Source organism: Salmo salar, chromosome ssa03, assembly GCF_905237065.1.
Source record: "Salmo salar chromosome ssa03, Ssal_v3.1, whole genome shotgun sequence".
In the NCBI taxonomy this organism is placed as follows: domain Eukaryota; kingdom Metazoa; phylum Chordata; class Actinopteri; order Salmoniformes; family Salmonidae; genus Salmo; species Salmo salar.
The window spans coordinates 63,235,725-63,304,319 of record NC_059444.1 but is presented as its reverse complement, the minus strand read 5'-3'; the positions used below and the strand labels follow the sequence as shown (position 1 = coordinate 63,304,319).

The window sequence follows — 68,595 nt, the reverse complement described above, 5'->3', positions numbered from 1 at the left end:
AATTTTTTTGGTTCTAGTCAGGATTCTAGCAGCCGTATTTAGCACTAACTGAAGTTTATTTAGTGCTTTATCCGGGTAGACGGAAAGTAGAGCATTGCAGTAGTCCAGCCTAGAAGTAACAAAAGCATGGATTAATTTTTCTGCGTCATTTTTGGACAGAAAATCTCTGATTTTTGCAATGTTACGTAGATGGAAAAAAGCTGTCCTTGAAACAGTCTTGATATGTTCTTCAAAAGAGAGATCAGGGTCCAGAGTAACGCCGAGGTCCTTCACAGTTTTATTTGAGACGACTGTACAACCATCCAGATTAATTGTCAGATTCAACAGAAGATCTCTTTGTTTCTTGGGACCTAGAACAAGCATCTCTGTTTTGTCCGAGTTTAAAAGTAGAAAGTTTGCAGCCATCCACTTCTTTATGTCTGAAACACAGGCTTCTAGCGAGGGCAATTTTGGGGCTTCACCATGTTTCATTGAAATGTACAGCTGTGTGTCGTCCGCATAGCAGTGAAATTTAACATTATGTTTTCGAATGACATCCCCAAGAGGTAAAATATATAGTGAAAACAATAGTGGTCCTAAAACGGAACCTTGAGGAACACCAAAATTTACAATTGATTTGTCAGAGGACAAACCATTCACAGAGACAAACTGATATCTTTCCGACAGATAAGATCTAAACCAGGCCAGAACTTGTCCATGTAGACCAATTTGGGTTTCCAATCTCTCCAAAAGAATGTGGTGATCGATGGTATCAAAAGCGGCACTAAGATCTAGGAGCACGAGGACAGATGCAGAGCCTCGGTCTGACGTCATTAAAAGGTCATTTACCACCTTCACAAGTGCAGTCTCAGTGCTATGATGGGGTCTAAAACCAGACTGAAGCGTTTCGTATACATTGTTTGTCTTCAGGAAGGCAGTGAGTTGCTGTGCAACAGCTTTTTCTAAAATTTTTGAGAGGAATGGAAGATTCGATATAGGCCGATAGTTTTTTATAATTTCTGGATCAAGATTCGGCTTTTTCAAGAGAGGCTTTATTACTGCCACTTTTAGTGAGCTTGGTACACATCCGGTGGATAGAGAGCCGTTTATTATGTTCAACATAGGAGGGCCAAGCACAGGAAGCAGCTCTTTCAGTAGTTTAGTTGGAATAGGGTCCAGTATGCAGCTTGAGGGTTTGGAGGCCATGATTATTTTCATCATTGCGTCAAGAGATATAGGACTAAAACACTTTAGTATCTCCCTTGATCCTAGGTCCTGGCAGAGTTGTGTAGACTCAGGACAATGGAGCTTTGGAGGAATACCCAGATTTAAAGAGGAGTCTGTAATTTGCTTTCTAATGATCATGATCTTTTCCTCAAAGAAGTTCATAAATGTATTACTGCTGAAGTGAAAGCCATCCTCCATTTGCGAAGGCTGCTTTTTAGTTAGCTTTGCGACAGTATCAAAAAGAAATTTCGGATTGTTCTTATTTTCCTCAATTAAGTTGGAAAAATAGGATGATCGAGCAGCAGTAAGGGCTCTTCAATACTGCACGGTACAGTCTTTCCAAGCTAGTCGGAAGACTTCCAGTTTGGTGTGGCACCATTTCCGTTCCAATTTTCTGGAAGCTTGCTTCAGAGCTCGTGTATTTTCTGTATACCAGGGAGCTAGTTTCTTATGACAGATGTTTTTAGTTTTTAGGGGTGCAACTGCATCTAGGGTATTGCGCAAGGTTAAATTGAGTTCCTCGGTTAGGTGGTTAACTGATTTTTGTCCTCTGACGTCCTTGGGTAGGCAGAGGCAGTCTGGAAGGGCATCAAGGAATCTTTGGGTTGTCTGAGAATTTATAGCATGACTTTTAATGCTCCTTAGTTGGGGTCTGAGCAGATTATTTGTTGCAATTGCAAACGTAATAAAATGGTGGTCCGATAGTCCAGGATTATGAGGAAAAACATAATGACAGATCTATAACACACATTTTTATGTGAATTTGGTCAGGTCTCCCAAAAAGTTACATATTGCAGCTAGCGAATGCAGCTAGCTAGTTTAGCCTACTCAAACACCCAGCTCAAATAGAGAGGGATGCTATGTTAGCTAGCTGGCTATGGCTATCCAACACTGGAACTCTTCCAAGTCAAGCCATTTATTGCCACCAGGCATGCCGGTGTAACTCCTAAACTGCTTGCTCCACACTGTACTGCATGATTGTAGCGGGTTTACTAACGTGTTAGTTCTAGTAGCTATGTTGACTATCTAATATGGTGACAACGATCTAGGCCGTGTGTAGCGGTTAGCGGTTATGGTATGAAGATTTGGCTTGGAAAGTTTTTTTTCGCCTGGTCACAGAATAGCGCGTAGATGGGAGATATCATGCTGATGAGGCTGCTATGAAAGTGAACTGTGTTTGGGGGTGAACATGGGTGTATTCATTCTGCCGATTCTGTTAAAACATTTCTTAAACAGAATCCAACGGCACGAAACGGGAAGAAACATACCTGAATTTGTCCAACATAAACTTTCGTTTGCAACTTTTTGGACTAACGAATCCACCCTAGATCAGCTAGATGCAGGCAAGAGTGCGTAAGGCAGTATTGAATGTGTCACTGTCTGTCACCTTGATTACTCAATTTTTTTCTCTCGACCTGTAGACCGACATTGTAAACTCTCATTCATAGTCTAGGTTGTAGCAACATCATGAATGGTATAGGGAAGATTTGAGTGTCATGTAGTAACTAGCCTAAATCTATCGATGTTACACTGAGCTGGGTGAATGGAATATGAATGACAGTCATTCAATATGCTGTAATAGATATAAGGCCATGCTAATAAATAAATAAATTGTCCTCCAAAATCTTAAATGCACCGACCGCCACTGATGTACCTTGGGGCACCCCCTGGGCAACCAACCTGGTGACACACTCCATTTAGTATGATATGTTACAGTACATTTCGTATGGTATGTATTAATTTGTGGATGTCCATCACCCATTTTGTATGATATGTTACGAATGACAATTGGTATTGTATGTTACGGATTTGCTAAACGTACAATATGTTACGAATTTGTTCAATGAACTATATGTCTCAAATTTGGAAAACGTATGATATGTTACGAATTTTGGCTAGGTGGCTAGGTGCTAACGTTAGCTAGACTAGGGGTTAGGGTTAAGGTTAGGTTTAAGTTTAGGAGTTAGGTTAGAGGGGTTAAGGTTAGGGGAAGGGTTAAGGCTAGGGTTAGCTAACATGCTAAGTAGTTGCAAAATAGCTAAAAAGTAGTAAGCAGTTGAAAAGTTGCTAATCATCTAAAATTGTCTGTGATGAGATTCGAACTCACAACCTTTGGGTTGCTCGTTGTTCACGTTATAGCCTAAACCAATTGATGTTACATTGAGCTGGGTGAATGGGTTATGAATGACTGTCATCCAATAAGCTGTAATAGAAATAAGGCCATGCTAATAAATAAATAAATAGTTCTCCCTAATCTTAAATGGCATTGACCACCACTGATGTACCTTGAGGCACACCCTGGGCAACCAACCTGGTCTCAGAGTATTGCATTATATTCTGTACACTTCATTTATACTGAACAAAAATATAAACGCAACATGCAAAAATGTCAATGATTTTCCTGCGTTACAGTTCATATAAGGAAAGCCGTCAATTGAAATGAATTCATTAGGCCCTAACCTATGGATTCCACACTCAATATAGGGACTTGGCAGGGGCACCACCATAGGTGGGTCTGGGAGGGCATAGGTCTACCCACTTGGGAGCCAGGCCCAGTCAATCAGAATGAGTTTTTCCCCACAAAAGGGCTTTATTACAGACAGAAATACTCCTCAGTTTCATCAGTTGTCCGGGTGGCTGATCTCAGACAATCCCACAGGTGAAGAAGCTGCATGTGGAGGTCCTGGGCTGGTGTAGTTACATGTGGTCTGCGGTTGTGAGGCTGGTTGAACGTACTGCCAAATTCTCTAAAACAACATTGGAGTCGGCTTGTGTTGTGTGACAAAACTTCACATTTTAGAGTGCCTTTTATTGTCCCCAGCACAAGGTGCATCTGTGTAATGATCATGCTGTTTAATCAGCTTCTTGATATGCCACACCTGTCAGGTGGATGGATTATCTTGGCAAAGGAGAAATGCTCACTAACAGGGATGTAAACAAATTTGTGCATTTTTAAGAAATAAGCTTTTTGTGCATATGGAAAACTTTTATTTCAGCTCATGGACCATGGGACCAACACTTTACATTTTGCATTTATATTTTTGTTCAATATAGTAGATATGTTACGTTTCGTATGGTATGTATTAATTTGTGGGTGTCCATCACCCATTTCGTAGGGATATGTTATGAAATACAATCGGTTAAAGGGTTAAGCTTAGGGGAAAGGTTAGCTAAAAGGGTTAGGGTTAGAGGAAGGGTTAGCTAACATGCTAAGTAAACTCAGCAAAAAAAGAAACGTCCTCTCACTGTCAACTGCGTTTATTTTCAGCAAACTTAACATGTGTAAATATTTGTATGAACATGAGATTCAACAACTGAGACATGAACTGAACAAGTTCTACAGACATGTGACTAACAGAAATGGAATAATGTGTCCCTAAACAAAGGGGGGGGGGTCAAAATCAAAAGTAACAGTCAGTATCTGGTGTGGCCACCAGCAGCATTAAGTACTGCAGTACATCTCCTCCTCATGGACTACACCAGATTTGCCAGTTCTTGGTGTGAGATGTTACCCCACTCTTCCAACAAGGCACCTGCAAGTTCCGGATATTTCTTGGGGGAATGGCCCTAGCCCTCACCCTCCGATCCAACAGGTCCCAGACGTGCTCAATGGGATTGAGATTGGGGCTTTTCGCTGGCCATGGCAGAACACTGACATTCCTGTCTTGCAGGAAATCACGCACAGAACGAGCAGTATGGCTGGTGGCATTGTCATGCTGGAGGGTCATGTCAGGATGAGCCTGCCGGAAGGGTACCACATGACGGAGGAGGATGTTTTCCCTGTAACGCACAGCGTTGAGATTGCCTGCAATGACAACAAACTCAGTCCGATGATGCTGTGACACACCGCCCCAGACCATGACGGACCCTCCACCTCGATCCCGCTCCAGAGTACAGGCCTCGATGTAACGCTCATTCCTTTGACCATAAACGCGAATCCGACCATCACCCCTGGTGAGACAAAACCGCGACTTGTCAGTGAAGAGCACTTTTTGCCAGTCCTGTCTGGTCCAGCGACATTGGGTTTGTGCCCATAGATGATTTTCTTGCCGGTGATGTCTGGTGAGGACCTGCCTTACAACAGGCCTACAAGCCCTCAGTCCAGCCTCTCTCAGCCTATTTCGGACAGTCTGAGCACTGATGGAGGGATTGTGCGTTCCTGGTGTAACTCGGGCAGTTGTTGTTGACATCCTGTACCTGTCCCGCAGGTGTGATGTTTGGATGTACTGATCCTGTGCAGGTGTTGTTACACATGGTCTGCCACTGTGAGGATGATCAGCTGTCCATCCTGTCTCCCTGTAGCGCTGTCTTAGGCTTCTCACAGTACGGACATTGCCATTTATTGCCCTGGCCACATCTGCAGTCCTCATGCCTCCTTGCAGCATGCCTAAGGCACGTTCACGCAGATGAGCAGGGACCCTGGGCATCTTTCTTTTGGTGTTTTTCAGAGTCAGTAGAAAGGCCTCTTTAGTGTCCTAAGTTTTCATAACTGTGACCTTAATTGCCTAAGCTGTTAGTGTCTTAACGTCCGTTCCACAGGTGCATGCTCATTAATTGTTTATGGTTCATAGAACAACCATGGGAAACAGTGTTTAAACCTTTTACAATGAAGATCTGTGAAGTTATTTGGATTTTTACAAATTATCTTTGAAAGACAGGGTCCTGAAAAAGGGACTTTTCTTTTTTTGCTGAGTTTAGTTGAATAGTAGGTAAAAAGAAGTAAGTATTTGAAAAGTTGGCAATTAGCTAAAATGCTAAAGTTGTCCGTGATGACATTCGAAGTTGCGTTACATGCCCATGTAACTGATGTGAAATGGCTAGTTAGTTAGCGGTGGTGCGCGCTAATAGCGTTTCAATCAGTGACGTCACTCGCTCTGAGACCTGAAGTGGTTGTTCCCCTTGTGTTGCAAGAGCTGCGGCTTTTGTGGCGCGATGGGTAACGATGCTTCGTGGGGTGTCAGTTGTTGATGTTTGCAAGGGTCCCTGGTTCGAGCCCGGGTTGGGGCGAAGAGAGGGATGGAACCTACACTGTTACACCCATCCATCCACCCCGACCAACCACCCTACTTTGATTTTTTTAATTAAGTAACCATATGTCTTATGTAACCATACCAAATGTAAAATATCATACTAATTTGGGAATTGCAGATTTACATTTACTATGTTACGTCTAGTTTATGAGACCAGGCTGGGGCAGATGCTCAGTAGAAGTTGAGACTATGTTGGGCTACTACATCAGAGCAGTTCTCCCCCCAATGGAAAATACCACAGGTTAACAGCTCAATTCAGATGTTTGCTAGGGTTATATTTAAATATTTTCCGTTTAGAGGAGTATTTTTGAACTATTCCAGAAAGTCAGACAGGTTTGGGTAACCACTTATCTTTTTAGATTTATGTATTATTTACAAAATTGAAATGTATTATGGGGTCATATCCACTATGCTTAGTGAATAGTAAAAACAGGTCATTTTTAACTGTAAAAATGTATTGCCTTTTAATGTGGCATGAACATAAACAGTCATGTTTTCATCTGATTGTCAAACAAATTACTTAAAAAAGTAGATTAGCTGCGCATGTTCATCCACTAAAATAATCCCAACATCCAAACAGTTCATTGTGCACCCGCCATTTGAAAAATGGAAAGAGACGTATGTTACAAACAGCAAAAAGTGTACGTCAATTCGGTGATTGTCATAAAAGGTCTACTTTTTTTTGTTCATATTGATTGATGCGTCTTGCTGCCCACGCGTGTCTACGCCAGTCATCTCTGCCTTGGCAAAATGTCAGTGTTAACTTCGAACCACACGTTTTTAAGACCATTCTCTCATTTCTATTGCGACTGATAGGCGGTAATGATACATTGTGGTGTAATAGCCTGCAGTTTATATGCCATCTAATTATTGTAATGCGCTCATGCTTTACCCGTATGGCGTACTGCCACTATTTATTTCGCTGGTACTCTGTACCAGGCAACATCCTAACTTCAACAAGCAGTGCTGAACATGAACAATTAACTGGTTAAAACATATTTTAATAGTTGAAAGCTAGAATAAACGTTAAAGCAGACTATCATGCAATCACATAATATTCACAGACCTTTCTCAATCAAACCGGTATTCATTTTCAATCTCATCAAACAAAATAATAAAATGACAGAACCTGCAGGGAAAAGGGGTGTACACTTCTCGAGCATCGGCTACTATTCTTGTACACTAGTAATGCGTGATTGACTCATAACCCGCAGGGCCGGCAGATGTAGGGTTATGAAATATTGTGTGGATGAAGGACATGTTGAAACAATACATAAAAAAACATCCATAAATGTATCATTCTTGTTCATCTTATATCTACAGGCCACATTGAGGTTTTTGTAATTGTTTGGCTCTCTGGCATTAGTGTGCTTTAGGGCAGGGGTGTCAAACTCATTCCTTGGAGGGCCTAGTCTCTGCAGGTTTTAGATTTTCCCTTTCAATGAAACCCTATAGACAACCAGGTGTGAGGAGTTCCTTACTAATTAGTGACCTTAATTAATCAATCAAGTAGTACAAGGGAGGAGCAAAAACCCGCAGACACTCGGCGCTCCATGGAATTAGTTTGATGGCTTTGCTTTAGGCCTACATGCACGAAATAGCCTACACTCCAATCGCGAAACGCTTTTGGGAGCGGGCATAAAAAAGTAAATGTTGATCCACTCAGTCAAAAAGGGCAATGCCTGAGTTTAATTCAATAAAACAAAAGCTTCAAAATGGAGAGTTTAAAATAAATAGAATAGAGGGACAGAAAATGTTTGGGAAAGATTTGGTGAAGTGGTAAAAGAGGATGATAGCGGTACAGCACCTAAATGGTGTGTGATTATTGTGAAGCGCTATACAAATTCCACAGTCACAAGACAGGGACTTCAAATAGGCCAATGGCACCTCAAGAGAATTGTAGCCTACTGTTCAGATGGGTTAATTAGGATCTGGACACAGACTAGGTCTGTAACCTCTCACATAGACTTATTAGTATTAACTCCCGCAGAAATAAGCATTTCCGCAGTAAAATTATACACCAAATGCACATTTTGACTTTGAAACAGGAGTGGAGAAATATTTTATTTCTTTAAGCATCTTTAGAGAAATTTGCACACAATGCATCCCTGACCACCTCCAGAAGTGGTCAGCCAGATCTGAACACAGACTACAAAGTGACTTTCGTGCGTCTAGACCCGTCTTTTCAATACGATCTTCGTACTCTGATAGAAGTCGCATGTAAGTGGCATGTGTGCACACGACCAAAAAAATCATTCCGCCGTCTGTGAGGGTGTTTTCACATATGGTCCGCTTTAAAATAACCTATCTCAGTCCTCTTTAAAGCAAGATAACTCTGTTCTCTTTGAATTCCCACTGCCCTTGCCTTTGAAAGAGGAATGAGTCCTCTTTGTATTCATTGCTATGTTTATAAAAGAACCAAGATCTTTTTCCAACATTCACACAATACACTCTGGGTTTTTACAAAGTGCAGGACCAGCCATTCCATCAGAACAAGTACGGGTATCTGCAGCTCGATATGATCCAATCAGTTAATTGGGCAGATTTGTTGCCACTCGACTGTTTTGCATGGCTGATTGGGCTGCACTAAAAATCGATAGAAAGCCGGCGACCAGCTACCGGTTATCATGGTCGTGTCGCCGGCGGGAGCAATATGGAATTTGTTTTCTCTCACATGATTTTATTTCAAGTAGGATAGCAGCCTACACAATAAATAACTAATATTAATAACCATCTAGATGTCACCTTGATACATGGGAAATATCTACCTAGTAGCCAATATCAGGGTGACAGTCCAGGTAAGCACACACATACAACGCATGAATCTACAGAACACCCATCATCAATACTGAGAATGTAGTTTAACAAATAATTCTATCAGTGAAATACAACTCAGACTCATCCTCAGGCTTGAAACAGAAGTCCAAACTCTCGCGGTACTGTATCTCAATGTATGGTAGTTGCGTGGTAAGAAACGATATTAAAAACCAAAAACGTCGCTCATTTAAAACCGTCTAACCACAGGGTTTTTCTGTCTTTATTCTAACATAAAAGTAGAGTGCTTTCCACACACACTCGCCTATACACCGAAGGCTATATTGAGATGCAGCTACCTCCTTCTGTCAGGTGTTATCGGACAGCTAGATATACCTACACACATTTTGGAAGCGAATAGATTACAATTAGTTAAAAGATGAGCCATAATAATTACGATCAGAAGATAATATTAACATGTACATTTATTGACAACAGAATAATTAGCATAACTGCAGATTATGCTGTAATTGAGAATTGCACACCCAATGTAGGCTACTGCCCCTTTAAGAGCTAGCGTTGATTTTGTACCCTATGTTGCGACCAAATGTTTTCTTTTCACACTATTCAAACCAACAATGGAATAAAATGTTTTTGAAGCTCCCTTAGCCTAAAGATCAAATATTGCAAACAATCTAAACATTGTGTCAGTACAAAACTCCACGTATATTTTGTAATGTCTGTGCATCCTTCACAATCGCTAATCAATATTCAAAAACAGCACATGTTTTGTCCGTACACCTGCACATAATCTTCTTTCTTTTGTGGCACCGATGTGAGGGGTTATGGCAGGGGAAACAGTGCTGCAGGGGTAACTCTTACCTTACGAGGTCCAGAGCCTGCTGGTTTTCTGTTCTACATGATAATTAATTGCACCCATCTGGTGTCCCGTGACTAAACCAGTCCCTGATTAGAGGGGAACAATAAAAAAAATGCAGTGGAACTGGCTTTGAGGTCCCGAGTTGAGTTTGAGGGGAGTGTGTGGTGCGGGAATAATGACAAGTGAACCTGGGAGCTTTGTGTTCACATTGCCCTTAAAAAGGGAACCAGACTGTGGAATTCAAGCGAACTGAACAGACCACCTCACGAGATGGTCTCAGTTCGGTTCACTTCTGGGGATCTTTTGAGGGTTCTGAGTTCCATTGGAGTGTTCACACTGCACAAGAAATTAAGAGAACTGCACTTAGTTCTCAAAAATTGTCTGAAAGGGACCAAATGTAGTCTACAGCGCATTTTCTATATTTGCAGGTTAGGGTCCGGTGCAGGCCTCAGAATTTCCCTTTATCACATATAGTCGGGCTGTTGGGGATGGGTTATTAACAATTGTGGGCGGGTAAACAAACAGCTGACCTGCACACCACTACCAGACAAGTCTGTGGGCATGCCTCATAGTGCAGATGTGCTTGAGCAGAGATTCAAGAAGCTACAACAGGAACAAGACTAGTCACTAAACGTGGAGACGCTTTCAATTGTGTAGGCAATGCCATGCACATTTACATAGATAAAACCCTAAACATCCCTTGTCTGTCACAAATGTTGGACTCATCAGACAGCATTCTGCAGTGATACGCCATACCATCTGGTTTGCGCTTAGTGAGAATATCATTTGTCTTTCCACAGGACAATGACACAACACACCTCCAGGCTGTGTAAGGGCTATTTGGCCAAGAAGGAGAGCATTTATAGACACACACTAACGTTCAAACATTTGGGGTCACTTAGAAATGTCCTTGTTTTTGAATGAAAAGCAATTTTTTTGTCCATTTAAAATAACATCACATTTATCAGAAATACAGTGTAGACATTGTTAATGTTGTAAATGACTATTGTAGCTGGAAACGGCTGATTTTGAATGGAATATCTACATAGGCGTACAGAGGCCCATTATCAGCAACCATCACTCCTGTGTTCCAATGGCATGTTGTGTTAGCTAATCCAAGTTGATCATTTTAAAAGGTTAATTGATCATTAGAAAACCCTTTTGTAATTTTGTTAGCACAGCTGAAAACTGTTGTTCTGATTAAAGAAGCAATAAAACTGGCCTTCTTTGACTAGTTGAGTATTTGGAGCATCAGTATTTGTGGGTTCAATTACAGGCTCAAAATGGCCAGAATCAAAGAACTTTAACCTGAAACTTGTCAGTCTATTCTTGTTCTGAGAAATTATGGCTATTATGGCGAGAAATTGCCAAGAAACTGAAGATGTCGTACAACGCTGTGTACTACTCCCTTCACAGAACAGCGCAACTGGCTCTAACCAGAATAGAAAGAGGAGTGGGAGGCCCCGGTGCACAACTGAGCAAGAGGACATGTACATTAGAGTTTCTAGTTTGAGAAGCAGACGCCTCACAAGTCCTCAAATGGTAGCTTCATTAAATAGTACCCACAAAACACCAGTCTCAACGTCAACAGTGAAGAGGCGACTCCGGGATGCTGGCCTTCTAGGCAGAGTTGCAAAGAAAAAACCATATCGCAGACTGGCTAATAAAAAGAAAAGATTAAGATGGGCAAGACAACACAGACACTGGACAGAGGAACTCAGCATCCCGGAGTGGCCTCTTCACTGTAGACGTTGAGACTGGCGTTTTGCGGGTACTGTTTGTTTTTAGTCCTGTCCTTCCTCTACCCTCAATCTATCAAACTATTTTGGATGTCCATCCAGTTTGAGTTTCTATTTGCCATATATATTTAACTGTGCTGTTTCACAAAAGTTCTGAACCTATATACATTTTACATACACAGTATATATATGTCACGTCCTGACCATGGTAAGCTGTTATTTTCTATGGTAGAGTAGGTCAGGGTGTGACGGGGGTTTATTCTATGTGTTCTATTTCTGTGTTGGTTTGTTTGGTATGATCTCCAATTAGAGGCAGCTGGTCCTCATCTCTAATTGGAGATCATACTTAAGTAGGGGTTTTTCTACCTGGGTTTTGTGGGTGATTATTTGGAGTAGTGTATGTTTCACCTCTGCATCACGGTTTGTTTTGTTTGTTCAGTTTATTTATGTATTGCATAGTTTCACAGATCCGCTCCTTCCTACGGAATGGCTGAAGAATTGCAACATTTACCCTGAGCTAACTCTGCAGATAGCACTACTGGGTAATTTGAAATATCATAGTCAATCAATAATATAATAATACTTTTAGCAAAAATGTTTCTTTAATTTACTATCTGTAGAAACTATGAGAATAGAAATGTTCAGAACTTTTGTGAAACATCACAGAACAGTTGAAAAACATATGGCAAATAGAAATCCAATATGGATGGTGTTAAGATATAGATGGGAGGGGTTGAACGGAGCTGAAGGGTGGGACTAATAACAAGATAACTAATATATTGTCATGGTTGTACCGGACCTGTGACAAAAAACAAGCTACAGTACCAAAATTAATGATCGAATGACTGTCTCTTCGCAGCAAAATCTGCAGAGCTGGGAAGGTTGTATCCCCCGTATATGTAACATTCTATTGGTTCCAAGAATGTTGTATAATTTCTTAATAGAAAATTCAAAGTTTTGAATCTGGCGTTATTTTGCGTATCAGTTTATTAACCACGTGCCATGGAATCGGTACATCCAAAATCTATTCCCAACTATTTTGCAATCTACACTACCGGTCAAAAGTTTTAGAACAATTCAAGGGTTTTTCTTTATTTTTACTAATGGAGCTCAAAATGTCCATATATTTTTGCAAGCTACATGTTTGACATACTGTAACTCCAACAGTCCTATTTATGATATAATTTACAAAGATTATACTTTTTTTTTTTTTTTTATCAATTAGTATATTTGAGTATTATTTGTTCTGTCTTTTCTGGTGGAGTAAACTGAAATTGCAACCAACTTTCTATGGCTTGTTATAAAAATAGCGATATTTTGGAGATTTCATTTTTTTTTTTTTTAAACGAAAGTGAGATCTGAATGAAGGGAAAGAGGCCATTCTTGAACATTCTTACTAATTTGCTAGAGAACCAGTTCGGATTTAAGTATAACTTTTGTATAACTGACGCCTTTAGTGAGACGTCTAATGCTTTAATATTTAATAACTTCTGCCCTCCGAATTCATATTCGTTATATAAATATGCCCTTTTAATTTTGTCTGGCTTGCCATTCCAAATAAAATGGAAATCAATCTTTCAAATCAAGATGTTTGCTCATGACCTAAGGCACTTGCATAACACAGCATGTGATGCATTCATACTGAAATTTTACATGGTTTTGCGCATGTGCCAGGTGATATAAATTTCAACTTCACTACTGGCGCTCTAAAAAGTTTGGTAAACAATACCCACTGGGCAAACACTGACTTAATGTTGTTTCCACATCATTTCAATGAAATACATGGAACCAACGTGGAATAGACTGAATTGCCTCCGTGCCCAGTGGATTATTTTCATGTGGATATTTTGTCTCACATTTTGAGCAGGTAAAGGACAACTGCACAGGCAACCGGTAGAGTAAGTTCAAATGTCATTGTATTCAACATTCTGGCTTGTAAGGAACATTTCCAAGATTTGGCAGTGCTTTGTTTGACTGTATACCAAGAAGTGTGATTTGGCAAGAACAAGACAAACACAAAGTAAGCACTTGAAATCACTGCACAAACTGAAGGATTTAATATATATATATATATATAGTGTGGGCCAACATGTTCAAAAAAAGATCTAGGCCTAAAAGTACGTTTATTGGCGCTAGGCATGTATTTTGCCATCACAAAATGATCAAATGAGTCAAACCATTCTATAAAACCACACTGTAGGTCATATTAGGCCTACGTGTGGATTTTAAATAATCATCTGTCTGTAGCTAAATTAGGGGTGCTAATTTCCAATAAATGTAGTCTACACTGCAGTGAAAATAATTATTTTCAAAATCATACTTGGTGACTGACTTCGTTTCTCCAAACAGCAGAGGGCAATAGTCACATGGCTGAATCTTATATAATTCTGTAGAAAATAGCATCTTATTTCTTGGCTTTAAATGTTGCATTAAATAGTTTGCTCTAACATGTACTGTATACTACAATACAGAGGCACTGAACACCAGGATAAGATAGAATGAAGGAAATGAATGTAATGGTATCATCATACAATGTTTCCCAGTAAAATGCATTGTCTACACACCCTCCTTTTATGTCAGGTCTATGGTTTGCACTCTAGTCTGAGCTATTTGGGAGAGATGTAATTGGATAGATATCATAATGATGAGAGGTGCTGCTGGGATGCACAGTATCTAGTCACTGTGTGTGCTGAGGTCAGCTTAAAATAACAGGAAATTAAGCATATACCCAAGTACCCAAGCATATGGGAACTAAATGAACTGGGCATGTGGAGGCAGCATATGGATTAATCTGTACCTCTACGATCTGTATCTAGGTTACCTACCTTTACCTTACTTCTAAGTTCCACCAACCCAATAGCTATAGCTACAGCAAAATAATAGCTAAAGGTCCAAGAAAGATATTGATGAGGCAAGTGACTCATGGGAATTAAATACACACATTTACTCATCACATCCTTGCATCTTTAGGTCGGCATCATTTGTAGGTGTCAAAACCGTACTACGTTCAGTGTAAAACAATAAGGGAAATGCATGAACCATTAGGCCTACATAATTGAATGTTTGACATTGTGTCTGATGTCTGAAAGTAGGCTATATATTACAAAGCTCACTGTGACTCTCCCTCCCATCTCAATTTTAGAGAATATAAAGGACAAATTGCATTAGGCTAATTTCGTTCTGCGCTATACGATAGAAGACATGCTGATTGGTGGGTAGAGGAGTAGGAGGCGGGCACAATGAAGACTCAAATTACAATTGGTTTTATGCTGGTGACCTTGACTGCTGATTCCTTCATCAGACTGATTCTCTTTCCTCTAACACCGATCTAAAATATATATTGTTTTACTATGTCTCTGTGTTTGCGTTTTACTAGATCATGGAGCTAAATGTTGTATTTTGATAGGCAAATATGTGTATGTGATAGGTTACATAAAATTCAATAAAGCTAAATCCATCACTGTATGATGTAGGCTATATGGTGAATCCATTCAGCCAAGACGTGGCAGTCACGGATTGATTCCACCATCCTACTTGTTGTACATTTTGTATGTTGTGGTGCATTAAAATACCAGTAGACCAACTTGATGTCAGTCTGGATCTCAGTGGGAACTGAAACATACCACCACTCAAATGTCATTAACCCCATTATCATAGGGCCCCACCCTGTACTATAGGAGACCCAACCTCCTCATACTTGCAACCCAAAACAAAAAAAGCAATTATTTATGTCAGTCTTACAATCAATATTTTTTGGACTGTCCTTAGATCAGGAAGTATTTCCTTAATTGTCAACTGCATGATTATGGCTAGGCCTACATTTGAAAAAAAACAAAAAACATTTACTTTATTATTCAATAGTGCACATGTTGATACTTTGATACAAAACGTTTGATTTATGGAAAAAAGGCACAGTGGAACCCCTCTCTCCCCCAGTTGTATTTTGGCGTTGACTCTGTTACGTCAGCTGTTTCTCTGCTGTCCTGCAGTGTCGGTGTTTCTGTAGCTGAAAGTGTGAACAACTGACTCCGTTGCAATGGATAGTCGGATTTAGGAGAATACTTCAGCTTGGAAAGCATAAGAAATTTTACAATCCCACTCAAGTTAACCAAGGACACGAAATTAAACGTCTCTGCTTGGTAACTGCATTTTTATTTTCGGATGGGATGGAAGGACACTTCTGCGCAAGGGACTCATTTATGCAGTGGCTAGATCTCTGGCTAGCAAAGCTAGCCAGCTAATGTGCAAATGTTAACTATAAAAACAATCAGCTAGCTACAAGAAACGATTTGCATGAACGTCAGCGGATAGGTTGACTTGTTTAGCATATACAAATGCATTCCGGCAGCTTATTGTAATTTGTGCATTTTACTAAATCGAATCACTTAAAATGGATTAATGGATAGTTTACAAGCTAGCTAGCCAATTTAGCTAGCTATGGATTGTTGTTGTTGTTGTGTTAGCTGACACGCTAAGGTTAGCTATCCAATTAGATCAACATAACACTTGTCTTTGAAAATGTGGTGACACGTATTTAGTAGTCAGTACTATACCCCTAGTATGGAAAATATATCCCAGCAAGCTATTGTTAGCTAACGTTAGCTAACTAGCTAGTTGATGGGTTGAGATGTAACTTGACTTCTCAATTAAGATGTAGCACGAGACAGCTGAAAGTTAATTCTAGTTTGCTAGCTAGCTCAGCTCATTCCTCACAGGAAAGATTGTATTTTGACATTTATTGCATGAGGGGGTGCCCAACAAGTCAGGCAATCATGTCTAGTAAAGCCACGACTAAAGAGAAGAAATCTGGTAGCTTCAGCAAGAAACTCTTCAGACGAGGCTCTGTGCGCTCCGTGGGTAGTTTTATGGGCAGAGTCCTCAGGACCCTGTCAACCTTGTCCCATTTTGGATCCGATGGGCATGCTATTGAAGGTGACAAAGACGATGGGGGTTTCACATTATTCAAAACTGGAGGCAAAGATTCACCATCTTTGGATGATAGTGACCGTTTCCTCGGAGAGAAGGTCCCTGGAGTGTCTGGTCTCAAAAACCATGGTAACACTTGTTTCATGAATGCCATCCTCCAGTGCCTGAGTAACACTGAACTCTTTGCTGAGTATTTGGCACTGGAACAATACCGGGGAGTCGAGGAAACGGATGAGGAGAAGGAGAAACCAAAGACAAACGGTGTGCATTTGGGGAGGAAGGGCCCTCATGACAGAGGCGAGGTGACAGAGCAGCTGTCTGGACTGGTCCGGGCCCTGTGGACATTTGAATACACCCCACAGCACAGCAGGGAGTTTAAAGTAAGTAAGTTGGTACAATGTATCATAAAGCAAGACTGCTTCTCTCATGGGACTGCATTTGGTCTGCAGAATCAGCCAATACTACACACCTTTGAAATGGTCAAATACATTTAGGCTACATCATATTTCTGAGACTAGGCTATCACCAGAATTTTCAAGCAGTGTTGCTTGTGCTGTTTGTTGCAGAATGCTGTCTCAAAGAGTGCTTTGCAGTATAAAGGCAATGCTCAGCATGACGCCCAGGAGTTTCTGCTCTGGCTTCTGGACAGGGTACATGAAGACCTCAACAACCATCCCAACAACAGGCCTTCCATTAAGGTAAACTTTTGTTTGCGCATCATAGAGTTAGGGCCTACTAATGCAACTTCAGGAACAGTGGTAGTGGCCAGGTTAGCACAACGAGACAGTTAGTGATGTGACCTCGAGCTAGCAGTAAATGGAGCTGTACCTGAGGTGAGTCAGCAGTCTGAGTGGAGGAGGTGGCTGGCTAATTGTGATGTCCTTTGAAGCCTCATTCAGACATTCCAAACGGAATAACATTTGAGCAGGGGTAAGGGCCTGGCATCCTGCAGGACAGATTTACCGACCTAACCCATTTCTGAACGCAGAGTCCCCTTATCAGGCATCAATCTTCCAGAGCACTGGAACAAACAAGTTAGGAGAGAGAGCTCACTTCCTTACTTTATGGAGTGCTGACTGATTCATCTCCTGTGGGAGAATGAACAGGAAGTGATGGTGTTCTGTGTCCCCTTCCTGGATTGCTTCCCATCCGGAACAGTTCGTGCATATATTATGGTGACATTTTGTTTGTTTTGGTCTTAGGCAAGGATTTTTCAGCTGTTCGTGCTGACGTTTTATCTCGAGGCGAGCCAAAATGTGTAGCCGACGTCTACGCCCCTTTGTCAGTGATTGGTCAACAGTAGGGATTCTTCAATGGAGAGTTTGTCATCACAAATCGTTTTCATTCAAATTTTGTTCACTTGAAAAGTAAAATTCTGCAACTTAGATCTACTCGGCAAAAACGTCAACATTTAATGACACATTTCTTGAGTTATCTTAGATGAATTCTGACGATGTTGAGGAAGTTTATACTGGCTACGGTGTCTTAAGATGGACAAACGGTACTATTGTCACTTTGTCATTTTTCAAGCAAAGGTCTTTTAAGGGAGTATGCGAGCGCATTCGTTTGGATCGCCTTAGGCGCTAGCCAAAACGAAGCATGAAGGAGACTTTAGACATGCAGAGTGAGAGACGTGACCTGGATAGACCCCACAGAGCTTTTGTTGATTAGTCTGCCTTGTCAAATGCTCATAGTTCCTTGAGGATAAGTCAGAGGAGCTGCACCGTTTGTTTGTATTTTGGTCTCTTATCCTTTTGATGTCTTTCAGACTGCTTTGGATGCTCATTGACCTAGTGAATAGAATACAGCCTCAATATCCCAAATCGTCTAATATGCAGTAAGAGCTCATCCACTCTGTTTTGTCCTATTAGCCACCAGTGGAAGAGGATGATGGGGGTCTAGAGGGGCCTTCTCTTCCACTCTCTACCGGTTCATTTGTGCAAGAGCTATTTCAGGCCCAGTACAGGTGGGTCTTATTTGATGCTTACCCCTGAGGAGTTTTATATTCTCCATTCTGTTTATTCTTCATGACTTCTTCTGAGACAAATTAGTTCCCTTTCTTACCAACAGGTCGTCTCTCACCTGCCCGCATTGCCAAAAACAGAGCAACACCTTTGATCCTTTCCTCTGCATCTCCCTGCCCATCCTCTTACCTCACACAAGGTGAGTACACACCTCTGCTGTGTTCCATCATTGGGTCTGGTGGGAGGAACAAGACTGTTGACAAGTGTTGAAATGTACATCTTGAGACTGCGGTTCATTTGAATTTCCCAGGGTTGCGGAAGCAAAGTAAATAAGAAGGAATGTCGTTTTAGTCTCAAATGGCATATTTGGCCCATCTGCAGACCAAACCAAGCCAGTAATTATGGGACTCTTCTATTTCTAAAGTCAATTTAAGGGCTACATGCCCAGACAAACGCTCAATGGCTAAAGCAAAAAGGGAAATAGACTTACTTTTAAATCTGAAATGAAAATGTAGGCCTATGACTTTTTAGAAATATGTTGTGTTCTTCTCTGTCATAGTTTTAGTATTTTGAGTTTCATTATTTGTGCCTAGCAGTCAAAACAACCTTTATGCTCACTCGGCTGGGGATTCATAATACTCCTAAACTGAGGTACCTGGGACATGCATGGCCTTTTTTGTCCTCATGATACAGTGACGTTTTTTTTCTTTACAATGGTGTTATACTGTCACATCAAGGAGAGAGAGCGCATGTTCGATGCAGAATCTTTTTTAAGCCACTAAATTCATTGCTGTCCATGCATTATTAAAGATGAGAAGAATGAGGTGAAATTAGGAGATATGCGGTGGCAAATGATGTCCAAATGGTCCTCCAGCTGTCATCTGATTGATGACAGAATAATGGTCCTCCAGACCAAGGCTCAGTGGCTCACCGCTCTGGCTTCACTACTACTTCTACTTTCTCCTCCCAGAAACACAATCCTGTTACTCAACTTTGGGTTATCAGTTATCACTAGTCTGAAGCATCTAGGTTATTTCTCTGAATAAAAATGTTCTGCTAAGCCTGTTATGCCACTGTTTCTGGCCATAGTTGAGCTGATGTGAAGACAGATCCCACATAACTGAAGTTCAAATGACAGAGAAACTCAGAAATGGCAACCATCTTAAAAATGAGGGTTCTCCAGAATGTGGAGTATCTCAAACTGAACTCCTGAAAAAGCTGCGTTGCTGTGCCTGCTGGCTGAGTTCTTAGTGTCAGCTTAGAGTAGCACTGATCCACACAGTCACCAGAGGAATCCTGCTCAGTGCTCTCAGAGTAATTACAAATTAGCAGTCTCCAGACAGTGTTGTAGCAGCATTATTAGAGGAGGTGGAAACGTGTCCTCTCCAAGGAGGTGGATTATTGGACATAATTGTGTTTAATTTGGCGAAAGTTGAGTTTGTCCATTCTGTTATTTCCTGGTCTTTGTCAGTGGTTTTTATCTGGTGTTTTGTAATTCCTTATATGGTGCCAATGTTTCCTGTCTCTTCCCAGGCCTCTGTATGTGACAGTGGTCTACCAGGGGAAGTACTCTCACTGTATGAGGATCGGAGTGGCCGTGCCCCTGAACAGCACCGTGTCCAGACTCCGAGATGCTGTGTCACGTGAGACCAAGATCCCCCTGGACCAGGTGCTGCTTCCTTCCTGCTCTCTTATCCCTAGCAGCCTCAGCTCTGTCTTACAAGGTTACATACACACAGAAGTTAACTTGAATGCTTTATGTTCTGGTGGTACCTAGCTACTAAGGATTTCAGAGGAATGTTATCTGAAAAGAACAATAAAGGAGTACACTACTTTTTCCTTTAATGATTCATCCCTGGGTACTCGACTGATTGTACCAGCAGGTGTTCCCATTTCAGTATTAATAGCTGCTTTACAGTGTTGTCGTAAGTAGTATTAGGCTAGTGCATCATTAGTCTCTTTAATCAGGATGAAGGGATCACTGGAACAGAGCCCATTGTATCCAAGATCAACAGAACTGACGCCTTGGGTTTGATGTGGCTGAAAGTTTCATACAGTGCGGTCATTGGATTACATTAAGCAGAACACTCGTGTGTGTGTGTGTGTGTGTGTGTGTGTGTGTGTGTGTGTGTGTGTGTGTGTGTGTGTGTGTGTGTGTGTGTGTGTGTGTGTGTGTGTGTGTGTGTGTGTGTGTGTGTGTGTGTGTGTGTGTGTGTGTGTGTGTGTGTGAAATCCCGGTCTGAATAAGAAAAGTTGACATGATTGAAGGATAGGGCAAGGACTCCAGAAGAAAGGGAGGGGGTTTTCAATCATAGTGTGTAGCCTTCCATATTTACCATTGTTCTGTATTTGCAGAAGAGGTAGGCCTATACACTGTAAAGAATATTGATGTCGTTTATTTATGTTCTGTAATTCATTCACTGAAATGGGCATGGTCTAACTCTAATCTGTTTCACCATCTTATCTGAATAAAAGGTTTCAGTGTTGACTAAATGGCAGCAGCGTATTGATTTGTTTTGGCCTTCTCTGCTTGCCTCTGATTCAGTTTGTTTTGACGGAGATGTACTATGACGGTTTCCACCGCTCCTTCTGTGATGACGACGACGATCTCGATATCATTCAGGAGAGCGATTCCATCTTTGCCTTTGAGACGCCTGAGACCTTCAGACTAGAGAACATTCGAACCAAGAGAGGTACCTCTTCACTATTCATCTACTGTTGATATCACATTATTCAATACGTTTTGGGCATTTCGCAATGGAAGTTTTTTTGGTAGTGTACTTGTCATGCATTCTGTGTAATGTATATTGAAGTATTGACTGAGTATCAATGACTGCTTGGGATTTGAAATCCAGGGAGTCTCCTTGCCAACCTGAACCAGAACAACTTGAAGTTTGGGAGTGAGATGAGCAGGACTCCATCTTTCATGCAAGGAGCTCTGAATCCTACCACTGCATCGGCCAGTAAGAACACAGGGGCCGACAAGATGGTCCTGCTGATCTGTAACCGAGCCTGCACCGGTCACCAAGGGAGGAGGTACTATAGAGATGTAATATTAATAATATTGACTGCAATGTTGGAATTGTATTTCTATGGGTAATACTGCCCAGTGTTTTCAACTGTCCTCTGAAACCGTTACACCATGCAGGTCATATGATATTTGTTATATTAAGGTGTACTTGGAGTCTGTTAACAGGAGAATATCATTCTTTCTGTTCCAGGTTTGGTCTTCCATTTGTACTGTACATGGATCGAACTGTGACCTGGGATATCCTGCAGAAGGAGATCCTGGAGAAGATGCATCACCTGCTCAGGCCAGGAGTTTACATTCAGGTGGGTGGAGGATAGTGAATGGAAACACAACCCCACAGAATGCAGGTCAACTAAAAAAAATCATGATATGGCAAAAGAGTCTGAATTACAACCTGTGTAGGCTTTCACTAGTAGGCACTGTGGTTTACTGCATTTAACCCCCTAGAGCTGAGAAATTACAAAACAAAAATATCCCTATCAAAATCCGTCCGTTTAAGCAAGAGATGTTTTTTTTTGCATTGGATGCCTCTCAATCCACTGCATCCACCAGTGTCGCACTTCCGCATCTGCGGTTAAAGGCGGCAGAGCTAGAGCGGTGTTTGTCAGACCATGAGACATCGCGAAAATCGTTCTTCTCACGAAAAGGTCTGTAATATCTGAACAGTTTGACCTAGAAACTATTATGACCACTCTATGCAAAGTAAGACTCCCACAAACTCTGTTTTGCTCTATGACCCCCACAAGTGTCTCAGGACTCGTCTGAAGATAACCAGGTACTGGTTAAAAAAACTAATGGAAGTATGAAGGTAGTTTTGTGCCTACCCAAAAAATGGGATAAATATGTGTAAAAAATATATACCGTAATTTCCGGACTATTGAGCGCACCTGAATATAAGCCGCACCCACTGAATTAAAAAAAATATATATTATTTTGAACATAAATAAGCCGCACATGTCTATAAGCCGCAGGTGCCTACCGGTACATTGAAACAAATGAACTTTACACAGGCTTTAGCGAAACACGGCTTGTAACAAAAATAAATAGGCTTTAATGAAACACCGCTTGTAACAAAAAATAAAAAATTAGCAGTAAACAGTAGCCTACCAAGAAAGTCATTGCTCCAGACCAAGCTCCCGTGCAGCAGCTGTATTTCCTTTTCCAACAGCCAGATCAGTCGCCTTCAACTTGAAAGCTGCATCATATGCATTTCTCCGTGTCTTTGCCATAATGAGGGTGACAAAATGACTACCGTAATCAGAATGATGGAAAGTTTGAGCATGCTCGATTTAATCTAAACAGTAAACAAAAAAGTCGTTTGACCTTAACCCGTTCGGTAATTCCATTGGTCTAATGAAAGCTTCATGCCGCCAAAAAACTGAGCACGTCACAGAATGTGTTTTTAAAAAAATTATTATTATTTGAAAGCGGGAAAAATCCATATATTAGCCGCGTCATTGTTTTAAGCCGCGAGGTTCAAAGCGTGGGAAAAAAGTAGCGGCTTATAGTCCGGAAATTACGGTATACACTACCGTTCAAAAGTTTGGCTCACTTAGGGTCACTTTTCCTTGTTTTCCATGAAAACATACATGAAATGAGTTGCAAAATGAATAGGAAATATAGTCAAGACGTTGACAAGGTTATAAAGATTTTTAATTGAAATAATAATTGTGTCCTTCAAACTTTGCTTTTGTCAAAGAATCTTCCATTTGCCGCAATCACAGCCTTGCAGACCTTTGGCATTCTAGTTAGCAATTTGTTGAGGTAATCTGAAGAGATTTCACCCCATGCTTCCTGAAGCACCTCCCACAAGTTGGATTGGCTTGATGGGCACTTCTTACGTACCATACGGTCAAGCTGCTCCCACAACAGCTCAATAGGGTTGCGATCCGGTGACTGTGCTGGCCGCTCCGTTATAGACAGAATACCAGCTGACTGCTTCTTCCCTAAATAGTTCTTGCATAGTTTGGAGCTGTGCTTAGGGTCATTGACCTGTTGTAGGAGGAATTTGGCTCCAGTTAACCACCGTCCACAGGGTATGCCATGGTGTTGCAAAATGGAGTGATAGCCTTCCTCCTTCAAGATTCCTTTTACCCTGTACAAATCTCCCACTTCACCACCACCAAATCACCTCCAGACCATCACATTGCCTCCACCATGCTTGACAGATGGCGTCAAGCACTCCTCCAGCATCTTAATTTTTTCTGTGTCAAACGAATGTTCTTCTTTGTGATCCGAACACCTCAAACTTAGATTCGTCTGTCCATAACACTTTTTTCCAATCTTCCTCTGTCCAGTGTCTGTTATTTTTCCCATCTTAATCTTTTCTTTTTATTGGCCAGTCTGAGATATGGCTTTTTCTTTGCAACACTGCCTAGAAGGCCAGCATCCCGGAGTCGCTTCATCACTCTTGACGTTGAGACTGGTGTTTTGCGGATACTTTTTAATGAAGCAGCCAGTTGAGGACTTGTGAGGCGTCTGTTTCTCAAACTAGGCACTTATGTACTTGTCCTCTTGTTCAGTTGTTCACCGGGGCCTCCCACTCCTCTTTCTATTCTGGTTAGAGCCAGTTTGCACTGTTTGTGACGGGAGTAGTACACAGCGTTGTACGAGATCTTCAGTTTCTTGGCAATTTCTCGCATGGAATAGCCTTAATTTCTCAGAACAAGAATAGACTGATGAGTTTCAGAAGAAAGTTCTTTGTTTCTGGCCATTTTGAGCCTGTAATTGAACCCACAAATGCTGATGCTCCAGATACTCAACTAGTCTAAAGAAGGACAGTTTTATTGCTTCTTTAATCAGAACAACAGTTTTCAGCTGTGCTAACATAATTGCAAAATGGTTTTCTAATGATCAATTAACCTTTTAAAATGATAAACTTGGATTAGCTAACACAACGTGCCATTGGAACACAGGAGTGATGGTTGCTCATAATGGGCCTCTGTACGCCTATGTAGATATTCCATTAAAAATCTGATGTTTCCAGCTACAATAGTCATTTACAACATTAACAATGTCTACACTGTATTTCTGATAAATTTGATGTTCTTGTAATGGACCAAAAATGTGCTTTTCTTTCAAAAACAAGGACATTTCTAAGTGACCCCAAACTTTTGAACGGTAGTGTATGTTTCCTGAGTTTTTTTTATATCCTAGATTTAGGACAGACACTTCAAAACCTTGTTTCTTCTGATTCATTTTTTGACTGTCCTTTTTGCCATTCTTGAATGTGGTATTCAATGCATTTCTATGGGCTTTAGTAGTAAAGGTCAAAATCATCATTTTATCAAATTTTTTTATACCTAAAAAGGGTCCTAAAATTCCAAATCAGCTAAATGATCCATAGTATGACCATCTTAAAACAATTTCATATGTCAGCTTAGCACCCCCTATCCTCCAATGTCTTAGACTCTAAAGAAATAAACAGTTGATTCCCATGTAATAGCATGTTAGACGTTTAAGTTGCCTCATTGGCTAGAATGCTGTTGGTCTGGTTTGAAAAGCATGGCCGTGGCAACATATCTATACGTAGCAGTCAGGTGGTGGGAATAGGGACAGTGAGTAACTAAAGTCCTGGTATTATCTGCAGGTGGGGCCCTTCAGCCTACGAGTGGTTGGTGTGGTTGGCATCACGTACCTCCTGCCCCAAGAGGAGCAGCCTCTCTGTCACCCAACAGTGGAAAGGTCAGTCTCCTTGTTATTCCTGGTCCTCTGTAGCTCAATTGGTAGAGCATGGTGCTTGCAACTCCAGGATAGTGTGTTTGATTCCTGAGACCACCAATACTGATGTGATATCTTAATTTGACCAGTTTCTATATTATGTGGATCTTAATGGACATTTTTGTAGGGGTTGATACATTTTTCATTATACCTTGAATGCAGTAAGTTTGCATTTTCTGTTGCACAGGAAATTTCTCCAACAGAGTGATCAAATTAAGAAATCACATCTGTACGTAAAACTATGCACTCATGACAGTAAGTCGCTTTGGATAAAAGTGTCTGCTAAATGGAATATTTTATATTATTATTCAACTGTAGTTCTCAACCAGGGTCATGTTCAGTAGGGCACATATCAAAATGTTTCTCACCAGAAAAAGGACATTTGTATATTTGGGTATTATCTCCCCTTTTCAAAATGCTATCTTCCTACTGAACACCACCTCCTCTCACCAATTCACAATGTTGTTTACTGCCTCCTTATAATCCTTTAACCACACTTGAATGCCAGATCAGATGCTCTTATGTCACCAGAACAGTTAAATGGCGTGCCTTTACATGTTTCAGTATCTGTTTCTTCACACACTGCTTGCTCAGCAGGTTTGGTTTATAGTTTGTCCCAGTTGCTGATTCAATTGAATAGAATGGGAGTTTGTCACACAGTACACACACTAAAAAGCTGGGTAGATATGTGTACAGCAGACAAAAAGACAGCCACACAGGTCATGTAAATCCAATTCACTTAGATTTGTAGTGTTTTGAAGATAAGAGGAATACAGCTTGTTGGTTGATATGTGTTTAAGTTGTGAAACTGTCTTGTTCTCGTTTTTTCCTCAACATAATCTTTCCTTGGCAGAGCGTACAAGTCCTGTGGCCAGGGGGGACCGCCGCACGTCAAGATAGTGGTGGAGTGGGACAAAGAGACCAAGGATTAGTGAGTGAACGCTGCACAACAATATTGCTGGTGCTCTGCATCTCTTTTGATAAACGCCATATTTCTGGGGGTTTGTAGTGAGATTTATCCTGCAGGGAAATACATGGCCATAAATTATCCCCATAAAGCCACTAGGGATGGGGACGGTTATTAGAATATCCAAACGGACATTAGTACTCGATTACTTGCGAGGGTATTAATAAAAAAAAAAAGTGTATATATAGGCTAGGCCTATTTTAATGAAAAGACTGTCTAAAATGTAATTATCTATGTGACATTGCTACATACAAGGATAGACCATGACATTTGAATAAAACAACAGTTTTTAATGAGTTTTTATGAGTGCGCTCCATTTAAAAAAATTAAAAAAAATCCGCACCGGTAGCCTACACACTTTTCACGAGTGTAGCTTGTTATTGTCGGTCAATCAAAGCAGCACTACCATCAGAGGCTCCATGTGTACCAAGTGAAGTTGGAGCGGTACATTTTGAACCTCATAACTTTTGGAAAAAATCTATACTGAACAAAAATATAAACACAACATGTAAATTGTTGGTCGCATGTTTAACTTCTTATGGGCAGCGTCCCACCTGGCCAACATCCGGTGAAATTGCAGAGCGCGAAATTCACAAAATACCAAATTCAAATATTTAACATTCTTGAAAATATATGTGTTATACATCAAAATAAAGGTTAACTTTTTGTTAATCCAGCCACTGTGTCAGATTTCAAAAAGGCTTTACGGCGAAAGCAAACCATGCGATTATCTGAGGACAGCGCCCCGCATACAAACACATGAAAATCATATTTCAACCAGGCAGGTGCGCCACAAAAGTCAGAAATGGCGATATAATTAATGCCTTACCTTTGAAGATTTTCTTCTGTTGGCACGCCAAACTGTCCCAGAAACATCACAAATTGTCCTTTTGTTCGATAATGTCCTTCTTTATGTCCCAAAAATGGCCATTTTATTTGGCGCATTTCATTCAGAAATACACCGGTTTCAACTCGCCCAACATGCCTACAAAGTATCTAATAAGTTACCTGTAAACTTGGTCCAAACATTTCAAACAACGTTCCTAATCCAACCTCAGGTACCCTAAAACGTAAATAATCAATAAAATTTAAGACGGAATAAACTGTTTCTAATACCGGATAAAAACAACATGAAGCGAGCTCCAGTTCACGCGCACCAAAACAGTAGAGTCCACCTGGAGTGACACTTACAATGAATAGGACTACTTCTTCATTTCTCAAAAGAAAAACATTGAACAATTTCTAAAGACTGACATCTAGTGGAAGCCATAGGAACTGCAACCAGGTTCCTAATAAGGTTATCCCATAGAAAACAATTGGAAAATCCTACGACCTCAATTCTTTTTCTCCCCAGGATAGTTTGTCCTCGGGTTTTCGCCTACCATATCAGTTCTGTTATACTCACAGACATTATTTTTTAACAGTTTTAGAAACTTTAGAGTGTTTTCTATCCAAATCTACCATTTATATGCATATCCTAGCTTCTGGGCCTGAGTAACAGGCAGTTTACTTTTGGCACGCTTTTCATCCCCTACCCAAGAGAGGAAATGAAACATCCCAGAAATGTTATTTATGCACAAAAAGCTTATTTCTCTCAAATTTTGTGCCCAGAGTGATCATTACACAGGTGCACCTTGTACTGGGGAAAATAAAAGACCACTCTAAGACAACGCCACAAATGTCTCAAGTATTAAGGGAGCGTGCAATTGGCATACTGACTGCAGGAATGTCCCCAAGAGCTGTTGCCAGAGAGTTTAATGTTAATTTCTCCGCTATGAGCCGCATCCATCGTCGTTTTAGAGAATTTGTCAGTACGTCCAACCGGCCTCACAACCACAGACCACGTGTAACCATGCCAACCCGGGACCTCCACATCCTTCTTTTTCTCCTGCTGGATCGTCTGAGACCAGCCACCTGGACAGCTGATGAAACTGAGGAGTATTTTTCTCTAATAAAGCCCTTTTGTTGGGGACAAACTCTTTCTGATTGGCTGGGCCTGGCTCCCAAGTGGGTGGGTCTATGCCCTCCCAGGTCCACCCATGGCTGTGCCCCTGCCCAGCCATGTGAAATCATAGATTACGGCCTACTGAATTTATTTCAATTTACAGATTTCCTTATATGAACTATAATGTTGTAAAATTGTTGAAATTGTTGCATGTTGCGTTTTTTTTCTTTAAAACGTATGTATTTTGATTATCCGTATATTCGAATAGTGAAAAAGGTTCAAATGCCCATCCCTTAAAGCCAACAAATATTAATTTAAACAAAATATATTGTTTGTCTAAAAACAGGGGTGAGAGAGTATAGCAGACGATGCACTTTGATGTTTGTTTTTGCTTTTTTAAGGCAAAAGTCTGCATGCTTCAGTTCCGCAGGCGCCTTGCCGACCTCGGCTTGGCAAACCGAACGAGTGTGCTTGCATACTCTCTTAAAATACCTTCGCTTGATAAATAAGAAAAAAAACAGCAATAGTACTGTTTGTCCATTTTGAGATGCCGTAGCTAGTATACACTTCCACAAAATAGTCAGAATGAATCGAAGATAATTCATTTTTACGTTTTTGCCGAGGAGTTCATAGTCAAGCAATTTTACATTTAACTGGTCTGGTGCAGTATTTATTTCTGATTAAAAAAATGTGCATGAAAACAAGCCGTCTCTCGTTGAATGACAAAAGCTTTATTGAAGAATCTCTACTGTTGACCAATCACCGATGAAGGGGTGTAGACTTCGCCTACCGACTTCGGCTCAGTTCGGCTACTGTGCCCGAACAGCCGAAAAAACCCTTACCGATCTCCAAAACTAACAGAAACGTCACATAATGCCGTCATAATATATGCACAAACTCTTAGGAACTGTTTTGGCTGGGAAGCATGCGGGTTCCTTTAGACATTTGGAGACAGGATAACATAAAGGAATGAAATCCTTAAGTATTAGACTACCTAAGCAATACCCACGTATTGGGAAGTGTCAGATTTAGTATTGTGTGTTAGGATAGGAGGCCGTGTGTTGAGTGATTGATTGGCTGACTGTGATTCTCCTTCCATGCAGTCTGTTTGGGCTCACTGAGGAAGAGTACATCCCTGATGCTGAGAGTGTGTATCTGCACAGAGAGCAACATCATCAGCCCCAGGCCTGCACCCTCGCTCAGTGCCTCCAGCTCTACACCAAAGAGGAGCAGGTAACACTGGAGTACACACATTGTGTTGGTATCACAAGGCCACACACACACACACACACACACACACACTGTGTTGGTATCACAAGGCTACACACAATGGCTGTCGATGCATTTATATGCTGTTGTATGCATTTAAACAAGAAAAGAGACTTGGAAAAAGGAACATTCTCTTCTTACCAGAGGGTTTGTTTATTATTCCACAGCTGAATATCCAATAGCCTTTCATTTTGTTGAAATGCTGAGGGTGCTGGATATTTTGCACCTAATTCTAGGTTTGAAATACAGCATTTTTATAATGGCTTCTCTCTGTCTGGAAGGACACCAGATAGACTCTGAATATACACTGTGGTTAGCAGAGGCTGGAGGTGGTCAGTTTAAGAACTGGCACTGGTCACAGAAATGAGGGTGCTGTGAAAACATGGAGTAGATCAGTCAGGAACTCCCTCTGTGAGTGAGACTGATTTAAAAGCACTGCGGTGGGGAGCTTTTCCTTGATGGCTGCGTGTGTGTGCGCGTGGGTGGGCTGTCTCTGTTCCAGCTGGCCCCGGATGATGCCTGGCGCTGCCCCCACTGCAAGCAGCTGCAGCAAGGCCGCATCAAGCTCAGCCTGTGGACCCTGCCTGATGTGCTCATACTGCACCTCAAGAGGTTTAGACAGGTACTGCAGCAACAACACAGCATTCAGCACCCCTTCCAATTCCCACACTGAGAATTGTGTCCAATCATTCCTGTTTTGTTTTTGTAATGGTAGTTTCTCATTGGCCCGACTGTTTCCTATATTTGGTTTGCCTTCAGTCAGTGTTCCTTGTTTTGTCTTGTCCATGTTCAGTCACTGCCACTCAGTCTTACCCGGTGACCAATCTCCTGCCCGTCTAAGAGGCAGGTGTAGCGACAGTTCAGCTGACTGGGTACTGTGTTTACTGCTGTGTCCTGTAGGAGGCTGACAGGAGGGTGAAGATGCAGAACATGGTACGGTTCCCTCTGCTTGGCATGGACATGGCTCCTCACATGGTGAAGAGGTCCCAGAGCAGCTGGAGCCTGCCCTCTCACTGGTCACCATGGAGACGACCCTACGGCCTGGGGCGTAACCCTGACGACTACCTGTATGACCTGTACGCCGTCTGCAATCACCACGGAAACATGCATGGAGGCCACTACACAGGTAAGACCGGTGGTTTAGCAGTAAGGTGGTAGTAGTCACTGACTGGAGGTAGATGGATAGGAAAATAACACTACAGTCTGACAGTTTCTTCACCATCACCCTAAATCTCTTGTTCTTCGAACCCCCAGCTTACTGTAAGAACTCTGTTGACGGCCAGTGGTACTGCTTTGACGACAGTGAGGTCCAGCCCGTCGCTGATGATGATGTGTGCCAGCAGACGGCCTACATCTTGTTCTACCAGAGGAGGAACACCATCCCCTCCTGGTCTGCCAACAGCTCCGTAGCAGGTCAGTGGTGACTTCTTGGAGTGTGGGATTTTCCTGACACTAATGTTTCATTAAGATGGTGTATTACGTGGTTCTACAGGAGAACTGCCATTAAGTGACATTATACCTGTTTGTCCACTCTTAGTTGGACAGTAGCATCAATATCTTGGTTATCTTTGAGAGACCTGAGGGGTTGATTGTCATGTCTATCTGTGCCAGGCTCCACCAGCTCATCTCTGTGTGACCACTGGGTGAACCGTCTCCAAGGCAGCAGGCCGGCCAGCCTGGCTTCTGGGGCCTCCTCCAGACGTGCCTCTCTGGCCTCCCTGGGCGAGTCGGTGGAGTTCACCACAGGGGACCGCAGCGAAGATGACGGTGAGATACACTGGGTTTCTCTGTCTTCTTTCTCAATCTTCAGCTCTTTTGCCCTCCTCTCTCCCTCCTTTAGCTAGTTATTTCTAACCTTACAGGATCTGTTACTATGCCCAGTTGAGAAAAAGGGGTATTAAATGATCCTTTCATTGATTCTAGTGCATTAGTGTAAAGTCATTTATTTGTATCTATTTAGGTGGATTTTCGACCCGTCCCTTTGTTCGGAGCATCCAGCGTCAGAGCTTGTCTTCCAGGTCATCCATTGCCAGTCCTCTGGCCTTCAGTGAGAACAGCATGAAGCCCTCCTGGTCCCTCTCTGCCAAGCTCCATATGAGGTCCAACTCCCCCTCACGCTTCTCCCTGGACTCACGCTCCTCTCCCCCCTTGGAGAGGATAGGAGAAAGGGGAGAGGCCTGTGATGACAAGGTATCCACGTCTTGCTTCGGTAGCTACAGCCGGCACGAGCGCTACCCTGGTGGCAGGGCCCCCTTGGCCATGATGGAGGGGAACAGCACCAACCAGGACCATGGCAGGAAGATCCTAGACGAAGTCTACTGCAGGGCCCCCACGCCGGCCGATAAGAAGATCTCCAAGAGTGACCCGACGGACAACAACAACCAGATAACAGCCCTGGACCAAAACGCACAAGCCCCCCTGTCGAAAGAGCAGAAACGCAAGAGCAGCACCGCCGGATCTGCCCCGAAGTTAGAGAGCGCCGGGTCCAAAAAGAGTTCCATCAAGTCTGAGCCAGAAAAAAATTCCAAGAAGCGCCAGTGTTCGTCCTCCACCCCCAAATCCTCTACATCCCAAATGTCTTCCAGCCCTGTGGTGAAGGGCCCCAAGGTGACCAACTCTAAAGATAAGACCACCAGCAGCGCTACGCCCGCCAGGACCCCGTCCAAAAAGAAAGAGTCTTTGTCTTCCAAGGGTCCTGACTCGGCAGATGGAACCCCCCAGCGCAAGCAACGCATCTCCACGCCGCTGTCCTCCGCTTCCCCCTCCCCCACCGTAAAGAAGAGTGCCTCTGGCCTTGAGAAGACCACCTCTGGTCGGAAGAAGCTGCTGGAGAGGAGCTGCAGTCGGGACTCAGGGTTGGTAAGCCCTCTGGTTGATAGACCACGCTGGGGCAGCAACGCTGCAGCCAGGACCCCCACCAAGACCGCTGCGGAGGGGATCCGTCCAGAGAGGAGGTTTTTGCGGAGTTCCATCAGCAGCTCCTCTGTCACCAGCCTGCGCTCCCCCAGCGTCTCCTGCAGGGACCCTAGGCACAGCAGCAAGTCAGAGGACAAGGGCCTGTCGTTCTTCAAGAACGCCCTGCGCCAGAGAGAGTCCCGCCGGTCGGCCGATCTGGGTAAGACCAGCATCCTGGCCAAGAAGGCCTCTGAGAGGACAGCCAGGCTGAGCGTTCAGGAGGGGGATGGGTCGGCCAGTGCCTCAGAGCATCATGTGAACAAGGTTGTCACTGAGGTAAAGGAGTCCTCCAAGCCCTCCACCCCAGTCAGACGCTCTCTGTTGCCTGTTATAGGCAAATCCAAGTCTTCCACTTCTGAATCCAGTCTTAATTCTCCCCCCAATGGGAAAAAGCCTCTTGAGAAGCAGGCGTCCTCCAGAAATCTTTCTGCCAGCATGCAATCTTCTGCACGCCCAACACAGAAGCCTCAATGACATCATATATCGATAGCAGTCTCATTGTTTTATGTATGCAGCAATTTTTTTTCCATGTGCCTAAGATATAAATATATATAGATTGAGAGAGATATGTATGTGTGTGTGTGTGTGTATCTATATATGTACTTGTATTTTTCTTTTCATGAGCAAGATGTAAATGATCAAAAGCGCCTTTCTATCCTGTCATGGAACCAAATCATTACCTTCGGCAAAGTATGCTATTAGTCTACTACTGTACACACAACTGAATAGGAATGTTTTAAGCTAGCACTTTGTAAATACAGTATGGAATATTTTTCCCCAGAATAACGCTATACAGTAACTTAGTTAACAGAAAATATATTACTGTCAATTTCTTTATTACTTTTACTTGGTTTAAAAACGTCACGTGAAACTAGAGTAACGGGTCTAGGACTTGACATTTATTAAGGCTGTAAGGGTACACTAGTCTTAAGATATTTTGTGGAGTAGTCTAAAATGTTACTCCTTTTCTACACCTGGTGCTGTTCAAAGGGCAATACTGGCACTGTTTGAAATATTTAAAATGCTGAGGTTCTGAAATATAAAAAAAAAACAATCTATGTCGGGTCAGCAACTGGCGTCCTGTGGCACGAAACCGGCCAGGAAGTGATTTTTTTTGGGGGGGGGGGTTGGGGGACTACCCAAAGTTTTTAGTATAAACAAATATATGTATATATTTTGGGAATTAAGTTTTTGGTCAAAAAAATAGTTTAGTTTATGAACTCTGTTTCCAAGTATTCTCTTGACTAAAAAAAGGAAAAAAAGAGACGATTACATTGAGACACGATCACAAGGTATGAAATGATTGTTCTCAAATACAATCTGTTTTTGGGCTTAGTTGTGGTCAGTTTGCATTGTAAAATTATTCTAATTATGTTCCGGCCCCCGACCATCCGCGGCTGAATCTAGTTGCCTACCCCTGATCTATGTATTCAGTTACCAGTCCTGGTAGCACCTCTCAACCTGTGGTACCTCATGAGAGATTAACATTTCTGCCATGTATGGAATAGCAGCCAGAGGCTGCTGTATAGTACTGATAAAATCCATAACATCTCATTTAAGTTGAACATTTATGCTTATTTGCCTTTTGAATTGACTTAATCTGAAGACAGGACAATCTAAATAACGCACACTGCACTGAACGTTTTGCTATTCTTTGCTGTTACTTGAAGCATATCTACATAACTGTACAACTGTCAGGCCATGCATGGGATGTTCTCCTTAGTTGAATGATAGTTTGACGAGTCATTTAAGTCAGATCTGGTGCCACCCCCATATCTGCAAAGCTTTTCTAGCTGTAGCTTTGACGTGTTACTGAACTCTCCCCGTGTCTTGCTGTAACCCATTTGGTAATCTACCATGCCCAAGCCTTTAAGTGCAATAGTTCTCAAGACTGTTCATCAGTCTTACCTTCTATGTTTAAATATGATTTAATTATGAACTTTGATTATGATTTAAGATACCAGGGTAAACATTTTTGGTGGTCTGCTTGTAACATATTGAAATCTTCAGATATCCTTCTACTGAAATGGCATTTAACACATTTAGTAATATTTATATTTCGCTTGCTGACAATGTAAGAGACCCAGGGTCTTGAGATTTGATATCTCTAACCTACTGCACCAAGTTTAATATTAAACCCCACTACAGACCTTTTGCTGCCTATAGCTACAGTCTGTCTGAAAGTGAAACCCCCACTGTTACATATTAACTATTAACATATTAATGATTCTGTAAGGGTTCAGCAACAGTCTGACAACCTGTCACTTGTTATTGTTGCCCATGGCTACACTGTCATTAAGTGAGCTGCTGCTGCAAACTCTGTTGAAATGGTGGGCTTTTGATCCAATAGCAGCGCTAGTTCACTGAATTACTTTTCCTTGACCTGAGGGGTATACTACAAAGCAGAATCAATGAGTTAGCCAGCTAACTTTGATAAGCAACCAGAAATAACTGTTGATTTTTATGGTTAATTAAATCAATTAGAGCATACCCATTTCAAACGTAACTTTTTATTTTGTAGAAAGATATCAGAATATTTATGCAAGTTAGCTGGCTAACTCCATGATCCTGCTTTGTATTTTACCCTTCTGAAGGCTTGTGTTGACTTCCAGATGTAATGTCTTGGCCTAAGCTCCGGTTTATCATGATCTTGAGTCTCACTGATGACCCGGTTTCCAATCCTGTTCGGTTACATTCCCCTGTTGCCATGTTACGAATACATTTAACCACATCGCTCACATCTTTCACAAAATGGCCATTCAAAATATTCTCAAAGTTTAGGTGATGAAAAGCTTTATTTTATGGCCCATCCTCATTTTTGAATATATATTTTATTTGTGAAATCAGCTTTCACAGAGAAATCAGCTGCCTGCAACAATATTATCCTTTTTGGCTTTTAAGTAGATGGTTCTGCCACTGTGTTGTCAATCGATGGAAACAACCATTTCAACACTGTGGAAAGCAGTATTGCATGATAACTCTAACGCATGCATGTCCTTAACTATGCAATAGATTGTTGCTATGTGAACCAGAGAGTAAATGTACAATATATCCTACCTTCCAAATGCCAGCAATGGAGAGCATGGTTAGTGACTTTCATTGCTTTAATTGCACACGTATGTTTTAGGGTTTTCATTACACTTTTTTTATTTTTTTACATGCGAGAATGTTACCACATTGCGAAACGGATGTAACCAAAAATCTTTAAGATGCTGAACATTTTTGTATTTGTCTTGTTGTTTTCTAACTTACGTTTACACTAAGTTGATTTAGTCTTATGATTGTTTTAAGGGATTGTCTCTACCTTTTTTTTACATTCATGTTCATTGTGTCAATATATGTTAATTGTTTTTCACTATGCTGGAGTACGTGTTCAAAGGGTGCTCTCTTTTTAAAGAGCAGGTTATGTCTTCCTCTTGCCCTCTTGTTCACCAGCAAGGACTTCATTATTAACACTACAGAAACTACAGACTGACTCCATCTTTAGCTCAGTCATCTCATGTGTTGCCTGTGCACTCTGCTCTCATTTCACTTTTCAATGAACTGGTTGACTGTTAGATTTAGGTATGAAAGGCATGTCAGTTAATGGATGAATGTCATTAAGCAATGGGAGTGTTTTCCATTTTTTTTTAAAGAACACTTTTGGTCTTGTTCTAGTTGCCATAAAGACACCTGTTGTGGCATAGACTACTAGAGTATATATGTGTCTAGGGCAGGGCTCTCAAACCCTGTTCCTGGAGAGCTAACTTCCATGTAGGTTTCTGCTTCAACCTCAGTTGTAACCTGATTCAGCTTATCAACCAGCTAATTATTAGAATCAGGTGTGCTAGATGAGGGTTGGCGGGAAAACCTACAGGATGGTAAGCTCTCCAGGAACAGGGTTGGAGAGCCCTGGTCTAGGACATCTGACATAGTTAGTGGTAGCTAATTAGATCGTATAAAGACCATGTCATTAATCAGTCATATGGAATTTGATTCATTCTTCTCTCCTTGATTGACACACTGGACTGTAGATACTGACTACCTAATAGTACCAGGCAGCAGCCCACGTTTCTACAATACTACAACAACACTATCTTAGTGGTTATCTGTACAGTAGTAGTCTTCTGGAAGTAGTTAAAAACGAGACCAGGAAAATATTTGACGATGAAATACGTTTGGGAAAGTGCATGAGACTGCGTCAAACCATTTTATGTTAATTTATTTGTATGTTTTGTTTATGACGTATATGCACTTTTAATATGCATTTTTTTTAAAGAATGCGTTTCTTTGAAAGAGATGTTATGCTGGTTTACCAATGCAAGAACAACATGTAAAATGTAATAATAAAAAAAATATGTAAAGCAGTGTTATATTGTACATGGTCCCTTTTTAATACACATCTTTTACATATCTCCAGTATTATGAAATAATGTTGTCCACTGTGACCCACTAGAGGGAGCTTGTCTCCTGTGAATGTTTTTGCTTTGCACTGTAAAGCCAGTTCATTTGACATCAGTTGTCCAACTGAATATCCTAAAATGGGTAAGATGTATTTGGTATAATTCTACTGACTGTCATGTAATTAGCCTACTACTTAATTGCGGGATAATTTATATAATTGTTTTTTTCTCTCATTGTGAGGGTATAACTGGTTAATTCCTCCACCCCTGACCCCGCCTTACATTGCATTAGGACAAATCAAATGCATGTACTGCAGTTCATTTGAAAGTGCTGATTCCATTAAATCAGAAAACCCTGAGCCTTTAGCAGGGTGCTGACTGCTAAATATTTACAGTACTGCTTGATGTTGGCACTGAGTTAAATTTCCAACCAGATCGGCAGGATTGTCCACACTCCTCCTGCAGCAATCCAGAGCCTATGCAGAGCCTTTTGTTACTCAGAACCCAACAGTCAACATTGCCAGCATGAACAGCATTTGATGGTGTTTTTTGAGTGATATTTTTTTTGTTTATACATATCTCCCATCCTCCCCCCTTCCATTATAGGTTATGTTGGTGGTGGTGTATGGAGGTGGTGAGTGTGAGCGATCACAAGTCAATGCCTCATGCTCTTACAGATAGATACAAGATGGTGCTATGTACCAAGTCTGGAGCAGCTATTTCTGAAGCTTATTATCGCAAGCAGCGAACAGGGAAGTGTCAGGGCTTGAGGGGCTTGTAAATGTGTTTTTATCAGTGTTTTGCATGTCTTATTGATTTGCACATTGCAGAAAATGGTACCGCTTTCATCTCATCACACATTAACACGTGTGTTTTAACAGAACGATAACATGTTTTATTGAGTCTTGGGGGGGGATGTTTTCTCACAGATATTCTCTGCTCAGAGAATGTTTGGCATCTTAGTTAAACAGTTTTTTACTGAATAGATTTCAGAAGTTCATAATTTGATGACTTCATCTCTTCTGTTCATTGTTTTTCAATAGGTCCTCCACTCCAAACTGGACTGACATTTCAAGTCTTACAGTGTGTGTGTTAATCTCCAGTCGGGTCCTAAATTATTGGCACCCTTGATAAAGATGAGCAAAAAATACTATAAAATAAATAATACATACTGAGCTATATTGTATGCTCAAAAACATTTTGAAAATGAGACTTCTAAACTAATACAATTGCTCAGAGAAAGATTATGATTAATATATTTAACAAGTAATATATTTTTTTTCTCAAGATGTTTGTCAAAACTATTGGCACCCCTATTTTCCATAACTTTCAATACCTCACCTTCCAATGATAATGGCACTGAGCCTTTTTGAATAATGTTTTGACATTAGAAACACATTGGGAGGGATCGTAGACTGTTCCTCCATGCATAATCTTTCCATATCCTTCGTCCGCGCTCTTCAATTCAAACCACAGGTTTTCAATTTGTTTCAGGTCCAGAGACTGAGATGGCCATTGCAAAATTTAGATTTTGTGGTTAATAATTAACCATTCATTTGTGGATTTTGATGTGTGTTCTGAATTTCGGATGACTGACGTGCCCAAAGTAAACTGCCTGTTACTCAGGCCCAGAAGCTAGGATATGCATATAATTGGTAGCATTGGATAGAAAACAAACACTCGGAAGTTTCTAAAACTGTTAAAATAATGTTTTGTTAGTATAACAGAACTGATATGGCAGGTGAAAATCCGAGGAAAATCCATCCAGAATTTTCTTTTTTGGAGGTCACAGACCATTTCAATGCTAGCCTATGGGACAAACAGATAGATAGGACCCAGAATGCAGTTCCTATGGCTTCCACTAGATGTCAACAGTCTAGACAGGGTTTCAGGTTTGTTTCTTGAAAAACGAGTTTTTCCAAGGTGTCTGTCATTAGAAAAGTAGTCTTGTTGACGCGTGAATGAGGTGCGCGCTCTTAGTTATTTATTTTCCCTATTGAACATACTATTCTCCGTCTTAAATATTATCATTTATTTAGATATTAGAGTACCTGAGGATTAATTACAAACATAGTTTGACTTGTTTGGACAAACTTTACCGGTAACTTCTTGGATTCGTTTGTATGCATGTTGAACGAGTGGATTACTGAGATCATTGGCGCCAACTAAACAGACTTTTTTGGATATGAAGGACTTTATCGAACAAAACAACCATTCATTGTGTAGCTGGACCGTTGGGATTGCAAACAGAGGAAGATCTTCAAAGGTAAGTGATTTATTTAATCGCTATTTGTGATTTTGTGACGCCTGTGCTGGTTGAAAAAGTATTTTCATGTGGGGCGCTGTCCTCAGATAATCGCATGGTATGCTTTCGCCGTAAAGCCTTTTTGAAATCTGACACCGTGGTTGGATTAACAAGAAGTTAAGCTTTTAAATGATGTAAGACACTTGTATTTTCATGAATGTTTAATATTACGATTTTTGGATTTTGAATTTCACGCTCTGCAGTTTCAACGGATGTTGTCATAGGTTTCCCGCTAGCGGTTCATGCGCCCTAAGAGGGTCCCAGGACCAGTGGAAGCCAAATAGCCTCATAACATCAAAGATCCACCACCATATTTTACAGTAGTTATGGGGTTGTTTTCTGCATATGCATCTTTCTTTAGATGCAAAACCCATATCATGGCTAAAGACCCATTTTCACGTCATCCAACAAATCTAAATGCCTGAGGGGTATACTACGAATGAAACTATAGCTAGCCAGCTTCAGTTAGCTTCACATTCCAGCTCAGGCTTCATTCTTACTATGATGGTGGAAATTGCTCGTCTGCCTGCCGCTAACTCTAGCAAGCTTGTAACTGTGCGTGCATGTCGCAAGTGACTGGTTGAAGACCAAACTGTTTATTGAGACAATTCTGCAACCATCAAACCATGGAAGTGGACATTTCACATTTACATTTTTGCCGAAATCAACATGAAAGATAAGTTACAGTATCTTGCAAATTCAGCAGGCTATGATGTGAAATAGGCTAGACATTTATTTTATTTACGTATTGTTAATGCTGTCTTTGATGTGCTTTGGCATGGTAATCAATGCACACGATAACCTTTTTTCTCGCTCCTATTTGGATAGTACTGTAACATTTCAACAAAGTATCTACTAACCCTAACCTTACCCAAACCGTAACCCTTACCAAAATCCTTATTATAACCCTAACTGTACCTTAGCAAGCAGTTGCTTATCAACAGATAGTTTGTTGATATTATGATCATCTGTAGAGCATGTACAGATAGAAAATCCGGACTATGCAAATAAAGTGTGACCAATAATTTTAGTAATAGAAAAGTTTTACTGTCATGATCTTTCAAATGTATGTGTAATGTGATAGGCATTTTAATATGACTCTTTTTTTAATTTTATTTACAAAACACTTTTGATGAATATAATATTTAACCGGTCATCTTTCTCAAATGAAGGAGATGGTGAGTGAGGGAATCTGATTCCATTGGTTCACAACACACAGCTCAGTCATCTCATTCATGGTAAGTTAGTTATCCTGAACCCTGGAGAAGGTTAGTTCTGAAGCATGCGTTGCCATAGAAATGGCTGGCTAAAAGGTGAGCCACTTTATGACCGGTTACTGGTGTTGACCAAAGTTACCACGCTAACTCAAACCTGATTCTTAGTATACCCCTCTGGAGTTTGTTAAAAGGCATTGGCACTTGGATTAGAACCAGTGCTATGGTCAGATAACATGAAATAGAGCTCATTGGCCACGCACACCAGTGGTGGGTTTTACATCAAAAGAAATATGCATATTCAGAAAATAACCCCATACCTAGTGTAAAATATGGTGGTGGATCTTTGGTGTTATGTAGGCCGGGCCCCCTTCTTCTCTCACCAGCTCTGCTCACTGAGACTTCTCCCTACAGGGCAGTCAGATGCCAGCCCTCTCTACCTTTCAGCCAGTATAAACCTGTAGTTAATGATGACGACCCATGGCCAGAGCTTCTGTTGAAGTAATCTGCAGATCATTAGGGCTGAGCCTAGCAGGCCAGATGATCTGTCAACCTCCTTCCACCACCCTGTTGTGTTCCTCTCCTCTGTCTGGCAGCTCTACATGCCCCTGGAACACAAAACCACGTCCCTTTCACGTACCTGTAGAGATATTACAACATTTCCTCCCACAACACATCCCCCACCACTTCCATTGTCAGCCAGTCCAGGTTGTGAGGATGCATTTAAACTGATGTCAGTGTCTGAGATTCCAGCTGTAGGCATGAGAGAGAATCAGGATGGATGTTCTTTAATGGTGATGCCAGGGGAAAAAAATAGCATTGTGAATGGAAATGTTGTTTGAACAATAAGTGTTGTGAACAAGTCCCACTCCCACCAGTGCCAGACCCCATCGAAATAAAAGCCCAGTAATCTAATCACTGTGCTGACCCAAAACAAATCTGTCATGCTGGATTTTTTTATCTAATGGTGGACAAACGTTGAAACTCAGGAAAATGAGTTGAATATTGATCAATGGAGGCCCTCCCCAGGGTGCTTGTTGCCCTCTAGCTGAGATTGCTGGAAGAGAAATGGCACTAGTTTCATTAGAAATTTGCAATAAACAACGTGTGGGTTGCCAAAACCATGCCAGAGTGAAGCCAGATGAGTATAAGAAGAGCCCTTCCTGGTTGTCTTTGCACAGGCATATCTCCCTGCATTTCTGTACGCCATGTCATTCCATGCCATAAAAAGGGATTTGTGGCTTGGCAGAGATCCAGAAGGCAAGCCATTTAAAATGTCCTCACACTTAGCAGAGGATGCCATTTACTCACATTCTCCATGCTTTGAAGCAGACTGGAACCGACGTCGTCCTCTTCACACTCAATAATATCAGTCTTACACAGTAAAGGGCGAGTTACTTTAGTAATTCACATTCGGTTTTATCTCCTTTGTCCTGTCTTTTGACTCTGCTCTAGAGAGTGTGGGGAACTTTGTAAGAAAATCGATAGTAATTGATTCTTGAGGGCTGGAGTAGCAGGTAGGAATTCATGGTAAGAGCTCTGGGAAGACGTAGACAGAGAGGCACTAGTGAAGGAGTGCAGGAACCTGGGCTTAATATGCATGTGGCAGCTCAGCTAAAGGTCAGCAACATGAACCTGTCTGTAGCTACAGATTATTAAAGACGGTCACCGCACCGGGCGCACAGTTACTAAGAGCACAGAGATAAGCCAAGTTAAAAATAAGAATGAAACATTTTCTTCTACACTACTGGCTCATCTTCTGTGATGTAGGGTGGTCGAGTGAGGGTAGCACACAACTCTGAGAAATAGTAGCAATCGTCACAATTTTATTGGATTCCTAAGTGTCTTGCTCATAGCTGGTCTGAAGTACAGTAAAACATTGTAAAGCAGATTTATCTATAGAGATGATCTACTGTAGGGAATATACACTGCTCAAAAAAATAAAGGGAACACTTAAACAACACAATGTAACTCCAAGTCAATCACACTTCTGTGAAATCAAACTGTCCACTTAGGAAGCAACATTGATTGACAATAAATTTCACATGCTGTTGTGCAAATGGAATAGACAACAGGTGGAAATTATAGGCAATTAGCAAGACACTAAAGGAGTGGTTCTGCAGGTGGGGACCACAGACCACTTCTCAGTTCCTATGCTTCCTGGCTGATGTTTTGGTCACTTTTGAATGCTGGCGGTGCTTTCACTCTAGTGGTAGCATGAGACGGAGTCTACAACCCACACAAGTGGCTCAGGTAGTGCAGCTCATCCAGGATGGCACATCAATGCGAGCTGTGGCAAGGTTTGCTGTGTCTGTCAGCGTAGTGTCCAGAGCATGGAGGCGCTACCAGGAGACAGGCCAGTACATCAGGAGACGTGGAGGAGGCCGTAGGAGGGCAACAACCCAGCAGCAGGACCGCTAGTGGAGGTAGCGGTCCTTTGTGCAAGGAGGAGCAGGAGAAGCACTGCCAGAGCCCTGCAAAATGACCTCCAGCAGGCCACAAATGTGCATGTGTCTGCTCAAACGGTCAGAAACAGACTCCATGAGGGTGGTATGAGGGCCCGACGTCCACAGGTGGGGGTTGTGCTTACAGCCCAACACCGTGCAGGACGTTTGGCATTTGCCAGAGAACACCAAGATTGGCAAATTTGCCACTGGCGCCCTGTGCTCTTCACAGATGAAAGCAGGTTCACACTGAGCACGTGACAGACGTGACAGAGTCTGGAGATGCCGTGGAGAACGTTCTGCTGCCTGCAACATCCTCCAGCATGACCGGTTTGGTGGTGGGTCAGTCATGGTGTGGGGTGGCATTTCTTTGGGGGGCCGCACAGCCCTCCATGTGCTCGCCAGAGGTAGCCTGACTGCCATTAGGTACCGAGATGAGATCCTCAGACCCCTTGTGAGACCAATGCTGGTGCAGTTGGCCCTGGGTTCCTCCTAATGCAAGACAATGCTAGACCTCATGTGGCTGGAGTGTGTCAGCAGTTTCTGCAAGAGGAAGGCATTGATGCTATGGACTGGTCCGCCCGTTCCCCAGACCTGAATCCAATTGAGCACATCTGGGACATCATGTCTCGCTCCATCCACCAACGCCACGTTGCACCACAGACTGTCCAAGAGTTGGCGGATGCTTTAGTCCAGGTCTGGGAGGAGATCCCTCAAGAGACCATCCGCCACCTCATCAGGAGCATGCCCAGGTGTTGTAGGGAGGTCATACAGGCACGTGGAGGCCACACACACTATTGAGCCTCATTTTGACTTGTTTTAAGGACATTACATCAAAGTTGGATCAGCCTGTAGTGTGGTTTTCCACTTTAATTTTGAGTGTGACTCCAAATCCAGACCTCCATGGGTTGATAAATTGGATTTCCATTGATTATTTTTGTGTGATTTTGTTGTCAGCACATTCAACTGTGTAAAGAAAAAAGTATTTAATAAGATTATTTATTTCATTCAGATCTAGGATGTGTTGTTTAAGTATTCCCTTTATTTTTTTGAGCAGTATAGTTTTGAACAAAATTGTATGATTTTAGGATGCATGTGCCACCCTGGGTACAATCCATTTTTTCTGCAGTCTTGAACTCTCTGGTAATTTCTCTCTAACGAGTCTTTTTTGGTTTCCTCCCTCATCTCCACTATCCATAACAGTGCTTGTCATTGCTAGTTAGTCCACATCAATCTGTCACATCAATGTCAGGATATTCTCTTTCTCCTCTCGTACTTTCTCACACTACTTGTTTGTTAGCCTCTCTTCCCCAACACTAGTCAATCAGCCCTTCACAGGCTGACATTCAGAGCAAGATAGCTACAGACACTGGCCATTGAAAATGTCACCATGGAGAGAGGGACTGTTTGATTTCATTTGGAAGATTTCTCTGCTGTGACGGGGTCCAGCGGGTCACAGCTGACAGCTCCCAGATTGATGGCTGACATCCTCCTTGCTGGTGTGTGTGTGTGTGTGTGTTGGAAACTATTCCCAGTGGTGGTGTAGAACCCCTGGCTGAAGGCCATGTGATATCCCTAATTATGACCACTGAATGGCACTCAGCATGGTGAGGCCCTCATCTAAACCTCCAACCTGGACTCAGGGGTATACGTAACATAGTAAACGAAAATCCGGGATTCCCAAATTTGGATGAAATGTTACTTATGGTATGATTTCATTTGTGGATGTCCATCATCCATTTTGTATGATATGTAATGAATTACAATTAATATGATATGTTACGAATTGCAATTCTTAAATGTTATGAATTACAATTTGTTGTGGCTAACATTAGCTAGGTGACTAATGCAACTTTAGCTAGGTGGCTAACATTAGCTAGCTAGGGATTACATTTAGGGTTATGGTTAGGTTAAAGTGTTAAGGTTTTGGTTAGGAGAAGGGTTAGCAAATTAGCTAAAGTTGTCCATGATGCAATTTGAACATGCAACCTTTGGGTTGCTAGACGTTCACGTTATACGCCCACCCAACCACCCTCCTTTTGTTTTTGGCATAAGTAACCTTCTGTCTTATGTAACCATACCAAATGTAACAAATCATACTCATTTGAGTGTCTAGTGAGATTCTCGTTTACCATGTTACTTCTACGTCTAGTCTCAGAAGCTGTATACCACCTGAAAAAGAGCTACCACACTAGCAAAAACAACATGTAACATTATCATTTTGATAATGCCCTGGTACAATTTCCTTCACAAGTCTATCTGGTGTTATCTGAAGAAACAAATACACAAAGATTAACTCAGCGTAGAGACATAGACAGATTGTTTGTTGCTGATTGCTATCTTTACCATCCAAACCATGGACTGATTTTAATATAGATTTGCTGGCACACGAACAGGCCAAATACCAATGCCATGGTGTTCTACTTTCAAGAGGTTTGTTTTCTTTGAGATAGAAACTAATCTGTTCACACACAATCTGTTCCCCACAATTATAGAATGATCTTTGGAGTAATTTGCAATAATCCCAAATGTCACTTCGATTTATATTTCTCAAAGACTAAGATTGCATTTCACCCAGTACATATCTTATATATTCAAATATAGAAAATAGTAACTCAATAAATAACAAGGAGTACCGGTACCGAGTCAATGTGCAGGGGTACGAGATAGTTTAGGTAATATGTACATGTAGCTAGGGGTAAAAGTGACTAGACAAACAGGATAGATTTTCCTGTATTAAAGTTAACGCTTTAACCTAACACCTAACCTTAACTCTAACCCCTAGCCTAGCTAATGTTAGCCAGCTAGCTAATGTTAGCATTAGCGACCTAGCCACCTAGCTAACGTTAGTCACAACACATTTGGAATTCGTAACATATCATACATTTTGCAAATCCGTAATGTCTTGTACGTTTTGCAAATTTGTAACATATTGTACATTTTGCTAAATTGTAACATATACTAAATGGAGGGTCTCGGATTTACCTACAGAATAACACACAATGTTCTGAGACCAGGTTTGTATTTTGTCAGTGTATTACTAAGGCTCACCTTACCTACTCTCCTGCACACAGGCCTGCTGTATGATGATCAATCAAGGAGATCTGTCTGGACACCTACCAGGCCTCCCCAGTCTAGTGGAGCAACCAAGTGGTGTGGTAGATAGCGCTTCAGAGGTTCTTTCTGGTGTTCACTACCACCACCAACAACAACACCAACTACAGTCATACACAGTGAATATATTGTATTGGTTCTGCTGCTGGGTACACACAACGTGTGATTAATGTTCCATGTTTCTCTTCCTGCTGGGTTGGTAGTGAGCGTGCTGCTGAGCGATCAAAAGGGTATGATAACCCTCAATAACACAGGTCAAAGGATGCAGATCTCCACAGATGGGATACTCAATAGGTTTTCAATTGCTCAGACATCAGGTTTCAACAACTTTGACAGCCGTGTGAGATGCTCTCACTCACGGCGATAAGAATTACCTGGACCTGCCAATCAGACGAGGCGAGGTCAGCACCTCTGTGTGAGATTTGTTTATGACAACAGAGTTTATGTTCTGACAACAATCTAACAGCACAAACAATGATGCTGTTGGCTTGGCAACTTTCCTACTCTGTCACATCGTTTGAGGCTTTCTTTGCCCATTATATTACCTGTGTGAGGATGTTTTTTCTTTGTGCATTTGCAGGCAAGTCTGTCTTTGAGATTCACAACTAATGCACTGTATTGCATTGTAAACAAATCAACATTTAGCACATACCAAAATAGTAGTGTTTCACTGAAAGGTTAGTATGCAAGGCAAGGGTAGAGCAAGAGAACCATCCTTATCTACAGTATGAAAGGATAGCACTATACAGTATGTACCCTGACAACCACAGTCGCTGCACTGCAAATACAGACTGAGGCTAATGAAAAACGAATAGAAAGAAGCAGCCATTGATTTGATCAACCATTGCCAAATGAATTCTGTAATTTCTAAGTTCTCTGATCGTGGTCTCAAGGCTCATACCTCGACCCTCCTTCTCCATTGTTGTTCCAGAGGAATGGAAAACCATATTTTAGAATAACTGCTGTGCCATATTGCCTCCATAAATCCTTTTTTATCATGATACATTGCTGTAGGAGTGCAGCAGCTAATACAAATATGAAGCCAGATTTCCTCCTCATAAAGTGTTCCACCATTATTTATAAATGAATATTTTCTGACTGTGCTAATATTTCTCAGGGCTTAGGAGAATGAGCTAATGTATTTGTAATTCCTCGTCTCGGTTGTTTTATTATTACGTGTCAAACGAATAAAGGTGTTACTAAGTCATATTTTTATTTCTGTCTTTCCCATTCCCCCATGACTACTGTAATTGGAGAATTCCCCCTAAATATGAGCAGCAGAATTCCACACTGGTTAGAGTAGAGGTGTCAAACTCATGCCCCAGGGGCCGTATTCAGTCTTCAGCGAGGTTTGAATGTCCGCACTGAAAATGGGTTATATTTCCTCGCTGTCAAAATCTGCCCAACAATTCCTCTATCCATAGTTATGGAATTTCCAATGCTCCCTGACTGTCTAGCTTTCATTTTGGTGATTATTAGCGAGCTGGAAACAGTCAAGAAACTGTATGAATGTAGGTCCATTGTCATTCCTACTCTGTTTCCATTTGGTTTTAGTCATTTTAAAGTATATTAGTAGTTTGTCCCACCCCTCAACAACAACAAAAAATCCCCAAATATTTATATTGTTACTCAAACCACCCACGGTCCGGATTGGACCCCGGGTGTTTGAAACCCCTGGGCTAGATTGTTCAATCTTTGGAGGCACAGGGACCCCAAATAAAGTGTTTCCATTTCCCATTACCTGGAGCTGTTCGGTTATTGAATTCTGCACACTTTGTGTGTTTCTAAATGTGGTTCAAAGTTGGATTCTCAAGGTGTCCTTGTTAAGATTTAGTACTATGAATACACCAAAGGAGATAGAGAACACACCATCATAAGATCACTGTTTGCTAAAATCGTGACAATGAGAATAGGAACTGGTAAGACAGCAGAAACAGATCTGGGACTCAAAGTGGCCAGGGGCCTATGCAAGAATGCTGCCAAATCAGCTGGCAGGTCAGGCGGGTATAAGGTAACCAAGATGGGCAACACACACCATGCACACACCAAACAATTCACCTGAAGACATTTCTTGGTCTTTGACCAAAAGTGAGTTCTTATTTGCTTATTTAATACAAATATATACCTTTTGTTCACTGTGTATTTGATTTCTTTCATAGACTACTTAATTATCAGATGATCTGTTGGAACTTTACTTTTGATGTTTTACTGCTCTATTGTTAGCCTATGCAATTAGCATTTAGTATATTTTATCTGCTACCAACATGTTTTGTTGTTAACCTATGTTAGGTCACGGCAACTGAAACCAACTGCTTTTATGTTTGTTGTTTATGTGGATTATATACACTACATGATGAAAATTATGTGGATTTCCTTTCACTGGAACTAAGGGGCCTAGGCTGAACCATGAAAACAGCCCCATACCATTATTCAGCCTCCACCAAACTTGACAGTTGGCACTATGCATTGGGGCAGGTAACGTTCTCTTGGCATCCGCCAAACCCAGATGGGGAAGTGATTCATCACTCCAGAGAGCGAGTTTCCACTGCTACAGAGTTCAATGGTGGCAAGCTTTACACCACTCCAGCTGACGCTTGGCATTGCGGCTGCTCGGCCATGGAAACCCATTTCATTAAGCTCCTGATCAACAGTTATTGTGCTGACGTTGCTTCCAGAGGCAGTTTGGAACTTGGTAGTGAGTGTTGCAACCAAGGGCAGACTATTTTTACGTGCTACGCACTTCAGCACTCATTGGTCCCGTTCTGTTAGCTTGTGTGGCCTACCACTTTGCAGCCGAGCCGTTGATGCTCCTAGATGTTTCCACAATAACAGCACTTACAGTTGACCAGGGCAGCACTAGCAGGGCAGAAATTTGACTTGTCGGAAAGGTGGCATCCTATGACGGTTCCACGTTGAAAGTCACTGATCTCTTCAGTAAGGCCATTCTGCTGCCAATGTTTGTCTATGGCTGTGTGCTCGATTTTATACACCTGTCAGCAACGGGTGTGGCTGAAATAGCCAAATCCACTAATTTGAAGGGATGTCCACATACTTTTGTATATATTGGGTAACTTCCACCTGTTTCTATCTACCCACAAGACTATACTAGGTCACTAAATCCTGTTGTTACCTGAAACCAGTCTGAGCCAGATGATGTTGATGTTGTCATGGGAAGATAGAGCTCTCTGTCTGAGGTGGAGGACGTTGATGGTAAGAAGATGTTTAGTTTGTCATCCAGCCTCCATAAACAGAGACACTCAAAATGCAAATGCACAATGTGCTCCTTGTTAATGACCCGGTCGTAAACACTAACTTCCCCTCACATATTTGCATCTTAAACATAACCTGCAGCAGGCTTGGCCAGTAAATTGGTACTTCAATACATTTGTCAGTAAGAGGCATTTTCTCATTACTTTTATGAAGATGCAGCTGCTTGCTCGCTGCAGCACAACAAGGAGGAACAAGAGGAAGTGACCCGCAGGAAGTTATGATAAATCAGAACATATTAATACTGTCAAAGTAACCTCTCACTGAAAACAAATCAAAGTTTATTGGTTGCATACATAGATTTGCAGATGTTTTCGTAGATGCAGTGAAATGCTTATGTTTCTAGCTCCAACAGTGCAGTAATACCTAACAATACACGCATGATCCAAAAAGTTTAAACATCAGAACGAACAATATCAGAACAAGCAATGTCGGAGTCCAGAGTATACAGTTGAAGTCGGAAGTTTACATACACTTAGGTTGGAGTTATTATTACTTGTTTTTCAACCACTCCACAAATTTCTTGTTAACAAACTATAGTTTTGGAAAGTCGGTTAGGACATCTACTTTGTGCATGACTCAAGTAATGTTTCTAACAATTGTTCACAGTCAGATTATTTCACTTGTAATTCACTGTATCACAATTCCAGTGGGTCAGAAGTTTACATACACTAAGTTGACTATGCCTTTAAGCAGCTTGGAAAATTCCATAAAATGAAGTCATGGCTTTAGAAGCTTCTGATAGGCTACTTGACAGAGTCAATTGTAGGTGTACCTGTGGATGTATTTCAAGGCCTACCTTCAAACTCAGTGCCTCATTGCTTGATATCATGGGAAAATCAAAAGAAATCAGCCAAGACCTTAGAAAAAAAATTGTAGAGCTCCACAATTCTGGTTCATCCTTGGGAGCAATTTCCAAACGCCTGAAGGTACAACGTTCATCTGTACAAACAATAGTACGCAAGTATAAACACAGTGGGACCACGCAGCCGTCATACCGCTCAGGAAGGAGATGCGTTCTGTCTCCTAGAGATGAACATACTTTGGTGCAAACAGAACATCAGCAAAGGACCTTGTGAAGATTCTGGAGGAAACAGGTACAAAAGTATCTATATCCACAGTAAAAGGAGTCCTATATTGACATAACCTGAAAGGCCGCTCAGCAAGGACGAAGCCACTGCTCCAAAACCGCCATAAAAAAGCCAGACTACGGTTTGCAACTGCACATGGGGACAAAGATTGTGCTTTTTGGAGAAATGTCCTCTGGTCTAATGAAACAAAAATAGATATTTTTGGCCATAATGACTATTGTTATGTTTGGAGGAAAAAGTGGGACGCTTGCAAGCCGAAGAACACCATCCCAACCATGAAGCACACGGGTGGCAGCACCATGTTGTGGGGGTGCTTTGCTGCAGGAGGTACTGGTGCACTTCATAAAATAGATGGCATCATGAGGATGGAAAATTACGTGGATATATTGAAGAAACATTCAAGACATCAGTCACGAAGTTAATGCTTGGTTGCAAATGGGTCTTCCAAATGGACAATGACCCCAAGCATACTTCCAAAGTTGTGGCAAAATGGCTTAAGGACAACAAAGTCAAGGTATTGGAGTGGCCATCACCAAACCTTGACCTCAATCCTACAGAAGATTTGTGGGCAGAACTGAAAAAGCGTGTGCGAGCAAGGAGGCTACAAACCTGACTCAGTTACACCAACTCTGTCAGGAGGAATGGGCCAAAATTCACCCAACTTATTGTGGGAAGCTTGTGGAAGGCTCCCCGAAATGTTCGACCCAAGTTAATCAATTTAAAGGCAATGCTACCAAATACTAATTGAGTGTATGTAAACATCTGACCCACTGGGAATGTGATGAAAGAAATAAAAGCTGAAACTCTACTATTTTCTGACATTTCACATTCTTAAAATAAAGTGGTGATCCTAACTGACCTAAGACGGAATTTTGCACTAGGATTAAATGTTAGGAATTGTGAAACTGAGTTTAAATGTATTTGGCTAAGGTGTATGTAAACTTCCGACTTCAACTGTATATATATACACTGAGTGTACAAAACAAGAAGGAACGACTTCCTAATATTGAGTTGCACCCCCTTTTGCACTCAGAACAGCCTCAATTCGTCAGGGACATGGACTCTATAAGGATTTGAAAACGTTCCACAGGGATGCTGGCCCATGTTGACTCCAATGCTTCCCACAGTTGTGTCAAGTTGGCTGGTAGTGAATCTCTACTCAGACAAGCTCGTTCCATCTCGTCCCACAGATGCTCAATTGGATTGAGATCTGGTGACTGGGAGGCCACTGCAGTAAGCTTAATTCACTGTCATGTTCATGGAACCATTTCTGGACAATCCTAGCCTTGTGGCATGGGGCTTTATCCTGCTGAAAAAAATCCAATAGCAGGTGGATACACTGCTGCCATGAAGGGATGCACCTGATTGGTAATGATGTTCAGATATCCTGTGGCATTCAAACGTTGCTCCACTTTTATCAAGGGGCCCAATGTGAGTCATGAAAACAACCCCCACAACATCACACCACCACCTCCAACCTGCAATGTTGACACGTGACATGATGGATGCATGTACTCATGTGGTTTTCTCCATACCTTAGTCCTCCCATCAGCGTGAAACAGCAGGAACCAGGATTCATCAGACCAGGCAATGTTTTTCCAATTCTCCAGTGTCCAGTGTTTTTGTTCCTTAGCCCACTGCAACCGCAGTTTCTTGTTTTTTTCTGAAAGAAGAGGAAATCTCTAAGGTCGTCGGCTGCCATACCCCATTCGTTTCAAGGTACGTCAGGTTGTGCATTCTTTTATGGGTCTTTGGGCACCAATGTTGTACTGGACTGTCAGTTGACTAACTGTAGCCCATCTGTTGCTCTGCACAATTCGTGTCAGCCTCCTCTTTCATCAATGACCCATTTTCGACTGCTGGCTGCCATTGGCTGGATGTCCTTTGGGATGAGGACGATTCTTGATACACCTGGGAAACTGTTGAGCGTGAAAAACTCAGCAGCATTGCAGTTCTTGACACACTCAAACCGGTGCTACTACCATACCCTGTTCAAAGGCACTTCAATCTTTTGTCTTGCCCATTCACCCTCTGAACGGCACACATACACAATCCATGTCTCAATTGTCTCAAGACTTAAAAATCCAGGTGTCAAACTCATACCACGGAAGGTTTTCGCTCCTCCCTTGTACTTGATTGATAAATTAAAATCTCCAATTAATAAGGAACTCCCCACACCTGGTTTTCTAGGGCTTAATTGAAAAGAAAAAACTAAAACCTGCAGACACTAGGCCCTCCATGGAATGAGTTTGACACCCCTGGTGTACATAAATGGTGTGTATAGACCAGTGGTTCTCAAACCTCTCCTCTTGGACCCCCAGACGTTTAACCATTTTCTTGTAACCCTGAACTATCTCACCTGATTCAACTAGTCAAGGGCTTGATGATTAGTTGACCATTTGAATCATGTGTGCTAGCGCTTGAATATATCACATACATGGAATTCATGGGGGTCCCTGAGGAGAGGTTTGAGAACCACTTGTATAGACAGTTTGGACAGTACAGTATATGAATCGAAAAAGTGTGTACAGCAGTATTTATACAGGATGAGCCATGACTAGAATAAAGAATATACATTAGAAGTGGTCAAAAAAAGTATGTAAACATTGTTAAAGTGACAAGTGTGCAATGTCTCTCTATACATGGGGCAGAGGTCTCTAAGGTGCACGGCGGAGTACCGAGCGTTACGGACCGTGTCACTAGCTGGCTGGCTGGTGATGCCTGTTGAACAGTCTGAGATAGAAGCTGTTTTTAAGTCTCTCGGTCCCGGCTTTGATACACCTGTACTGTCTCCGTCTGCTACAGTAGATGGCAGCAAGGTGAACAGGCCATGGCTTTGGTGGCTGAGGCCCTTGATGATCTCCTTGGCCTTTCTATGACTCCTGCTGCTGAAGATGTCCTGGAGGCCAGGCAATGCGCCCCCAGTGATGCGTTGGGCTGAACAAACCATTCTCTGTAGAGCCATGCGGTTGAGGGCGGTGCAGTTGCCATACCAGTTGGTGATGCAGCCCGACAGAATGCTCTCGATGGTGCTTCTGTAGAGGTTCGTGAGGGTCTTATGGGCCATGATGAATTTCTTCAGCCTTCTGAGTTTGAAGAGGCGCTGTTGCTTCAGGTCCTTGGTGATGTGCATGCCAAGGAACTTGAGTTTTCTGACCCTCTCCACTGAGAGGCTCTCTGATTCAAGGATAAAAATAACACTTTTAATTGGTGTGTTTGCCTTTCATCCGGGAATTACCAGTTTTTTTATTGTATACTGTTATATTCAGACTGTGGACATTAGATTCTGTTTGCAAGGTTAGGCTGTAAAAGGAGAAAGTAAAGCAAGGTTATTTTATCTTAGATTTTAAAACAAGGTTCAGGGTTGTTTTGATATGATTGTGTGTTGTTCATTTGCAGTAGCTATTACCACGGTCATGTTATTGTTTCTAGCCTTGGTTGCTCGTACCATAACTCCAAGATCAGCAAGGAAGTCATGTTTTCTTTTCACCTATACGATGGCCTTGGGGCATGTCCATGACAAGTTAAATATCCCTCCTCCCCTCCAACCTTCCCTCACTAATTAACAGTGAGAGGGAGCTCTATCACTACCCCCAGACTCTGTTCTGCTCCTTTAGCTAACACAAATGAGAATAATATTAAGGCCAGCCGACAGAATGAATAATAGATCATCTCATATATACTCAGAGGAATAATGTGAGGGCTTTATTACGAGGTCCATTTCTGTGGGCATTTACCTCTGATCTAATAGGGTGTAATGAAGGGACACACTACTGTAAGACAAGGAGTTACCCAACAATTCCTCCCTAATTATTCCCGCCCCAATGCCCTAATCATGGTGCAGTAGTGTAGTATGTCCTGTATGTATCAAGCTTTCTCCTTCATTCTCCTCACAGTTCCCCAGCTGGCCTCCCCAGCTGGCTTTCCTCGGTTGATATGCACCGCCCTTTGCTTTATAATGTTACCAATTAAAGTGCAAATATAGCGGCAACTTCCTCTTTGTGATAATTAGAAATGCTTGAGACATTCTAGAAGATGCCATGGATACGTGGCTCATAAAGGCTCTCAGAAATTAAATGGCGTGTGATATTATGGGTTGTTAGGGCAGGGATGGGCACTCCAGTCCTCAGGGGCCAGAGTGGTGTCACACTTTTTCCCAATACCTAGGTGATTAAACTACACTGAACAAAAATATAAATACAACATGTAGTGTTGTCCCATGTTTCATGAGCTTAAATAAAAGATCCCAGAGATTTTCCATATGCACAAAAATCTTATTTCTCTCAAATGTTGTTAATATCCCTGTTAGTGAGCATTTCTCCTTTGCCAAGATAATCCATCCACCGGACAGGTGTGGCATATCAAGAAGCTGATTAAACAGCTTTACACAGGTGCACCTTGTGCTGGGGAAAATAAAAGGCCTTTCTGAAATGTGCAGTTTTGTTACAGAACACAATGCCATAGATGTCTCAAGTTTTGAGGGAGCGCGCTATTGGCATGCTGAATGCAGGAATGTCCACCAGAGCTGTTGGCAGAGAATTGATTGTTAATTTCTCTACCATAAGCTGCCTCCAATGTCATTTTAGAGAATTTGGCAGTACGTCCAAACAGCCTCACAACCGCAGATTACGTGTATGGTGTCATGCGGGCAAGCGGCTTGCTGATGTCAACAATATGAACGGGGGGGTTATGGTATGGGCAGGCATAAGCTACGGACGACGAACACAATTGTATTTTATCGATTGGCAATTTGAATGTACAAAAATTGAGAGGCCCATTTTTTAAAGGTATCTGTAACCAACAGATGCATATCTGTATTCCCAGTCATATGAAATCCATAGATTAGGGCCTAATTAATTAATTTAAATTGACTGATTTCCTCATGAACTGTAACAGTCAAATCCTTGGAATTGTTACATGTTGAGTTTATATTTGTGCTCAGTATAATTGCATTCTAAACTGAAGATCATGATTAGTTGATTATTGGAGTCCGGTTTGTTAGCTCGGCCTGGAGCAAAAGTATGACACCAATCAGGCCCCTGGAAACTGGAGTTGACCATCCCTGATTTAGGGTATGGTTTATGTGTGTATTTCACACTATGTAGAGATATAAATCGGGGTATAATGGTTGTATGGATGTCAACCCCAACACATGTTCATGTAATCGTTACCAATCAACTGCATTATAGTTAAAAACTAATTTGACTACCACCCCCGATTTTTGTACGCTAGCTATGCTACCCAGCTAATACGAATGGGAGTGAGCATTTAGCAGTCACTTCTTCTGAACTTCTACATGTTATGCAGCGAAAAAAGAGACAATACATAAATCATTAAGGATTTGACGAATATCCACTTTGTTAGATCAGATTTGTTGAATGTGCCCAATCTGGACGTTCCATTGACTCATTTACATTACATTTACATTTAAGTCATTTAGCAGACGCTCTTATCCAGAGCGACTTACAAAATGGTGCATTCACCTTATGATATCCAGTGGAACAACCACTTTACAATAGTGCATCTAAATCTTTTAAGGGGGGGGGGGGGTTAGAAGGATTACTTTATCCTATCCTAGGTATTCCTTAAAGAGGTGGGGTTTCAGGTGTCTCCGGAAGGTGGTGATTGACTCCGCTGTCCTGGCGTCGTGAGGGAGCTTGTTCCACCATTGGGGTGCCAGAGCAGCGAACAGTTTTGACTGGGCTGAGCGGGAACTGTGCTTCCTCAGAGGTAGGGGGGCCAGCAGGCCAGTGGTGGATGAACGCAGTGCCCTTGTTTGGGTGTAGGGCCTGATCAGAGCCTGAAGGTATGGAGGTGCCGTTCCCTTCACAGCTCCGTAGGCAATCACCATGGTCTTGTAGCGGATGCGAGCTTCAACTGGAAGCCAGTGGAGAGAGCGGAGGAGCGGGGTGACGTGAGAGAACTTGGGAAGGTTGAACACCAGACGGGCTGCGGCGTTCTGGATGAGTTGTAGGGGTTTAATGGCACAGGCAGGGAGCCCAGCCAACAGCGAGTTGCAGTAATCCAGACGGGAGATGACAAGTGCCTGGATTAGGACCTGCGCCGCTTCCTGTGTGAGGCAGGGTCGTACTCTGCGAATGTTGTAGAGCATGAACCTACAGGATCGGGTCACCGCCTTGATGTTAGTGGAGAACGACAGGGTGTTGTCCAGGATCACGCCAAGGTTCTTAGCACTCTGGGAGGAGGACACAAGGGAGTTGTCAACCGTGATGGCGAGATCATGGAAGGGGCAGTCCTTCCCCGGGAGGAAGAGCAGCTCCGTCTTGCCGAGGTTCAGCTTGAGCTGGTGATCCGTCATCCACACTGATATGTCTGACAGACATGCAGAGATGCGATTCGCCGCCTGGTTATCAGAAGGGGGAAAGGAGAAGATTAATTGTGTGTCGTCTGCATAGCAATGATAGGAGAGACCATGTGAGGATATGACAGAGCCAAGTGACTTGGTGTATAGCGAGAATAGGAGAGGGCCTAGAACAGAGCCCTGGGGGACACCAGTGGTGAGAGCGCATGGTGCGGAGACAGATTCTCGCCACGCCACCTGGTAGGAGCGACCTGTCAGGTAGGATGCAATCCAAGCGTGGGCCGCGCCGGAGATGCCCAACTCGGAGAGGGTGGAGAGGAGGATCTGATGGTTCACAGTATCAAAGGCAGCAGATAGGTCTAGAAGGATGAGAGCAGAGGAGAGAGAGTTAGCTTTAGCAGTGCGGAGAGCCTCCGTGACACAGAGAAGAGCAGTCTCAGTTGAATGCCCAGTCTTGAAACCTGACTGATTAGGATCAAGAAGGTCATTCTGAGAGAGATAGCAGGAGAGCTGGCCAAGGACGGCACGTTCAAGAGTTTTGGAGAGAAAAGAAAGAAGGGATACTGGTCTGTAGTTGTTGACATCGGAGGGATCGAGTGTAGGTTTTTTTCAGAAGGGGTGCAACTCTCGCTCTCTTGAAGACGGAAGGGACGTAGCCAGCGGTCAAGGATGAGTTGATGAGCGAGGTGAGGAAGGGGAGAAGGTTTCCGGAAATGGTCTGGAGAAGAGAGGAGGGGATAGGGTCAAGTGGGCAGGTTGTTGGGCGGCCGGCCGTCACAAGACGCAAGATTTCATCTGGAGAGAGAGGGGAGAAAGAGGTCAAAGCACATGGTAGGGCAGTGTGAGCAGGACCAGCGGTGTCGTTTGACTTAGCAAACGAGGATCGGATATCGTCAACCTTCTTTTCAAAATGGTTGACGAAGTCATCCGCAGAGAGGGAGGAGGGGGGGGGGAGGAGGATTCAGGAGGGAGGAGAAGGTAGCAAAGAGCTTCCTAGGGTTAGAGGCAGATGCTTGGAATTTAGAGTGGTAGAAAGTGGCTTTAGCAGCAGAGACAGAAGAGGAGAATGTAGAGAGGAGTGAGTGAAAGGATGCCAGGTCCGCAGGGGAGGCGAGTTTTCCTCCATTTCCGCTCGGCTGCCCGGAGCCTTGTTCTGTGAGCTCGTAGTGAGTCGTCGAGCCACGGAGCAGGAGGGGAGGACCGAGCCGGCCTGGAGGATAGGGGACAGAGAAAATCAAAGGATGCAGAAAGGGAGGAGAGGAGGGTTGAGGAGGCAGAATCAGGAGATAGGTTGGAGAAGGTTTGAGCAGAGGGAAGAGATGATAGGATGGAAGAGGAGAGAGTAGCGGGAGAGAGAGAGCGAAGGTTGGGACGGCGCAATACCATCCGAGTAGGGGCAGAGTGAGAAGTGTTGGATGAGAGCAAGAGGGAAAAGGATACAAGGTAGTGGTCGGAGATTTGGAGGGGAGTTGCAATGAGATTAGTGGAAGAACAGCATCTAGTAAAGATGAGGTCAAGCGTATTGCCTGCCTTGTGAGTAGGGGGGGAAGGTGAGAGGGTGAGGTCAAAAGAGGAGAGGAGTGGAAAGAAGGAGGCAGAGAGGAATGAGTCAAAGGTAGACGTGGGGAGGTTAAAGTCACCCAGAACTGTGAGAGGTGAGCCATCCTCAGGAAAGGAACTTATCAAGGCGTCAAGCTCATTGATGAACTCTCCAAGGGAACCTGGAGGGCGATAAATGATAAGGATGTTAAGCTTGAAAGGGCTGGTAACTGTGACAGCATGGAATTCAAATGAGGAGATAGACAGATGGGTCAGGGGAGAAAGCGAGAATGTCCACTTGGGAGAGATGAGGATTCCAGTGCCACCACCCCGCTGGCTCGATGCTCTAGGGGTATGCGAGAACACGTGGGCAGACGAAGAGAGAGCAGTAGGAGTAGCAGTGTTATCTGTGGTAATCCATGTTTCCGTCAGCGCCAGGAAGTCTAGGGACTGGAGGGTAGCATAGGCTGAGATGAACTCAGCCTTGTTGGCTGCAGACCGGCAGTTCCAGAGGCTGCCGGAGACCTGGAACTCCACGTGGGTCGTGCGCGCTGGGACCACCAGGTTAGAGTGGCAACGGCCACGCGGTGTGAAGCGTTTGTATGGCCTGTGCAGAGAGGAGAGAACAGGGATAGACAGACACATATTTGACAAGCTACAGAAGTGTTGTTTCTTGTATTATTGTCTCCTGTGTCTTTAGAGAACTGTTTCACTTTGATATCCTTTTTCTTCTGTCCTGATTTTCTCTTTCTTTTCTTCTGTTAACTAGATATTCTTTGTTGTTCTTCGTTAGCTAGCTAGCTTCTTCCAAAAGAGTCCCTAGCAACTGCTTAGCAACTGGTAAACAATTCAGCTTGCTAAGATAACTACAATTTTATGAAAAATAGTTATTTTCAAAAGCCTATCTTCTTTGTTTGTTGCTTGTTTTTTCTCCTATTCAGTCTTGCAGTTTTCTTTAGCTTTTTTCCGATGTACTTCACTCTAAAAACCATGTAAATTTCAATATTTGTAGGAGCTCATTTTTCAGCTGCTGCTGCTCAAATTGGAGTTCCGGAACTCGGGACTCCTTTGACTCCTTTGTAAAATCTTTGTATGTGTGTTTCAACAGCAGATGTGTCATAAAATGACATTTACCTACCGTGACTTTGAGATAAGCCATTGATATCTACCTTTCTAATTGTGTTTGTGAAGAAAAGAAACCATCTAATTAATAAAATCAGCCTATATCGCCGATATGTAAACTTGAAAATCCTATAGCTAACCAGGACGATTTTAAAGTTCTTTGTTTCATATATTTTTAATTGGTAGTAAAAAAAAAGACAGACAGAAAGTGAACTCCACACAAAGTCTTGACGTGTAATGCAGAGGCAATTTACAGCAATTTAGCAGGGCTGGAATCCAGCAGACTCCTCCTTGGGCTCCTCTTTTATTTTCATAGAGGATCCCAGAGACAGTAATGAATCATAGTTAAGACCATACTGCAGTGTAAGCTCCCAGTTTATTAAGCAGTCAGCAGCTCATTGCTTTTCATCCTACCGAGTGTCATTGAAATAGACTACAGGCTGACATGCTGATGTTTTCCAACCTATCCTTCCTTCTCCTTTCTTTTCCCACCACCACCTGTCAAACTTCATATTGCGGTTACAGGAGACCATGAGATAAACACACACACACACACACACACACACACACACACACACACACACACACACACACACACACACACACACACACACATAAACGTGCCCTAGAGCTGAGCAGAGCTGGGCTTTGGAGTGTGTGTGTGTTGACCTTGACTTGTGATCTCCCCTGTGTGTTGAGGCTGTGTGGCTGAAGGGAGGAATTTAATCACCTCATACTCTTGTCTCTTAGACAGGTTCACTCTGACATTCAGGGGAAGGACGAGGGATATGCTACAGGAGGACGTTTTTATAAATAAAAAGCAGGGGTTGGTACCAAAATAATTTTCCAATTGTTTCGTTCTGAACAGAACCACCACTTTTTTCATTCCATTCCACTGTTTTCAACCAGCAAAATAAAGTTCTGAACCGTTAATAAAAAATAAAATACAGCTTATATCGTTCCTTTCTGTTCCTTTTTTAATCTGTGAAATCAACTGTGTTTTACATATAGTTCATCATTAAATTATGATGGACAGACAAGTGTAGCCTATGGCGCAAGATGTAACTGACATATAGTTGACCTATAGTATCCTTAACTAGATTTGAAAAAGTTAATCCATTCTTCTCTAGCTAATTAAAAATCTCTCTCCCTATCTTCTGAATCACGATTGTAAAGCCAGTACAGTAGCCTGTGCTAACGTCAGTACAGTAGCCTGTGGTAACGTCAGTACAGTAGCCTGTGCTTTGGAGGGGAGAGGGGCAGATAGACTAAACACGCTCACACACTAGCAAAGATTCACAGCTGGCAGGCAGACAATGGAATACGTTTCTGAGTGACAGAGTGAGGGCTTTGCACAGGCACTTTGTTGCGTTTTTTTTTGTGGGACAGGAAGAAATGCCTAGAACGTTATTAACCAGTTCCCATGCTTTTAAATTAACGGTTCTGTTCCGGAACAGTATGGATTACTTTAGTTCCATGTTACGTTTCTGTTCCTTGGCAGGTAGCCTAGCGATTAAGAGTATTGGGCCAGTAACCAAAAGGTTGCTCGTTCGAATCCCTGAGCTGGCAAGGTGGAAAAATCTGCTGTTTTGAGCAAGGCAGTTAACTCCCAACAACAACTGCTCCCTGGGCACTGATGACATGGACATCGATTAAGGCAGCCCACCCCGAACCTCTCTGATTCAGAGGATTTGGGTTAAATGCGGAAGACTCATTTTGGTTGAATGCGATCAGTTATGCAACTGACTAGGTATCCCCTTTCCCCTAATACATCACATATGCAACGTACAAGTAATACGTCACATAAGTGACTAACTGTATTTTTTTGTTGCAACTTATTAATTATGCTGCAACGCAACCTCCAGATATTACACTGGTAAAACAAGTTGACTCATGCAGGAATGGAATTTGCCACCCATGCTTTGCCCAGCCACTTGTTGATGTGGATCTATTGAGATAAGAGTAGAAAAGGTCCCCTACACCCCTGGCTAGCCTGGCAACCCATGAGTACTCTCTCTCTCAGTGGGAGAGAGGTGAGCTGTAGTGGCTGAGAGGAGACGCACATCAACAGGAATCAAAGGGCCAATCTGCTGCCTTTTCACCATCAACTACAGTACACTACAGATGTAGGATTTTTATTTGATCACCCTGTTGCCAGAGAACATTCCTGCAATGCAGGAAATGTAAAACTTGTATTAGAATTTTAAAAGGATTCTGAAGTTTGTAATTTCCATTTGAAATTTCAGACTTGATTTTCACTTACGAAAAATGTATCAACCCGTAAGAAAATGTCCATGAATTATAATCCACAAAATAAGTCACATTTCTTATTGCTGTAGGATTATTTTCCCGCTGAGCAAGGCAAACCAGCTCAAATTAAGATCCTCCATCTGAATGCCTGGAATCAGCTTTCATCATGTCCAGTTACCCTTCTCTCTAACATGTTGTGAAGTGGCTTGTTTTTTTTCTCCTCCTTCCAAGTTGAAGATGCTTATTAGTGGGCTGGGTAAAGTCAGCGTTGATGTTGCAAATTGGTATATTGGTACTTAGTATGAAGTATGAAATATGGCTGGTGGACTGTCAATCCGGTGGCTGCTGCTGTACTAAACATCAGGGGATATTGCGTGGCAATCTAAAAAGCTGCTGGGCTAACTGTGACAGAGCACCTCCGGGCTCCAGTTTCTGGAGCCAGTAACTCTAGAGCTCCACAGATTTGCCTGATGTGTAATTAATGATGATTTATGGCAAGGTGACAGCGGATAGAGATGAAGCTTGTTGAAATGGAGTCTATATGGGTCTATCAGGGTCAGGCTGAGATGTGTTGGGACTAGCAGGGCGTCAGTCACACGTTGGACCTGTGCTGTATAGTCTCTCTCCTCTCTCGGAGGGAAAAGGGGCTGAGCAAGGACAGCAGAGCTCCCGGCAGGCAAGCTGGGAATTTGTGTCATCAACCTGATTTTTGCACACAGGACAAGGAATGAGGTCAGGGGAAATTACATATCACAAAGCCGCAATGGCGTGATTTTGGGGATTTAGGGTGTATAGTAACAATTCACTTGTACAGTATATTCGTATGCCATTGCTTAAATGACCATGACACCTGAGGACTGTCATGGTTATTCACGAAACGTATATTATGTTTGCTATTGTCAAAGGTTGTGTCTTCCCATCATGGCAGATCTGTTGAAGAGATGAGTCAGTCACTGTGATAAGTTTACGTGGTACGTGAAACATACCAACCACCTGGTTAGAGAAGGACTATTACTCTATTGCGTAGGATGTGTGACACGTCTCCGTCATGAGATGCTGGTTATTGGTAGTAAATGCATGGTTCAGCATGGTTCAACCACAATATGGTCATGATGTATTCCCCATGAGGGATGTTGTCGAGTTGAAATAAAGTTTCAGAACCCAAACAGAATCTTATCTGCCAGGTTTCCATAGTCCTGATGGAAGGGGTTCCAAGTTGGATTTCCATAAGATAACAGATGCTTGTGTCACTTAGTATGTGTAAGCTTTTCAGTTTTTATGGCATATCATAGCTCATGCAAATTGTAATCCGATTTTTGTGAATACATTGGAACATGAATTACAAGCCCACAATGTTTCAGACATGAAATATGTATTGATGTAAAGTGAGAAGGCCTGCTGTTAGTCAATGTGTTGCAGACAGCATTACAACCAAGACTGGAAGCGGAAGGTCTTTTCTGTTGTTGCCAACATTAAACCCAAATGGGATGAATGTGGCATGAAATATGGCCCCGAGCAGGAAGAGCAAAATCGACTGGAACTAGTGCTTAAGTTTAATTGCAGACATGTATTGATTTAAATCCGTTCTACAGAATCCATAAACAAAAGATTAAAAGTCAAGCATTTAAATGTCCCACAGCATGAGGAGGAGAAAGTCATGCTAATACATGCAGTGTGGTAAACACAGTGAAATCCTAGTGTTTCATAAAGCTTTACCTTCACTGTGTTCAGTAAGAGAGAAGCGAGCCCCACTTTATCAGAGTCTATAGGCCAATCAACATGTATACCCATCTCACATCATGTCACCAATTGCTCCTTATGGTACAATAGTGATTTCAAATTAAATATTCCAGAAGTGCTGATTGAGAATTATGTGCTGATTGAGAAAAGGTGCTATCTAAAACCTTTAAGGGTTCTTCGACTGTCCCCATATTAGAACCCTTTGAATAACCCTTTTTGTCTCTGGGTAGAACCCTTTTGAGTTCCATGTTTATTTTAATTTTATTTCACCTTTATTTAACCAGGTAAGCTAGTTGAGAACAAGTTCTCATTTACAACTGCGACCTGGCCAAGATAAAGCAAAGCACTGCGACACAAACAACAACACAGAGTTACACATGGAATAAACAAGCGTACAGTCAATAACACAATATAAAAAAAAGAATGTCTATATACAGTGTGTGCAAATGGCGTGAGGAGGTAAGGCAATAAATAGGCCATAGTAGCGAAGTAATTACAATTTAGCAAATTAACACTGGAGTGATAGATGAGCAGATGGTGATGTGCAAGTAGAAATACTGGTGTGCAAAAGAGCAGAAAAGTAAATAAAAACAATATGGGGATGAGGTAGATAGATTGGGTGGGCTATTTACAGATGGGCTATGTTAGCTGCTCAGATAGCTGATGTTTAAAGTTAGTGAGGGAAATATAAGTCTCCAGCTTCAGCTTCATGTAGAACCCTTTCCACAGAGTGTTCTACATGGAACCCAAAAGGGTTCTTCCTGGAACCAAAAAGGGATCTCTTTTGGGGACAGGTGAAGAACCGTTTTAGAACCCTTTTTTCTAAGAGTATAGCTAGGTAACAAACATCTGTCATCTCTTCTCCTTTTCTACCAATGAATAGCCAGGTGCCTCAGGTTCAAATGTAACTGTAACTCAGCTGTTAAGAGAGTGAGAAATATAAAGGAACAAAATGGATAAAATAGTAAAAAGGACAAAAGTCCAATATTTTACAGTTAATGTCCCTGGTGTATATTGATGGAGTATATAGGATTAAGATGCAAGAGACATGGCATATGAATATTTATTTTATCCTCGTCTCTGCCAGCAAGGTTCAATGCATTCTTACTCACTCTCAATCTCTCTTTCCCTGTTCTTGGCTGACTATCTCTCGACACCTTTGAAGTGGCTGTACATTTCTGAGAGTATCCCACCAACACGAGAAGCTAAGTTCCCCTCGCTGTGTCTGCTGTGTAGAGACTAGAGAAGGCTAGGCCCGGGCTGAGCATCAGTATGAATGATACATGAAAAGTTATAAAGCTGCACCATTGAGAGCATCCAGACTTCCTATCCGTCTGTCCCACTGTTAACCCATAGCCTATTAGAACATTTGCTTTTGGCACAACTTGATAAGGAAAGGCAATGGAGGTTGGTTTATCCTCTGGGTTCTTATATTGGGGCCAACTGTCAAGTTTTAAGGTTCTGCTATAATTGGGTGAGAGCTAACGCTTCTCTCCGGCCAATATGCCTACAGTATGTGTAGGTGTTTGAAGTGGATACACTGAAGCCGAAGCACCATAGTGCCCTCAAAGCTCATCACTAAGCTAAGGACCCTGGGACAAAACACCTCCCTCTGCAACAGGATCATGGACTTCCTGACGGGCCACCCCCAGGTGTTAAGGGTAGGTAACAACACATCCGCCATGCTAATCCTCAACAATGGGGCCCATCAGGGGTGTGTGCTCAGTCTCCTCCTGTACTCCCTGTTCACTGATGACTGCACGGCCAGGCACGACTCCAACACCATCATTAAGTTTGCCGATGACACAACAGTGGTAGGCCTGATCGACGAGACAGCCTATAGAGAGGAGGTCAGAGACCTGACCGTGTGGTGCAAGGACAACAACCTCTCCCTCAACGTGATCAAGACAAAGGAGTTGATTGTGGACTACAGGAAATGGAGGACCGAGCATGCTCCCATTCTCATCGACGGGGCTGTAGTGGAGCAGGTTGAGAGCTTCAAGTTCCTTGGCGTCCACATCACCAACAAACAAACATCGTCCAAGCACACCAAGACAGTCATGAATAGGGCACGACAAAACCTATTCCCAGCTGCACCATCGAGAGCATCCTGACGGGTTGCATCACTGCCTGGTATGGCAACTGCTTGGCCTCCGACCGCAAGGCACTACAGAGGGCAGTGCGTACGGCCCAGTACATCCTGCTATCCAGGACCTCTATACCAGGCGGTGTCAGAGGAATGCCCTAAAAAGTGTCAAAGACTCCAGCCACCCTAGTCATAGACTGTTCTCTCTGCTACCGCACGGCAAGCGGTACCGGAGCGCCAAGTCTAGATCCAAGAGGCTTCTAAACAGCTTCTACCCCCAAACCATAAGACTCCTGAACATCTAATCAAATGGCTACCCATTTTTCTTAACTGCTTTGTTGGTTAAGGGCTTGTAAGTAAGCATTTCACTGTAAGGACTAGATCAGCTGTATTTGATTCGATATGATATTGATATTCTCTCCAAAGAGACTTGAGAGGTTCTTGAGGCGAAACCGTATATTTCATTAATAATGTAAACAACCAGAGACAGAGATAGTTATGGTTGATGACAGGCTTTTTTACCAAGATAAACACATACTTACATGATGTGAATAATGTATGAAGGATAATATACTCCACACGGATGACCTCTAAGTAACAAGTTATTGTTAATGTGTTGTTGTTTACTTCTTACTTGGTAGGCTACTTATGTAGAACTTGGGGAAACTTACATTTACATGCTGGTAGTTGTTTTTGTATTCAAAAGCATATAGAGCAGAAATACATAAACTACAGCAGAACAAAAACATTTCTATGAAGCTTTCCTTGTAATCTTTATCGTTTCCTTTTTGGCTTGAGTGTTTTCTATAGCAGTTTGTATAAAGTGACATATTTAAGTATTTTCGATTACACTCTGTTCAAAGTGGCAACAGTCTGTAGCTATAAAGTGGCTTATAAAGTGTAATTGGCCTCCTCACTGGTTTGTGTTGCTGGAGAGAGAATCAAATCAGCTTTGATGTGCTTTATGAGAGCCAGATGAGACATTAACCATGGGTTGCCTCTGTTATTTATTGAAATGGTGAAGATCATCACGCTCAATAATGACAAGTTAGTTTCAAACGAAATACTCTTTGACTTGTGTTTGATGTCATGATTAATAATATCATATGAATTGATCTCATCTGCCTGATTAGTGAAAGCTACCCTTACTGAAACTAACCCTGCTGAAAAGAACAGCATAGACCAGCTTACATTTCAAGCTGGTTCATGCTGGTTTATACTGGTCTATGCTGGTCAGTGCAGGTCTGATGCTGGTCAAGCTGGTCTGACAAGCATGGTCTAGCTTAGGTATGGGCAACTTTGATGGGGGTGGGGGCCACAACAAAATATGAACTCATCATGAGAGGCCGCATTGGCTGTTGGGCCCTAGCCTTTTGGGGGCACGATTTTGCCATGAGTTGCACAGAAAATGTAGCAGTTTTAAAGCAAGTTTGCTGCAATTATACACATTTTGCAATTGTGTAACTCATTTCATGCAATTCTACTCATTTTGCCATGGGGCAGAGAGAAATGTATGCAGTTTTTAATATATCTGAGTGAGAGTGACTAACAAAATCAATGGGGGCTCCCAGGTTGGTAATTCGACCATGAATACTACAAGTTAAGATAGCTGGACGCTAGACTTACCAATCTAAAACATTTTAGCTGAGTGACTGTCAGTGACTGAGATAACAAGAGAAAAACTGCTGATGCACAACCACATGTTGAAATTGCACTTTGTCTATTCTACTGTTCTAACTCTCAACAGTAACTGAGTGGGGTCTCGACGGGCCTACAAAAGGGCGGGCCGCAAGTTTCCCACCCCTGGTCTAGCTGCTCTGACCAGCATGGGTCTGAGTTTTGGATACTGGTGACCAGCATTCACTGTTTTGGACACAATGTCACGTCCTGACCAGTATAAGGGTTATTTGTTATTGTAGTTTGGTCAGGACGTGGCAGAGGGTATTTTGTTTATGTGGTTCGGGGTGGTGATTTATTTAGTAGGGTGTTTGGTTAGTTAGTTCTGGGTTTTTGGGGTTATGTTCTATGTTTGTATTTCTATGTGGTCTCTAGTCTTTTGTATTTCTATGTCTAGTTTATTGGGGTTGGACTCTCAATTGGAGGCAGGTGTTTTCTAGTTGCTTCTGATTGAGAGTCCTATATATGGGTATGTGTTTGTGGGAGATTGTTCTTGGATTGCTGTGTTGCCTTCAAGACTGTTGTTCGGCGTTCATCGTTTTGTTATTTTTGTATACGTGTTTGTTTGGTTTTTCCTTCTTTTCCCGTCAATAAAGAAGATGAGTATACACTTCCCTGCTGCGTTTTGGTCCTCTCCTTACGACAATCGTGACACACAAACCAGCTTATGCTGGTATTCTGGAGACCAAACTGGGCCATGTTGGTCTATGCTGGTCCAACATGGTCTAGCTTGTCAAGCTGGTCTGACCACACCTGTCATTATCATATTTCTTAGCATGCTCTACTGCAGTTGATTTAAAAAAAAAAGTTTATTACAATATATTTTTTGTTTGCTGTGTTGTTGCATGTACATTGATTGATTAATTAATCGTATGCTAAATAACATTTCTCTAAACTAATCCAATTTGTTAGTTGGACTTACTGCACCCGTTACTGAAATGGTTGTTCCAGTTTAGATGGCTTAGGTAGTCTCATTTATTCATCTTTCTAAAATTAGCAGTCATTCTAAATGCATATTGTGGATGAAGACAAGTTATAATTGTTGGGTAACCCCACTCTGGCTGGATTACGATAGGAATGAAATGTCCCTTTCAAAGCCAGCATTATGTGACTTGATGCTGGTCACCACTGTAAAAAAACACAGTGAAGGTTGGTCACCAGCAAAAACACAGCAAAGACAACAGCAAAAATGCAGAAAATGCTGGTCACCAGAAAAAACATCACCTATGCTGGACCAGAATATGTATCAAATTTCAGGTAAGACCCAGATGCAGACAGTGTCGAAGTAACAAGAGTTTATAACTAGAACAGGGGGCAGGCAAAACGACAGGTAGAGGCAGGCAGAGGTCAGTAATCCAGATAGGATGCAAAAGGTACAGAACGGCAGGCAGTAGCAGGGTCAGGGCAGGCAGATGTCAATAATCCAGGGCGGTGTGACATGGTACAGAACGGCAGTCAGGGTCAGGGCAGGCAGAATGGTCAAAACTGGGAAAACTAGAAAACACGAACTAGAATCAGACAGGAGCAAGGGGGAAAACCACTGGTAGGCTTGACAAACAAAACAAACTGGCAACAGACAAACAGAGAACACAGGTATAAATACACTGGAGATAATGGGGAAGATGGGCGACACCTGGAGGGGGGTGGAGACGAGCA

At 42.3% G+C, this 68,595-nt stretch overlaps 1 protein-coding gene across 1 annotated transcript; it reads left to right on the top strand.

The window, feature by feature from the left end:
* The first annotated feature begins 15,520 nt into the window (after positions 1-15,520).
* Positions 15,521-36,735, top strand: LOC106601105 (ubiquitin carboxyl-terminal hydrolase 31). Its single transcript, XM_014193033.2, has 16 exons — positions 15,521-16,915; positions 17,102-17,233; positions 18,407-18,501; positions 18,606-18,698; positions 20,033-20,168; positions 21,045-21,192; positions 21,355-21,535; positions 21,721-21,832; positions 25,120-25,214; positions 26,104-26,181; positions 29,266-29,395; positions 29,934-30,053; positions 30,332-30,557; positions 30,686-30,844; positions 31,043-31,198; positions 31,392-36,735. The coding sequence occupies exons 1-16, from the start codon at positions 16,352-16,354 to the stop codon at positions 32,858-32,860; spliced, it is 3,894 nt and encodes a 1,297-aa protein (XP_014048508.1). The 5' UTR covers positions 15,521-16,351; the 3' UTR covers positions 32,861-36,735.
* The last annotated feature ends 31,860 nt before the right edge of the window (positions 36,736-68,595 follow it).

Bases quoted from the DNA above. Each gene is read 5' to 3' on its own strand.
- LOC106601105 (XM_014193033.2), top strand. From the start codon at position 16,352: ATGAGGGGGTGCCCAACAAGTCAGGCAATCATGTCTAGTAAAGCCACG. The intron at 16,916-17,101 runs GTAAGTAAGTTG...TGTTTGTTGCAG, and splicing joins AGCACAGCAGGGAGTTTAAA to AATGCTGTCTCAAAGAGTGC. The intron at 20,169-21,044 runs GTGCTGCTTCCT...CCTCTGATTCAG, and splicing joins CCAAGATCCCCCTGGACCAG to TTTGTTTTGACGGAGATGTA.